Source organism: Marmota flaviventris, chromosome 19 (assembly GCF_047511675.1).
Source record: "Marmota flaviventris isolate mMarFla1 chromosome 19, mMarFla1.hap1, whole genome shotgun sequence".
Taxonomy (NCBI): Eukaryota; Metazoa; Chordata; class Mammalia; order Rodentia; family Sciuridae; genus Marmota; species Marmota flaviventris.
Genome location: NC_092516.1, coordinates 31,106,698 through 31,178,786, shown reverse-complemented (window position 1 = coordinate 31,178,786; position 72,089 = coordinate 31,106,698). Strand labels below are relative to the sequence as shown.

At 38.4% G+C, this 72,089-nt stretch overlaps 1 protein-coding gene across 1 annotated transcript; it reads left to right on the top strand.

Annotated features, from left to right (window-relative positions):
- The first annotated feature begins 30,508 nt into the window (after nucleotides 1–30,508).
- LOC114081347 (cytochrome P450 3A9-like) lies at nucleotides 30,509–55,477 on the top strand. The gene is made up of 13 exons (XM_071605609.1): nucleotides 30,509–30,579; nucleotides 32,423–32,516; nucleotides 33,540–33,592; nucleotides 35,123–35,222; nucleotides 37,344–37,457; nucleotides 37,721–37,809; nucleotides 38,492–38,640; nucleotides 45,297–45,424; nucleotides 47,003–47,069; nucleotides 50,569–50,729; nucleotides 52,092–52,318; nucleotides 54,637–54,799; nucleotides 55,382–55,477. Exons 1-13 carry the CDS (start codon nucleotides 30,509–30,511, stop codon nucleotides 55,475–55,477), a joined length of 1,512 nt encoding a protein of 503 aa, XP_071461710.1.
- The last annotated feature ends 16,612 nt before the right edge of the window (nucleotides 55,478–72,089 follow it).

Genomic DNA, 72,089 nt, shown 5'->3' with positions numbered 1-72,089 from the left:
TTTGGTAGTATAGCCATTTTGACAGTATTAATTCTGCCTATCCCAGAGCACTGGAGATCTTTTCATCATCTAAGGTCTTCTTCAATTACTTTCTTTAGTGTTCTGTAGTTTTCATTGTAGAGGTCTTTCACCTCTTTTGTTAGATTGATTCCCAAGTATTTTATCTTTTTTGAGCCTATTTTGAATGAGATATTTTTCCTAATTTCTCTTTCAGTAGACTCATCACTTATATAAAGAAATTCATTTGATTTGTGGGTATCAATTTTATATCCTGCTACTTTGCTGGATTCATTTATTAGTTCTAGACATTTTCTGGTGGAATTTTTGGGGTCTTCTAAATATAGAACCATGTCATTGGCACATAGGTATAGTTTGAGTTCTTCTTTTCCTATGTGTATCCCTTTAATTTATTTTGTCTGATTGTTCTGGCTAGAGTTTCAAGGATAATGTTGAATAGAAGTGGTGAAGGAAAGCATCCCTGTCTTGTTCCAGTTTTTAGAGGCAATGCATACATTTTTTCTCCATTTGGAATGATGTTGGCTTGGGGCTTAGCACAGATAGATTTTACAATGTTGAGATATTTTTCTATGATTCCTATTTTTTCTAGAGTTTTGAACATGAAGGGATGCTGTATTTTGTCGAATGCTTTTTCTCGTCTATTGAGATAATCATATAATTCTTATCTTTAAGTCTATTGATGTGATGAAATACATTAATTGATTTCCGTATGTTGAACCAACCTTACATCCCTGGGATGAACCCCACTTGATGGTGGTGCACTATCTTTTTAATACGTTTTTGTGTGCAATTTTCCAGAATTTTATTGAGGACTTTTGCATCTATGGTCTGACGTTTTCTTTGTTTGACGTGTCTTTGTCTGGTTTTGGAATCAGGGTGATACTGGTTTCATAGAATGAGTTTGAGGAGTATTGGTATTAGTTCTTCTTTGAAGATGTTATAGAACTCAGCTGTGTATTTATCTGGTCCTGGGCTTTTCTTGGTTGGTAGGCTTTTAATGCCATCTTCTATTTCATTACTTGAAATTGATCTGTTTAACTTGTGTATATCAACCTGATTCAGTTTGGGTAAAATATTTGACTCTAGAAATTTGTTGATGTCTTTGATATTTTCTATTTTATTGGAGTACAAGTTTTCAAAATAATTTTCAATTTCTTCTGTATTTCTGTAATGTTCATCATGATATTTCCTTTTCCATCACAGATTTTAGAAATTTGAGTTTTATCTCTTCTTGTCTTCATTAGCATGGCAAAGTGTCTGCAATTTTATTTATTTTTAGAAAGAACCAACTTTTTGCTTTGTCAGTTTTTTCAATTGTTTCTTTTGTTTCAATTTCATTGATTTCATCTCTGATTTTATGTATTTTCTGTCTTTACTGCTTTTGGTGTAGATTTGTTCTTTTTTTTCCCTAGGGCTTTGAGATGTAATGTTAGGTCAATTATTTGTTGACTTTTTCTTCTTTTAAGGAATAAACTCCATGCAATAAACTTTCCTCTTTCTACTGCCTTTATAGTATCCCAGATATTTCAATATGTTGTATCAGTGTTCTCATTTACCTCTAAGAATTTTTTAATCTCCTCCTTGATGTCTTTTACAACCCATTGTTCATTCAGCAGCATATTATTAGTCTCCAGGTGTTGGAGTAGCTTTCATTTTTAAATTTTATCATTGATTTCTAATTCATTCCATTACAATCTGATAGAATACAGGGTAGTATCTCTACTTCTTTGTATTTGCTAAGAGTTGCTTTGTGGCATAATATATGGTCTATTTTAGAGAAGGATCCATGTGTTGCTGAGAAGACAGTGTATTCACTCATTGATGGATGAAATACTCTCTATATGTCTGTTAAGTATAAGTTATTGATTTTACTATTGATTTATATATTTTTGTTGTTGTTGTTTAGCTTTTGTTTGGAAGGTCTATCCAGTGGTGATGGAGGTTTGTTAAAGTCACCCAGTTTCAATGTGTTGTGGTCTATTTGACTCTTGAAATTGAGAAGAATTTGTTTGATGAATGTAAATGCTCCATTGTTTGGGGCATATATACTTAGAATTGTTATGTCTTGTTTATGTATGGTTCCATTAAGCAGTATGAAATAGACTTCTTTATCTCTTTTGATTGACTTTGGCTTGAAGTCTACTTTATTTGATTTGAGGATGGAAACTCCTACTTGTTTCCACAGTTCATGTGAGTGATATGTTCTTTCCAAACCTTTCATCTTCAGTCTGTGGATGTCTTTTCCTATGAGATGACTCTCTTCAAGGCAGCATATTTTTGGATCTTTTAAAAAAATCCAATGTGCCAGTCTATGTCTTTTGATTAATGAGTAGGCCATTAACATTCAGTGTTACAATTTAGACATGATTTGTATTCCCAGTCATTTTGGTTTATTTTTGGTTTTTAATTTGACTTGGTTTCTCCTTTGATTGTTTTTTTCTTTAGTGTAATACCTCTCTTTGCTGAGAAGGTATTGCTCCCTCCATTTCCTCTTCATGGAATATTTTGCTGAGGATGTTATGTAGTACAGGCTTTCTAGTTGTAAATTCTTTTAACTTTTATTTATCATGGAAGATTTTAATTTCATAATCAAACCTAAAGCTTAATTTTGCTACATATGATTCTTGGTTGGCATCCATTTTCTTTTAGAATTGGATATATGTTATTTCAGGCTCTTCTAGCTTTGAAGGTCTGGATTGAGAAATCTGCAGAGATCCTAATTGGTTTCCCCTATATGTAATCATATTATTTTCTCTTGTGGCTTTTAAAATTCTCTCCTTATTCTGTCTGCTAGGCATTTTCTTTATAATGTGCCTTGGTGTAAATCTGTTGTAATTTTGTACATTTTGATGTTCTGTAAGCCTCTTGTATTTAAGTTTCCAATTCATTTATCATGTTTGGAAAATTTATTTTAAAATTAAAATTTAAAAATTAAAAATTTATTTTTAAAAATTTAAAATCTGATATTATTTCATTGAATAGATTGTTCATTTCTTTGGTATGTAACTCTATGCCTTCCTCTATCTCAATAATTCTTAAATTTGGTCTTTTTATGCTATCTCATAATTCATGGATGGGTTCCGTTCATGGTTTCTTAGCATCTTCACTGTGTGGTAACTTTATTTTTAAGATTGTATATTTTGTCTTCATTGTCTGATGTTCTGTCTTTCAAGTGATCAATCTGTTGGTGATGATTTCTATGAATTTTTAATTTGGTTTATTGTTTCCTTCATTTCAAGGATTTCTGGTTTTTTTTTTTTAGAATCTCTGTTTTCTTATTGAATTAATCTTTTGCTTCTTGTATTTACTTATGTAGCTCTTTATTAAAATGATCTTTCTTTGATCTGTATTTGCTCTTTTATATCATTCTTTAATTCACAGAATATTTTAAGAATGTGCATCCTGAACTCCTTCTCTGATATTTCTTCTACTGAGCTGGTCATAGAATCGAATAATGTAGTGTCTTGGTTTGTTTGGGGCATTTTCTTCCCTTGTCTTTTCATGTTGTTCCTGTATCTTCCATTCTAGCACTGTGGATCTGAGGTGCTACAGTTTTTACCCTATAGGCTTATACTGTCCCTGCAGGGTTCCAATACCTCTCCTTTAAGGGGGAGATTGATATTAACAGATCCTAATACAAACAATATAAAACCTTAAACCAAACATCCTACTAAGGTGTTTGTGGTTTTGTCACAATACACAGAAATGGTGAGTTTAATGATTATCTACAATATAAACAGTCAGTTTGCAAAAGGTCTATAGTTTCTGATGGTGTACAAAGAAAGAACCAGGGGTGGGGTATAGGATGAGATGTTAAGGAGGTAGGAGGTGAGGACATAGAGTTAATAGATCTTAGGAAGCATGAAAGAGGAATCAAAAGAAGTTGGCTAGTAGCAGGATAAAAGATAGAAAGTGATTTTGGGGAGACAAGTGAGAAGACAATAGAGTATAAAAAACAAATATAAAAATTAAGAAAAATTAAAAATGTAAAAATAAGAGATAAAAGTATATACAATGCAATTGTAGTATACTATTCAGACATTCCAGTCCTCAGTAGCCTAATGTATGAAAAGTACTTGGTTTCACAAATGTTGGGGATGTGAGGGTGGGGGAAGAGAGAGAGAAAATAATACAAAGAGAAAAGAAAAAAACTCAAAGGAAAATTTAAGGATTGTTTCTGTGGGAATTCAGTATCTTTCCTGTTTCCCTTCTCATGCAATAGACAGTTGTTTGCTGTTATCTCCACCCTCAGGATGGTGAAGGTTATTAGGGTGGGAGGGTTGGCATTGGGGGTGGAACTCCTGGAGGTGGGGTGGAGCCCTTGCCAGTCCCTATTGGGAGTCTGCACCCCAAGGATCTGCTTTGGGGCCTGCTCATGTGATGTTGGCACCTTGTCTTATCTGCTTATATCACCTGTAGGCCTCACAATTCCTGGTCTCTAATTTAGTCTCTAAACTCTATCTCACTCACCCACTCTCTTTCTACTTCCCACTCAGGAACCTCTCTCTCTCTCTCTGGAATTCTTGTGGGTTGCACTCTGGGGCCTGTGCACCTGTCATGGAGATCTGTTTTGCATTGGGCAGATCAGGACCAGGCTTTGTGAGCTACTGACCAATGACATAGCTGCAAGCACTGTGCCAGATTAGTGGCTGTGGGGGTGAAGGGGGAGTTGTGGAACTAAAGTTACCTTGATATTGCTTCTAGGCCTCAGCCAGTGTCCCAATCTGGGAGTTGCCCCAACTAAAGATGGCAACAAAAGTGTTTCAAAATAGAGGCAGCTGCTTTCAGAGATGGGGTGTCAGGTAGGGCCAGGTGGTGGCCTTGGGCAGCATGCTCAGAAATGCTGCTCTGTAGCATGCAGTGTTTTTGCTGGTAGCTGTCTCTAGACCCTGCCAGTTGTCCCCAGGTGCAAGTAACTATGGCAACAGTTACAGTGTCTCAAGATGGAGGTGAAAGGGGATCCCTATGCTGGTAGATGGGGGCCCACATGGGAGTGGCAGCTGGGCATCCTGCACAGGCACTGATGCTGGGGGTTCTGCACAGACATTGAGGTCAGGGGACCTGAGTGGACATGGCAGCCAGGATTCCTACATGGGAGCAGCTGTCAGGGGTCCTTTAATAACTCACAGAGAAACAGTATTCCCACTGCTTGAATCCTAGGTCATGGAGTGACAAGGAATGCAGCCTCCCTCTAGCCTGCCATCTTGGATCTCTTCCTCACAATTTCTTTATCCATTCATCTGTTGAAGGACACCTAGATTGGTTCCATAGTTTGGCCACTACGAATTCAGCTACTATAAACATTGCTGTGGCTGTGTCACTGTAGTATCCTGATTTAAAGTCCTTTGAGTATAAACTGAGGAGTGGGATATCTAGGTCAAATGGTGGTTCCATTCCAAGTTTTCAGAGGAATCTCCATACTGCTTTCCATAGTGGTTACACCAATGTGCATTTCCACCAGGAATGTATGAGTGTACCTTTTCCCTTACATCTTCGCCAACATTTATTGTTGCTTGTATTCTTGATAATTGCCATTCTGACTAGAAGTGAGATGAACTCTTAAAATAATTTTGATAAGAAAAATTATTCAAGGTCTTTAGCTCAGTTTTGATGGTTGAAAGTTCCAGCAGCATGGATTTGGCTCTGGTGAGAGTTCTTCTGGCTTCCATCCATCAGGTATCATCATGGTAGAAGCACTTGAAAGAGGGAGAAATTGATACTATTGGTTACCAGTGACAAGTCCTGCTTCCCCACATGTTGAAGTATGACATTAGAGAAGCATGCGTAGGCAAGCATATAAAGCAGGGTTTATTTAAAAAGGGGTAACATAGACTTCTCCAAGTAGGGATAAGGGGGCCATAGCTGGTATCCTGGTATCCCAAGAAGTGAGATGTTCTGCCTTTAAAAAAAATATGTTCTAGGCTTCCTTTGTTCTCCTACTTTCTTCTCCTTATCTCTTTCTCTTTCCTCTTTGTATGTGACTAGGCCTAGGAGATGCTTGGTGGGATGACCAAAAGGTGGGAAGCTACCTTGATAGGTTCTAAACGAATTAACATTTCAATTCTTCCATTATCTGGATTTGACCCTTGCCTATCTGCCTGTCTAATTCTGGCTTCAAAATGACAGGAAGAGACAGGATGCCAGACCATGGGGATGGGCTAGGAATGAGTTCCTGCTATACCAAACTTGTGGTAAGTCGCACCTGCTGATAACATCACCACACTAGGGACCAAGTTTCTGACATGATCCCTTGGTGTAAAAACCAAATCCAAACTTTAGCACTATAATTTTCAATATATGGTAACTATAAAAATTTTCAATACCTTATTTCTATTTTTCACACTGAGTCTCTCACTCTAGTAAATTCACATGACATTGGATAGCAGGTATCAACGGGGAGCAACCACATTTCAAGAGCTCAATCATGAGGTCCTACTGCATCAGACAGTCCAGGATTAATTTTAATTTGGAAATGAGAGGAATCCTGAGGAGAGTTGATAATTGACCAGGGACCGGACAAGCAGTGATAGGATTGAAAAGCCTTGGAAGTTCATTTCAAGTGACTATAGCCACAGATTGAAAGTGAGGGGAGTAAGAGACTGTGCACAGATTTCTATTACTGCAAATATTGTCACAAGGGACATCTTTACATAGGTGACTTTGAGGTCACATCTCTTGCTCTGGCATCTGATACCATGAATTTGAATCATGTTCCAACATGAACCAGCTGTGTGACATGGGAGCAGTTTCTTTACTCCTCTGGGCCTTGGTTTCCTCATCTGGAACATGAGGGTGGTAATAGTATCTACCTCATAGAATTATTTGGGGACTCAGTGAATTAAACACAAAAAGCATATAAAATGCTTCCTGTTGTGTAGTTGATGTTGGCCATTGGGTGTTTTCTTTGCTGAATTATTCCTGAAAATGCATTCCCTGGAGAGAGGTACTGGACTGACTTTCTACAAGAGTGTGGTATGGACTGTTGTTGAGAGCCACAGCCGAAGGGGCCCCAGCAAACTTCCATCTTATTGGCTCACTCTGTTATCAAAAAATGAACAAGGACCAGGTGTCTATCCACGATATCATGGAGAAAGGCATCGGGCTCCATTGTCAAAAAACGGGCAGGGGGGCCCAATGCTCCGGGGCCCATGACCACAAATATACAGGGCACTGGAGGAACCCAGCAACACCATCAGGGTAGTGCCCAGGACACATTATCCATTAGATCCCTCACTTAGACAAACCAGAGGAAGTGCAGGATAGGATATCTGTGCCTCCGCCAGAATAGTACTAACTCCAGAGATGGGAGTTCAGATCATTCCCACAGGGGTAAAAGGGCCTCTTCCCAAAGGAACAGCAGGCTTATTATTGGGACACAGTTCTTCTACTCTAAAAGGACTTATGATAAGTCCTGGGGTAATTGATCCCGATTATGAAGGTGAAATAAAAATTATAGACAGTTCTCCAAAGGGTATGTCCGTAATTTCACCAGGAGATAGAATAGCACAGTTATTAATAATACCCAGCCTACATGATAAATTTTCCAGTCATACTGTAGAACGAGGTTCCAGGGGATTAGGCTCCACAGGTGTAGATTGTGCTATGCTTTCTTTTAATTTAGATTCTTGCCCCATGCTAAAACTAAATATTCAAGGACATGAATTTAATAGGATACTGGATACAGGTGCAGACCTTAGCATCATCTCTTGTCAAGAATGGCCAAAACACTGGCCATTACAACAAGCCACTCAAACGCTTCGAGGCCTAGGAGTGGCAAATAATCCCCATAGAAGTGCAATGGTATTAGATTGGAAGGATCCTGAAGGATGTGAAGGAACTATACAGCCATATGTATTGGATCACCTTCCCGTAAATTTATGGGGACAAGATGTCCTAGAATAATTAGGACTAAAATTAACAAATAACATCAATTCAAATGCGTCCACTATTATGGCTAGACAAGGTTTTAGGAAAGGAAAAAGATTAGGAGAACAAGAACAAGGTATAGCAGCACCAATACAAATAGATCAAGGAACAGACAGACATGGATTGGGTTTTCAGGAGGGGTCACTGAGACAATAAAAATTACATGGAAATCAGAAAGGCCAGTATGGGTTCCTCAGTGGCCCCTGACTAAAGAAAAGATACAAGCAGCCCATGACCTGGTCAAACAACAATTAGCAGAAGGACATATACAACCTTCTGTATCTCCCCATAATACTCCCATTTTTGTCATCAAAAAGAAATCTGGTAAATGGATATCAGAGATATGAATGGAAAGTACTCCCTCAAGGGATGGCTAACAGCCCAACTATGTGTCAAAGTTATGTTAACAAAGTAATCCAGCCACTTAGAAATCAAAATCCTGAACTACAAATATTTTACTATACGGATGATGTATTATTAGCACACAAAGATAAAAACACATTGCTAGAACGTTATGCCACACTTACAAACTTATTAAAAATTATAATCTAGAGATAGCAATAGATAAAGTACAATTAAATTTTCCAATTAATTATTTAGGAGTTCTATTATCCTCAACCATGGTCTGTCCACCAAAAATTCAAATACGAGTAGATCAACTCAAATCACTTAACGACTTTCAAAAGTTATTAGGAGACATAAATTGGATAAGGCCTTATCTAGGTATACCAACAGGAGAGTTGGGACCTTTATTTGATATCCTAAAAGGTCCATCAGATCCATATTCACCCTGAATGTCAATGCCTGAAGCAAGAAAGGCATTAAAAATCATTGAAACATATATGGAAAATATGCATTTGGATAGAATTGATATAAGTTTGCCTTTATTATTTATTGTACTACCAACAAAAATATTCCTACAGTAGTATTTTGCAAGAAGGTCCGTTATTATGAATACATTTATCTTATTCTCCTAACACTATTCTTACTAGGTATCCTGAGGCTGTAGGACAATTAATACTCAAAGGAATAAAAGCAGCAAAGGGAGTGTTTGGAATTTTTCCCAATAAAATTATTACTCCATATACTATGGATCAAATTAATGAGTTAGCTAATGAGTTAAATACTTGGGAAATAATCATGTGGAAATATAATGTTTCATTTGATAACTACTTACCATCTAATCCTTTGTTGTCTTTTTGGTCATCGCATCCTGTAATTTTTCCAAAAATGATAAGAAAAACACCTATCATGAATGCTCCAAATATATTCACTGATGGGTCAAATAATGGTACAGCAGCAGTAGTTACACCTGATCAAACTTTTACATTTTTAGTACCCAAACAATCAGCTCAAAAGGTAGAGCTTAATGCAGTATTATAAGCTTTTGTGATGTTTAAACATTCTGTATTTAATTTATTTTCTAATAGTCAGTATATAGTTAATGCTATAGTATCCCTTGAAGATGCTGGTAGGATTTCCCCTTCCTCTACTGTTTTCTCTTTGTTTTCCACTATACAAAGTCTAATCTGGGACAGAAAAGACCCATTATTTATAGGACATATCAGGGCACATACAGGATTGCCTGGAGCCCTTAGTTTGGGCAATGATTTAGCAGATAAAACTACACATGACATATTTGTTTTCTCTACACTAGAAGAAGCTACAAATTTTCATAAAAGGTTCCATGTCAATGTTAATACTTTACAAAAGCACTTTAAAATAACTAAGGAACAATCTAGACAAATGATAAAACAATATCAAAATTGTGTGACCTTTTTACCACAAGTTAATCTTGGAATCAATCCTAGAGGACTGATACCTAACCATATTTGGCAGATGGACGTCAAACACTTGCCAGAATTTGGAAGATTAAAATATTTGCATGTTATAGTTGATACTTCTTCCGGATATTTGATGGGCTCCCTTCATACTGGAGAAAAAATTAAAGATATTATAGCTCATTGCTTACAAAATGTCGCCACAGTAGGCGTTCCAAAACAATTAAAACAGATAATGGTCCTGGCTATACTTCTACCTCTTTTGAACATTTTTGCTCATCATTTGGCATTACTCATATAACAGGAATCCCATACAATCCACAGGGACAAGGCATAGTTGAAAGAGCTCATCAAACTATTAAAATGTACTTATTAAAGCAAAAAGAGGGAATTGGGAAGGGGTATATATCCCCCAAAGATAAACTTAAAATAACCCTTTTTATTCTAAACTTTTAAAATTTGGATTCATCAGGGATTAGTGCTGCGAAAAGGCATATGTGTCCAAAAAATGTACATAAGCCTAAGGTACTTTGTAAGGATATTCTAATAGAACAATGGAAAGGTCCTGACCCAGTGAATGTCTGGAGTCGGGGGTCTGTTTGTGTGTTTCCACAGGGAGAACAGCAGCCAATTTGGATTCCAGAGAGATTAACTAAAGGGATTTCTACAGACCAAGAAGATGATGATTTGGCTCAAATCCATAACAGCTGATATCCAGAACTCCAGTTTGGCTATCCTTACATCTGTGACAGCGGTTCTCCCACACCTAGAGGCTAATGAAACCAGGATTTTTTTTTCAATATCTATTTTGTTATTGCCCTTTCCCACATCATAAAGTTCTATTTTTTTGAGCTCATACAGACCTAGCTTAATGTTTTGCTGATCAGTTCTATTTTTTAACTATGGAGTTTTTAAACATAGCAATGGAGATTTCACCTGTAAAAAGTTACAAGGCCTTTACTATTATGTTATGTGTTGTATGTATTATATTATGTATGCACACTTGTGTTTTGTGTTGTATGTTTGTATGTGCGTATGTCTATATATATCATATATGATGAGCACTCATGAAAAAATGGATCCAAATTTTTTTTTCTTATTCACGTGATTTAAATGGTTTAATTTAAATTGGGTAAACAGCTGTTGAAGATTGTTTTAATATGTGAACAAAAAAGGAGGTTAACAGATCTGTTTACTTTCACCTTTCCTTTTCATTATATTTAATAATTCTGTTCAGGATAATGTAAATTGTTCAGAAAATTGTTTTCTTTTAGTGCCTACTGCAATGTTACATAATTTTTTCTTTAGCCATTATTGCCAGAATTCCTATCTTCATCCAAGTGCTGGTGAAGACAAAGATAAAACCAATCTACAGCTTCTGCAGTAGCTATCACTGAACTGCTTGCAGAACTTGCCTGGATTATGTATCACTTGTATGCATTGTGAACTATCTGTTGGTGCAGCAACTTGTGGTAGTGTTGGAGTATTTTTGCTGATGGTGTCATCGGTGGTACAATTTTTCCAAAAGGAGCCATCAATTGGCTTGGTGTATCTTCCTCCCTTTTGCTTGTGATGGTCGTTCAGCTAAAATTTTGGGGCCAATAGAGGTGAGGCAAAGAACCTCACTCCACCACTGGTACAAAGGCCTATCCACAGATGTGGCTGTATGCTGGACCGGTAGTCAATGATGGGTAAGATCCAATTGCAATGGACCAACCTAAGACAGGAGGCTGACGCCTTGAGGTCAGCTCATCCGATGATGGGTAAGGACCATATGTAGTATTGGACAACCTAAGGCAGGCACGGTCCCTAAGCCACATGCTTGTTGTTTAAACAGAGAAGGGGAGATGTTGAGAGCCACAGCCGAAGGGGCCCCAGCAAACTTCCAGCTGATTGGTTTATAGTGGCCCAGCAAACTTCCAGCTGATTGGCTCACCGTGGCCCCAGCAAACCTCCAGCTGCCAGCTAATTGGCTCCTCTGCGGTGATGCTCATTGGGCTGTTTCCCCACCTTTTCAGACCATGGAGCTGCTCATTGGGGGACTCTTTTGGCTCCGCCCATGTGACCCAGCCAATCGGCCTCAAGAGAGGAGGAGTGGGGGTTGAGAGGCTCGTGGGAAGGTGTGGGTGGCAGTTGGGCTCTGAGGGAGTTCCTGAAGAGCTTGTGTGGTGCGGCATGTGTGTTCTAAAAATAACGTTCGTTTCTGCTTGACAAGTGGCTCATGAATTGTGCCCAGCCAGACTGCAGCAGACTGTGGGCACAGGGGTTCTGTCCTTGAACACTGCTAATATTTCACTTCTGTTAGGCTGTCCTCCTAAAGAAGGAAATGGTACTGAATCAAAAGAAAATTATTCCAAATTTTGCAGAGAGACCTTGCAGTCACTTGAGCAGTCCCCCCATCTGGAGTAAAAGTAGGCATTGTTCTTGAAGGAAATCTGCCTGTGCTGGGTATGCATTCCTCTTGGAAGAAATAGATTCTGTGAAAACAGACTGGCACCACCTGGAGTATCTTGCTATGATCCTTAGAATTCCAGAATTTGATTTATTCAACCCATATCTATAAAATTCTACTGTGTGTCAGGTGCTTTGTCCATGTTGAAGATACAAAGGTAAAATAGATAAAAGATCCCTGCCTCAAGAGGGTCACATGCTAGGGTTGAGAGACAGCCAACAGGCAGGAACACAAATTCAGTAACTATCCATTGCTTAATTGCCAGGAAGGAAATGAATAGGATGTTGAGAGAGCAAGTAATAGGGCATCTAGTTGCCTGGGAGAGTCAGTGAAGTCTTTCTGAGTACAAGGTATTTTAAGCTGAGACATTAAGTATTAGGCATCTGTCCCATGAGCAGCCAGGGAAAGAGCATTCCAGAAAGCAGAATCAGCAATGCAAAGGGCTGTGTTTTTTTTCCTCTGTATTTCTCTGGAACACCACCCTGTTGTTCCAGGGTTAAAATCCAGTTTGTCATGGTGTATATTATCTTTTGATAACTGCTACTAGGTTTGGTTTGTTATTTTGTTTAAAAATTTTGCACTGAGCCTCATGAAAGAGATAGGCATTTAGCCTGAATTTGTTGTTATGTTTTTTGTTTTGTTTTGTTTGTAATTTGGATCTAGTTGCTGTTTCCCCTAGAATGAGTTGGTCACACTGCCCTCTTTTTCAAGTCTCTGAGTTGATTGACACTGTGGTGTCTCTTGGCTTCACCTGTGTATTCGCAGCCTCTAGATGGTTGCTCATGGCCCTGTGTTCTAGGACTTATGCCCCTGTGCAATTGCTTCTCCTTTGCTGTAACCTGGTGGCCCCTAAATTCTGTATTTTTTGAAATACAGAAACCCATGTACATTTAGTTTAATGTGCATCGTGAGTTGACTGTCACTAATAGGGCCTGTGGATGAGCAGAAGTGGGACTCTCCCTATCAGCTGCCTGCTGAGGCAGTGGAAGTGGGTGGCTGGAGGAGATGATGTCCTGCTTCACTCCTGAAGGAAGAACAGGAATTCCCAGATAGAAAACCGTTTGGGAGCCGGCAAAGATGACCGCGAATAGAGTGCATCACACCCTGTGTACCGCGTGACTGCGCAGGTGAATAACGAGTTAGAACGACAAAAAGCTATCTTGTTAGGAATTTCCAGCAAAATTGGGGTGCACCGAAACCTAGAGGAAGGATTTCCATCACCGAGGACCGGTTACTGAGTCTCAAGCACGAGCCAACTGTGCAACTGGAGATCCAGGCTGACCAATCCACCGCCCGCCGTGGCCCGCCCCGTGGCTACAGATGGCGGGGCACCTCCGAGAAGCAACCAGCAAGCAGAGAGAAACGGCGCTACGGATTCTGTGGAGTCCTGCTGACTGTGCCCTCACTGAGCTCCGGGCCGAGTTTGGGGTTTGAGACGGGGAAGGAAGCGGTCCAGTTCTATCCCCCACAACGGAAAGTCCACCAAGGAAGCCAGCGGCCACCATATTGGAGAGCTGACGTCACCAACACCAGTTTCCAACAGATTGCAACAATAAAACAGGTGTGTGTTACTCAGCCCATCTCCCATACAGCGGGGAATTCGCATAAAATCTTTTCCAGGCTTTCCGGGGGAGGGATTATCAGAACGAGCCTGCATAGAGACATGGCGAAAGGGTAAAGACACCTGACCTCCAACTCCCCCTCCCATCAGCAGCGAAAACGAAACCTGTCTTGCCAGCTCTGGGGGAGGGGCAAGTGGAAAAAAATCAAAACAATAGGGTGCCGGTTCCCAACAGCCACCCTCCACACCCAGCAAACTGCAGGCCCAGAGTACAGTTTGAACTGCCGAGAGGCATCACACTGGGGAAGGCCAGACTAGGAGGAGAAGCCAGGGGATGAGAGGCCAGGAATAAACCTAAGCTAACAGGTTTTTGAGAGACACCAGAGGGGGAGGAGGGAGCGGCCTCACACGGACTGTATCCTACAGCCAGAGGGCAAAATCTTGGCCCGGAAGGCACAGCACCACCTATGGGAAGCGAAGAAAATAGAAGCCTAACAGTGCCCCCCCCCTTTTTTTTCCTCTTTTCTCAATTTTTTTAATTCTTTAATTTTTTTAATTTTAATTTTTTTTGTATGTTTGTTAATTATTTTTTCTTCTTCAATTGTAATTTTTTTCTCTTCAATTGTAATTTTTATTTTACTGCATTTTATTATTATTATTATTAATTTTTATCATTTCTTTTCTTTTCTATTCTTTTCTCTTTCTTTCTTCTCTCCCTCTCTCTTTCTTGGTTTGCATCCTTAACTTTTCCCCATCTTTCCTCTTAAGCATGAACACCCAGACTACATATAACTTACTAAATGCAAATAGATGAATACTACGAATAGGTCTGTAGTCCGCCTAAGCCCTTAACTACCCCGAAGTACTCCTGTCTATTCTCTTGTTAATAGCCACCTGCATTCGAGTAACCCCCCAAAGAAGCTAACATATACTAACCTCCATACCTTCAAATCGCCCGACCTTAGCATAAAATCCTAAGTCCAAACCTCAGTTCTCTATATGCCATCAAAATCTGAAGGCCTTTAATGAAACCAATGAATTTACCTTAAATCACAATTAAATCCAACATCTCTAAACATTGTCTCCTAACACAAAGGAGAGATAGTGGAACTATAAAAACCAAAACAAACAGAACCCAGAAGCCTTTTATGAATTGAATGAATCAGCTTTAAAGTACAATAAAGCCCAACATTTCTAGGCATAATCTCCCACCACAAAGGAGAGACAACAGAGATATACAAAACCAAAACAAATTTATAGGAGAAAGCAGTTACACAGCAGTCAAACAGAGCTGGAAAGTAACGTGAACAACATGAAAAAACAAGGGAAAAAAGGATTACAAACAATGCAGGACAACTTAAATCCACAGGAGGACCTAGAAGCATCAGAAACATGGACAGGGAAAGAACTCAAGGCATACCTAACTCAGATGGAACGGAATATTAGAGAAGACATGAGACAGCAAGTCCAAGCAATAAAAGTATATTTTGAAAACGAATTAAATAAACAAATTCAAACTGCAAAGAACGAGCTTAACCAGGAGATAGAGATTTAAAAAAAAACAACCAAACAGTAATCCTAGAAATGCAGGAAACCATAAACCAAATTAAAAACTCTAACAAGAATATTACAAATAGATTAGATCAAGTAGAAGTCAGAACATCAGATAATGAAGACAAAGTTTATCAACTTGAAAAGGATATAGTCAACACAGAAAGGATGCTTAAATCTCACAAGCAATCTATCCAAGAGATATGGGATGTCATAAAAAAACCAAACTTGAGAGTCATTGGGATAGAAGAAGGCATAGAGGTTCAAACCAAAGGAATGGACAACCTATTAAATGAAATAATCCTAGAAAACTTCCCAGAGATGAAAGATGGAATGGATTGCCAAATCCTGGAAGCCTACAGGATCCCAAAGATTCAAAACCATAATAGACCAACTCCAAGACATATAATTATGAAGATAGCCAACATACAGAACAAGGAGAGAATATTAAAAGCTATGAGAGAATGGAGGCAGATTACATTCAGGGGTAAACCAATTAGGTTAACGACTGATTTTTCATCACAGACTTTGAAAGCGAGAAGATCCTGGAACAACGTATTTCAAACGCTGAAAAATAATGGATTCCAACCAAGAATACTGTATCCAGCAAAATTAAGCTTCAGATTTGACAATGAAATTAAAATATTTCATGATAAACAAAAGTTAAAAGAATTTGCAGCCAGAAAACCAGCACTGCAAGGCATCTTGTGCAAAACACTACAAGAAGAGGAATTGAAAAACAGCACCCAAAACTAACAGTGGAAGGTAACTCAGTAAAGGGAAGGGAAAAAAATAACCAAAAAGGAAAAACTATCCATATTAAAATAAATAAATAAACAAGCATGACGGGTAGTACTAACCATATTTCAATAGTAACCTTAAACGTTAATGGCTTAAATTCACCAATTAAGAGACATAGGCTAATAATCTGGATTAAAAAAAGAAATCCAACAATATGCTGCCTTCAGGAGACTCATATGATAGGAAAAGACATACACAGACTGAAGGTGAAAGGTTGGGAAAAATCATACCACTCACACGGTCCTCGGAAGCAAGCAGGAGTGGCCATACTCATATCAAATAAAATCAACTTCAAACCTAAGTTAATCAAAAGGGATAAAGAAGGACACTATATACTGTTAAAAGGAACCATCCACCAACAAGACATAACAATTATCAATATATATGCACCAAACAATGGTGCTGCAATGTTCATAAAACAAACTCTCCTCAAGTTCAAGAGTCAAATAGACCACAACACAATAATTATGGGTGACTTCAACACACTGCTCTCTCCATTGGACAGATCCTCCAGACAAAAGCTGAATAAAGAAACTATAGAACTCAATAACACAATCAATAACCTAGGTTTAACTGACATTTATAGAATATATCAACCATCATCAAGTGGATACACATTCTTCTCAGCAGCACATGGTCCCTTCTCAAAGATAGACCATATATTATGCCATAGGACAACTATTAGTAAATATAAAGGTGTGGAGATAATACCATGCAACTTATCTGATCATAATGGAATGAAACTGTAAATCAATGACAAAAGAAGGAAGGAAAAATCCTGCATCACCTGGAAAATGAACAATATGTTACTGAATGATCAATGGGTTACAGAATACATAAAGGAGGATATAAAAATATTCTTGGAGATGAATGAAAATACAGACACAACATATTGGAATCTATGGGATGCAATGAAAGCAGTTTTAAGAGGGAAATTCATTTCCTGGAGTTCATTCCTTAAAAAAAGGAAAAACCAACAAATAAATGAACTCACACTTCATCTCAAAACCCTAGAAAAGGAAGAGCAAAACAACAGCAAATGTAGTAGAAGGAAAGAAATAATTAAAATCAGAGCGGAAATCAACGGAATTGAAACCAAAAAAAAAAAAAATTGAAAAAATTGATAAAACTAAAAGTTGGTTCTTTGAAGAAATAAATGAGATCAACAGACCCTTAGCCATGCTAATGAAGAGAAGAAGAGAGAGAGCTCAAATTACTAACATACAGGATGAAAAAGGCAATATCACAACGGACATTACAGAAATACAGAAGATAATAAGAAATTATTTTGAAACCCTATATTCCAATAAAATAGAAGATAGTGAAGATATCGATAAATTGCTTAAGTCATATGATTTGCCCAGATTGAGTCAGGAAGATACACATAATTTAAACAGACCAATAACAAAGGAGGAAATTGAAGAAGCCATCAAAAGACTACCAACCAAGCAAAGCCCTGGACCGGATGGATATACAACAGAGTTTTACAAAACCTTCAAAGAAGAATTAATACCAATACTTTTCAAGATATTTCAAGAAATAGAAAAAGAAGGAGCTCTTCCAAATTGATTCTATGAGGCCAACATCACCCTGATTCCTAAACCAGACAAAGACACTTCAAAGAAAGAAAACTACAGACCAATATCTCTAATGAACTTAGATGCAAAAATCCTCAATAAAATCCTGGCAAATCGAATACAAAAGCATATCAAAAAAATTATGCACCATAATCAAGTAGGATTCATCCCCGGTATGCAAGGCTGGTTCAATACACGGAAATCAATAAATGTTATTCACCACATCAATAGACTTAACCATAAGAACCACATGATCATCTCGATAGATGCAGAAAAGCATTTGACAAAGTACAGCATCCCTTTATGTTCAAAACTGTAGAAAAACTGGGGATAACAGGATCTTACCTCAACATCGTAAAAGCTATATATGCTAAGCCTCAGGCTAGCATTATTCTGAATGGAGAATAACTGAAGGCATTCCCTCTAAAATCTGGAACAAGACAGGGATGCCCTCTCTCACCACTTCTATTCAATTTAGTCCTTGAAATACTAGCCAGAGCAATTAGACAGACAAAAGAAATTAAAGGCCTAAAAATAGGAAAAGAAGAACTTAAGTTATCACTATATGCGGATGATATGATAATATATCTAACAGACCCAAAAGGGTCTACAAAGAAACTATTAGAGCTAATAATTGAATTTAGCAAAGTGGCAGGATATAAAATCAGCACGCATAAATCAAAGGCATTCCTGTATATCAGTGACAAATCTTCTGAACTAGAAATGAGGAAAACCACCCCATTCACAATATCCTCAAAAAAAAACAACAAACTTGGGAATCAACCTAACAAAAGAGGTGAAAGACTTATACAATGAAAACTACAGAACCCTAAAGAGAGAAATAGAAGAAGACCTTAGATGATGGAAAAATATACCCTGTTCATGGATAGGAAGAACTAACATCATCAAAATGGCAATATTACCCAAAGTTCTCTATAGGTTTAATGCAATGCCAATCAAAATCCCACAGCATTTCTTGTAGAAATATATAAAGCAATCATGGAATTCACATGGAAAAACAAAAGACCCAGAATAGCAAAAGCAATTATAAGCAGGAAGTGTGAATCAGGAGGTATAGCGATACCAGACTTCAAACTGTACTACAGAGCATTAGTAACAAAAACAGCATGGTACTGGTTCCAAAACAGGCGGGTGGACCAATGGTACAGAATAGAGGACACAGAGACCAATCCACAAAATTACAACTTTCTTTTATTTGATAAAGGGGCTAAAAGCTTGCAATGGAGGAAGGATAGCATCTTCAACAAATGGTGCTGGGAAAACTGGAAATCCATATGCAACAAAATGAAACTGAATCCCTTTCTCTTGCCATGCACAAAAGTTAACTCAACATGGATCAAAGAGCTTGATATCAAATCAGAGACTCTGCATCTGATAGAAGAAAATGTTGGCCCCAATCTACATATTGTGGGATCGGGCTCCAAATTCCTTAATAGGACACCCATAGCACAAGAGTTAATAACTAGAATCAACAAATGGGACTTACTCAAACTAAAAAGTTTTTTCTCAGCAAGAGAAACAATAAGAGAGGTAAATAGGGAGCCTACATCCTGGGAACAAATTTTTACTCCTCACACTTCAGATAGAGCCCTAATATCCAGAGTATACAAAGAAGTCAAAAAATTAAACAATAAGATAACAAATAACCCAATCAACAAATGGGCCAAAGACCTGAACAGACACTTCTCAGAGGAGGACATACAATCAATCAACAAGTACATGAAAAAATGCTCACCATCTCTAGCAGTCAGAGAAATGCAAATCAAAACCACCCTATGATACCATCTCACTCCAGTAAGATTAGCAGCCATTATGAAGGCAAAGAACAACAAGTGCTGGAGAGGTTGTGGGGAAAAGGGTACTCTTGTACATTGCTGGTGGGACTGCAAATTGGTGCGGCCAATTTGGAAAGTAGTATGGAGATTCCTGGGAAAGCTGGGAATGGAACCACCATTTGACCCAGCTATTGCCCTTGTCGGACTCTTCCCTGAAGACCTTAAAAGAGCGTACTACAGGGATACTGCCACAACGATGTTCATAGCAGCACAATTCACAATAGCTAGACTGTGGAACCAACCCAGATGCCCTTCAATAGATGAATGGATAAAAAAAAAAATGTGGCATTTATACACAATGGAGTATTACGCAGCACTAAAAAATGACAAAATCATGGAATTTGCAGGGAAATGGATGGCATTAGAGCAGATTATGCTAAGTGAAGCTAGCCAATCCCTAAAAAACAAATGCCAAATGTCTTCTTTGATATAATGAGAACAACTAAGAACAGAGTAGGGAGCAAGAGCAGGAGGAAAAGATCAACTTTAAACAGAGATATGAGCTGGGAGGGAAAGGGAGAGAAAAGGGAAATTGCATGGAAATGGAAGGAGATCCTCATTGATATACAAAATTACATATAAGAGAATTTGAGGGGGAAGGGGAAAAAAACAAGAGAAAGAATTAAATTACAACAGATGGGTAGAGAGCAAAGATGGGAGGGGAGGGGAGGGGGGATATTAGAGGATAGGAAAGGTAGCAGAATAAAACAGTTACTAATATGGCATTATGTAAAAATGTGGATGTGTAATTGATGTGATTCTGCAATCTGTATTTGGGGTAAAAATGGGAGTTCATAACCCACTTGAATCGAATGTATGAAAAATGATATGTCAAGAGTTTTGTAATGTTTTGAACAACCAATAAAAAAAACCCGTTTGGGTCCATGTCAGGCTCTAGAATCATTTGTGCAAACTAAAGAGACAGGGACATGCCACTTTTGGGGACTGTGGCAATTGGCAAAATGTGCCAGTTTCTTAAAACATCACATATCTCTGAAGAAACCAGCTGTTGCCAGATGGAGAGGGGTCTGGTGCTATGATTCTGAGGTATTTAAATTTTATCTCATGGGTTTGGGGAGTAATTGGAAGGATTTGAACAAATAAGGAATGTTATAAGATCTATATTTCATGAAGCTCTGACTGCAGACTGAGCAGAGAATTCCCTGGATAACTCATTCCTGGGGTCAGAAAAAAACTGATTAGGAGGTTACTGTCAGAATGATTGCAACCAGAGTTTTGAGATGAGACTTGATTCCCCACTACACCAATTTTCTTCTGGGTTCTTTTCTCACAGATTTAAAGAATAAAATTCATGGAGAATGATGGAAGGGAAGAGTAAATGGTGTAAGATTTATTTAAGTGAGAAGAGATAGAACTCCTGGTGTGGGAGGGGTCAAGAGAGCAGGAAAACCCATTTCGGTGTGCTAGCTTAGGTGTTACCAGCATCAATCAAAATCTGTTTAAAAAGCATTGAAAAAATATCAAGGCTATTGGTTGTGAGATTTAGCTTGAGCTTTAATCCTTCCTGTAATTCCCATCAGGGTTCACTCCCACCTTCCATTCCCACCCACCACCTCTCTGGGAAAAAAGATTTGACTGGAGTGTTCTCACAGGTGAGCTTCATCGTCTTTTCCATTTGAAATAGGCTTGATGGTGCTTAGTAATATTTCTACTGGTTAGCCTCCTGGTAGAGACTCTGCCTTTGAATAAAAGCTTAATGTGAGCCATTGTCTGACCATTATCTATCCTTATTCATTATATGGGGACCCAGGGCACATACCTTAATGCTCATCTTTTCCTTTAAATATTGCCTATTTATTTCTGTATGGTTTTCTGAAATTGGCCAACACTCTGTTTTTTCTTTGACTTGTTGATTTCATCACCTTTTATTTTATGCTCTCCTGGCACCCTAAATGATTCTGGTTGGGAAATATAATTGTTTGCAATGTCTGTTTTTCTCCTGATACCAGGAGTTCAGGGAATATGCAAGTTCATAGTGGGTTTATGTTTATGGATGTTTCTTTGTAACATCTCGGTAACATTTTGTAACTACATTGGGTGTATTCTGTGAGGTGCATCAGGAAATATTTATCCAGTGGGGGAAAGAGGTAACCTGCCAGGTTATTCAGGAGGCTGCTTCATTTGCAAACAAGCATAACAGCAGCACAATTTGGAATCACAAGGTCTGGTTCCAGGGCCTGGATTCCTGCTTTAATTCATTGGCAGGTTTATCCCCCATTTCTCTGTTTCCACATCTGTAAGTGCTCATTAAAATAATCCCAGTTCTACTCCTGATGTAGGAAAAAAGAGGCTGAACACCCAAGGAATTTTCAGTTAGCAGGTTTATTGGCTACAGGGTCCAGAGGGGCTATCACCTGAAAAATTCTTTGGACCTTGAGTCTGGAAATTCTTGGAACTTTATATGGGGAAGAGGTTGGCGGTGTACATGAAAAGTGCTTTTTGTCCCATTTTTTAAGATTAATCAGAGATTTTCCAAGTTTTATCACAAAAGCAGAAGTAGCACCATCAAGTCTTTGGCCATACCTAACTTTTGCAAGAAAGAGCAATTTAGTCCTCACAAAAAATAGGAAGTTCTTTCCCAAATTCAGTTTTTTTTTTCAGATTTTTTTTTGCTGATGTTTTGTTAATAAGAACAGTTATGGTAAGGGTCTCTGGAGAAGCTTAAGATTCTTTGGTGGAAGAGGGGACACCACCATGTTCAGCTCATGGAACCACCATCAGGATCCATGAAGGGAGATGTGAAAGCACTTTGTAAACTGTGAAGTGCTGTGGAGGTGTTAGCAGATAGTTTATCAGGATAGACACTGGATGGAGTAGAAGGTGAGCAGCCATGAACTTCTCTTCTTTCTGTTAGCTGCTTGGCAGCTACTTTTAGAGGGAATCACCTATGATTGTGGGTACAGGGGAATCTACCGCTCTTTAAGTAATTGTTAATAAGCTTTCTATGTTGTTCTGCATGAGGCCCTACAGTAGAAAATCACAAAGAACCTGCCAAACCAGCCAAGGCAGTTCAGCTCCTCTTTAAGGTGAAGTAAAGTAAACTTTTCTCATTATAATCTCCTTATAAAGCTTCCTTCCACCACATCTTGAAATGTGATGCATGAATAGGCAGGTATGTCACTGAGCCTGTGCAGGACTGTGCCCGGCTCTGTGATGAGGAGTCTTCCAATATGAACAGACATTCACTTCCCCAATAAAAGACCCTCTCTTTTTGTTAGGGGAGACTTTGCTTTGGGATTTGTCCCTATCCAGGATGCTCTCCATACTTGCTGCAAGTAATGAACTTTTTTCACCGTTTCATCTCTGCATCGTGCTTATCAGTTTTCTAACACCAAAGTCCAAAGCCATTAGGTTTGGTTCCATTTTTTTGACAGAAAATCAATAGAAGTGCTTACCCTCCAGGGCAAGGGGGTCAGAAAGGACAACCCTCTCCCTCACTCCATCCCTCATCAGTGAACTTACTGTAGTTCTTCATGCTGACCTGTGTATGGGCAGAGGTCAGTTCATAACCCATTCAGAAGGCATGGGCTGAGGTGCTAATCATCCACTAATTTTGTGTGGTCTTGGGCAAGTCTGAGCTGGTGTTAAAAGATTAAGATGGGGCATTCTAAAACTAGACTATATAAATTTGAATTGTGACTCTGTGTGGAATTACCTATATGCTCTTGCAAGGATCAGTTGATATTACTGGAACTTCATTTGCTTGTCTGTGAGTTCTTAATAGTACCTGTCTTTTATGGTTGTCAGAGGTAAATATTTTTAGACAAAAATTTCACCTATTGTAACAGTGATCCACCTCATGCGTTGAATACAGTCTTTGGATTCTCTGCCACTAAGGCTTACTTTAAAATGGACATGATTTTATTTTCCTCTCCTCCCTCTCTCCCTCTATAACCTGGGGGTGGGAAACTACCTTTTACCCATCCTAGGCAAAGTGATCTGTCTTTAAGCACACACCCACCACAGGAAACAAGTAATTCAGACTTCAGAAATGGTACCAGAAGAATGACTCTCTCCCATTAACAAGTGAATTGAACTTCTCACAGGGAAAACCTGGGATGGATCACTTCTTTAATAACCCTCTGTTCTTGGACTGGGGCTATAACTCAGTGACAGAGCACTTGCCTAGCATGTATGAGGCACTGAGTTCAATCCTTACCATTACATAAAAATAAACAAACAAAATAACGTCATTCTTTCCATCTAAACCCACAAAAAAATAAATAAAATCCCTCTGTTTTCCTTGATGGGCAGAATCATAGCCTCTTGGATAACAGTCCCCTGTGCTTCTTTCCTAGTAGAGCAATAAAGCTTCCTTCTTTGTCTCAAAACCGTTCTTGTTATTGAATTGGCATCAGGAACAAGACTGAGCTTTTTGTAACACTATTGTTACTTGAGATAAATTCTGTGAGTGTACTGGGCACAGTGGTGCACATCTATAATCCCAGGGGCTCTGGAGGCTGAGGCAGGAGGATTGCATGTTCAAAGGTTTGAGCAACTTAGTAAGGCTGTAAGCAACCTAGTGGGACCCTGTCTCAAAATAAAAAATAAAAAGGGCTGGTGATGTGACTCAGTGTTTAAGCACCCTTAGGTTCAATCACTGATACTAAAAAAAATTCTCTGTGTGTTTGTGGGCAAGTGTGTGTTTGTGTGTGTGTGTGTGTGTGTGTGTGTGTGTGTGTGTGTGTATGTGTGTGTGTTGCCCTTTCCTCTGTAGTCCTAGTTGAGAAACCAGTCTAGCATTTTAAAATTAGGACCTCCTTAGCAGATGTCTTCTCCAAGGTCCAGTCTATTCCATCTTTGTGCTTGATCCTTCCCCCAGGAGCTCTTGATTCCTGGCTGTACTGGAGGGCCTGGGGGATTCTCAGTGATATGCAAGATAAAGAGAATAATGAGAAGATGGTGTGTTTTTGGAAGTTCAAGAGAATTATAGAGTAGAGAGAGGCTGGCAGTCCTGTGGGGTCCTGTGACTTGAAGGACCTTGACTGAGCCTCTTCCAAAGATGAGGAAACAGAGCTAGGCACACCCAAGTGCTTACACAACCCACCCCTCAAGTCCTGTGAATTATGCTTTTATAACTTTCAAAGTAGGAGAGAGTTAAGGGGTAAAGTAAAAGTCGTGATATGATTTTGATCTGGAATGTTCCTAAAGGCTCAAGTGTTAAAGGCTCAGTTTCTAATGCAGCAGTGTACAGGTGGAGGTGGAGCTTTTGGGAAGGTGATTTGATCATGAGCTTCCCTAACCTCATCTGTGAATGATCCATAGATGGATTCATAATTTTATGGCATTATCAGAAGGTGGTAGAGAGGACAGGGCCTAGGGCCTAGTTGGAGTTAGGTCACTGGGTGCATATCCTGGAAGAGTTTATCAAATACCTGGCCCCCACCTTGCCCTTCCTATGCTTCCCAGTAACCATGAGGGGAGTGACTTTGCTCCGTGGTGGACTTCTGCCATGGCAATCTGCCTCACTACAGCTCAGAATCAATGGATCCAAGTGATTATGGACTGAAAACTCTTAAACTTTGAGTCCAAATATATCTTTTCTTCTCTATTTAATATTTCTCAGTTATTTTTCTCTTGTGGTTTTTAAATTTTATATTGTTCATTATAATTATACACAATAGTGGCTTTCTTTGTGATCTATTTTTATATGCACATAGCATACATTGATTTATTTCATTCTCATGTACCCCCTTCTTTTAGCACCACCTTCTCCCTCCCCTGATTCCAATTCTCTACTCTATTGTTCTCTCATGTTTTCCTGTTTTCCCTTTTCTTTCTCTAGCTTCAACATATAATAAAAAGGTATAGCCCTTGACTTTCTGAATCTGGCTTATTTCACTTAGTATGATGCTCTCTGTAATGGTTTTGATGTGTGGTGTCCCCCAAAAGTTCAGGTGTGAGGCAATGCAAGAAGGTTTAGAGGAGAAATGATTGGGTTATATAGCATAGCCTTAATCCAATCAGAGAATTAGTTCCTGATGGGTTTAGCTGAGTGGTAACTGGAGCCAGGTGGGGTGTGGTACATTGGGAGCATGGATTTGGTGTATATATTTGTATGTGGCAAGTGAACACCTCTCTCTGCTTTCTGATCATTAGGTGATCTGGGTCCCTCTATCACACTCTTCTGCTATGATATTCTGCCTCATCTTGTACCCTGAGGAATGAGCTGGCCTTCTATGGACTAAGACCTCTAAAAACATGAGCCCTTAAATAAACTTTTTCTCCCCATACAATTGTGCTGGTTGGGTCCTTTAGTCACAGAAGCAAAAAAGCAACTAAAACATTCTCCATTTCTCTTAATTTTCCTGCAAATGACATAATTCCATTTGTATTTATGGCTGAGCAAAACTCCATTGGGTATATATACCACATTTTCTTTATTCAGTAATCTGTTGATAGACACCTAGGTTGGTTCTATAACTTTGTTATTGTGAAGTATGCTGTCATAAACATGGATATGCATGTGTTGCTATAGTGTGCTGATTCTGTTGGACAAATATGGAGGATGGTACAGCTGGGTCATATATTGGTTTCATTCCTAATCTCTTATCACAGCAACAAAAACCTGACAATAGAGGTCACTTGTGTCAAACACTGCTGGGAACTTCAGCAAAGGTTTATTTTATTTCATGATATTATCTCAATTTGTAGTTTAATATTATTTTTGTGTTTAATTGGTTAGCATCCCTCACCATTAATCAAGGTTGAGACTCATAAGGGCAAAGATTCTGACTGGCTTGTGGGTAATATTTGGCACAGGTCCTGAATACAACAGACAGGCAGCCTTTCCAATCCACAGTGACACTGAGGTGCAGCACACACCTCCTCCAGTGCCATGAGGAACTGTCTCTGGACCCAACATGTTCATTGGCACTCCCAACCATGAGACCCCATCATTCATCCACCAAAGCTTAGATACCACCTAGTTCCCCAAATTAGCAAGATCAAGTTTTACCTAACTGAGAAGAATGTGCACTTAGCTAAGTTAGACAAGTAATCTTGCTTGCATTATTTTTCCATAATCAAAATTATGAATTTTGGAATTTGAACCTCATACACAAATCATTCCAGAGCACTACTGTGCCTCTCTATACCCACAGAAATTCACTCAGACAGTGCAAGTCAAGATAGGCTTCCCATGAGAGGAACCACCTGGGCCACCATTAGGAAAGGATGAAAATACCATAATGATTGTCATCCTTACATCACTGTTTTGATGGATCACCTGTCCACTTATACTTATATCAGCCTGATGCCTCCCTGAATGTTATTGAGATGGAATTTTTACCTGTTGTCAATGAGAACAAGAAAGGAGATAAACCATTCATGTTGATAAGGACTGTATAGTACTCATACCTGTATGATTCATTTTATGTGGCTGGATTGTCCTTATTTATGCTACATCCTTATTTGTCTCTGTCTGCAACCAGAATAATAACTGGGCATTAGTCATCTGAGTACTTAAATATTTAGAACAGACCTTTTAAGGTATGTATTTTCTGCTTTTCCCCCCCCAGATTGCTCCCTCTTCAGAACAACCAAATCTACACATGTATATCACCTGGCTTTTGTTTCTTTAAATTATAATTGTGTCTGTGGGATAGTTAAGGAGAAGCAATATACTACTTCCTCCTAGGTTGATCAAATGGCATCAAGTTCAATACTCATTTTACCATCTTCTGTCTATTTATTATGTGGGTGGGCATCCAAATCTAGCCATCTAGGATCAAGGCAGATCCCAGGGTTAGGCTATCAGCAACAATCTCACCATAACCCCAAATCTTTTTTATACTTTTTCTATGGAACTATATAATTTCATCTTTTTTCAAGACATATATTTGGCTAAGATGATGAAATAACCAAGGCTAATATGATTCCCCCCTTATTTATTTCCTAATTTCCTTATTTATGCTACGTCCTTATTTGTCTCTATCTGCAACCAGAATAATAACTGGGCATTAGTCATCTGAGTACTTAAATATTTAGAACAGACCTTTTAAGGTATGTGGTAAGTGTTTCACTAAATATGTGTTAGGAGGAGAAGCCAGAGGTCACGAGGGCACTCTCCTGGCACATAATGCTTTCCTGCATTGGTGCAGCACAAATTTAGTATGCAAATCACTTCGTGTTTGAAGATATTACCCTCTATGGAATTAAGTTCATGATGAATCTGTGTGTGTGTGTGTGTGTGTGTGTGTGTGTGTGTGTGTGCTCATGTATGTGATAACTTCTCCCTGGCCTTGAACTCCTGGGATCAAGTGATCCTCCTGCCTCATCCTCTTGAATAGCTGGGACTATAGATGTCTGCCACCCCGCCTGGCTAGAGCATGGCTTCTTTGATTGTCCTTTGCAGAACAAGAACCTTTGCATAGGTTGGGCCCCAGCACTGGATGTGTTTTTCATCTCAAGGAACGACTAACCCATCCTTGTTGGTACAAATCACAACCAGTCCAACCAGGACCAGAGATAAGTAGGAGAGGGGGAAAATCATATTAGCCTTGGTTATTTCATCATCTTAGCCAAATATGTCTTGAAAAAAGATCAAATTATATAGTTCCATAGAGGTTTTACATACAAAAAGTATAAAAAAGATTTTGGGTTATGGTGAGATTGTTACTGACAGCCTAACCCTGGGACCTGCCTTGATCCTAGCTGGCTGGATTTGACTGTCTGCCCACATAATAAATAGATAGAAGATGGTAAAATGAGTATTGAACTTGATGCCATTGATCAACCGGGGAGGAAGCAGTTAGATTGCTTCTCCTTATCTATCCCACAGACACAATTATAATTTACAGAAACAAAAGCCAGGTGATATACATGTGTATATTTGGTTGATCTGAAGAGGGAGCAATCTGGAAAAAAAGGCAGGAAATACACACATGCAGATTTAGTTAGTCTGTGTTAGTCCCAGAAGGAAGGAAATCCCCATTTCCATCTTCTTTGGTGCCTGTCAGGGTGGGAGGTGGAAGCCCCATGGCCCTCCAATTTCTACTCTCAGCATGAGGAAGTCATTCCCAATGTCAGATGGGGTGCCTCCAAATTCAGTCTGTTTCAAGGCTGTTAGTTGTCAATAGTTATCAAATGACACTGTAATCTCTCCTTGTTTGAATGCATGCCAGAGATGTGGTAAGGGTTGGTAAAGGGTGAGTATCAGTTGGCGCAGAGTAAGAAAAAAGAGAGAAGGAAGCACATAAGCACAGCTTAAATGTCTTCTCATTCTGTTATGTTTTGAGAACTTGGAGACTTTGTTACCTAATCCTCAGTTTCTCAGGCTAATCAGACAAAGAATTTGACTCAGAGTTGAGATAATGAGCTGATATAACTTCCAAACACTCAGACCTAGCATCACTCACATCAGGAATCTGCTGAGGGTCCCACAATGACAATTGTTCGTATAAGACTCCTCCTAAACCAGGTCCCAGGGTCTGCTCTCCACCCACAACCACCCATTTACCAAAAAGCAGGAAGCCATCTGCTCAGACACCTCTTGGCCTAATGAAAAATCTGGGATCATCTTTTTGGAGTTCTGGTGCTGGATGTGCTCTCTGTGGTGATATCTGCCATGAGATGGGTGGGTAGAGATTTGCGGTTCACCTGGCCATGCAGGCTGCTGTTCTTCTCTTCTGTCCTTTCACACCCATTGGTCATGGACATGCATTATTTTCAGAGACAGAGTCTATTCTTTGCTCTAAAATCTGTCTAACTTTCTGGCTACTGCAGGGATCTCTTACTGGCTGCACAGGAAGTAGCCTGGATTGACATTACTCAGTGCATCCATCAGCTTCATCTTGTCCATGCCCACTATTTTTTTCTAGGGGACTTCTCCCCATCAGGGTACTGGCACAGCAGCCTGAATGTTCTGGGAAGGTGGCTGTGGCCCAAACAAGCCAAATAATCTTCCTGTATTAATAAACCAGGAAGATGAATTGGTCAGCAAAGACACACAGGGAAAGAACCTGCAGAGGCCCAGCAATCTCTCCTGATTCAATGACCAAACATCTCTGATACCAGCTCTTTTTAAAGAACTCTCCTAGGGACTAGGTGCATAATAGTGGATAGTACAGAGACCCTGCTGCAGAGAAGTTCACATTCTGGAAAGTTAAACAAAGGTGGAATCCAACAATGTTGTTGGAGAGTAAAGAGAAAAACAACAAGAGAAATGTGTTCCAGGGATACTAGAAGTTGTCCAGGGGAGGAAGTGGTTCTGTGAAGAGGTGGTATTGAGAGCATTTACCAGATGAAGTTTTGACTGAGCTGGGTTTTGAAGGATGATTAAGAGTCTTCTGGGCTGGGGCTGGGACTCAGTGGTAGAGTGCTTGCCTAGCATGTGTGAGGCCCTGGGTTTGATTCCCAGCACTGCATAGAAATAAATAAGGAAAGAAAGAAAGAAAGAAAGAAAGAAAGAAAGAAAGAAAGAAAGAAAGAAAGAAAGAAAGAAAAAATATTTTTTAAAAAGTCTTCCATGGAGCAAGAGGGCATTGTAAGCAGAGGAAAGAGCATGAATAGTTATTTAGATATAATCTTTTTGGGTGGAATTAAAGGATTTTGTAATGAGAACACCCAAGGAGACGAAAACTGATTAGAGGACATTTAATTCCAATGTTTCACTTGAGTTTCTGATAAGAAGCAATAGCCTTAGGGCATAATGATAACACTGATCAAAGTTTTTATTAATTTTTATAAACCTGAGCTCAAAGATCAAAGTAGGTATGTCTCATGACTCACTGCCAACTGCCAAGGTGGAGGGGGCATCTTGCTTCTGCAATAGTGGGTGGGGCACAGGTGTTTTTTTTCTATTGGGTGTACACCCAACCCCGCCTCCTTTCCCAGCATATAAATATGCCAGTCTGACTCACAGCTGTTCACAGAACGCAAGCTTGGCACCTTCCCCTGTGAAAAGATAGCTCACATAGCTGGAAGTCAAACTCAGAGGAGAAAATTTTAGAAGGAAAGTAGTGATGGACCTGATCCCAAACTTTTCCATGGAAACCTGGGTTCTCCTGGGAATCAGCCTGGTGCTCCTCTATCTGTGAGTAACTGTCCCAGTTCCTCTCCTCTTCAAATCTCTCATTTCTGTGAATAGGAGTTTTAGTAACATAATTTGATTTGGGGGATGAACTTCTGATTGAGTCTCAGTTTGGACCTAGAGTTCTGTAGAGGCGGATTACAAACAACTGGACACCTTCTGAAAAGTGATGCACTCTTTGCAAACTTTCAGAATTCTGGGGGTAAAGAGGGGTTTACACAACTTTCTGTGTCATTGTTTATCTGTTGTGTTCTATGTGCACTACAAGAGATGTGTAGGAGGCTCATCTCCTGTGGAACAGGTGGTTCCTGCTCCTCCTCCCCACGTTCCAGCACCATTTATAAAATGCACCAAGTGCACCCCAGGTGCTACCACAGGCTCAGACTCAGTTCTTCCCTCTGTTCTCTTCCCTTTCCCTGGAACAGTCCTCCCTCCAAAAACTCAAATGCTCCACCCTGCATTATGCAGTTACTTCTGAATGATAAAACTATTGAGCAAAGACCTGGGAGAAATTTGGAACTTTTATTCCTTAAGTTAGCATCAGTGTAGAGATTTGTTTCTCCCTTGATTTGAAATCTAATGGCAGCCTCAAGAGACAAAAGTTAATAAGCCCATTTTGTATTTTAAACATTTTCCCATGATATTCCAGTACAGGAGCATGAATAAAATAATCTAGTAGAAGAATTCCTTTAAATAGTGGGATTCCTGGTCTGGGGTTGTAGCTCAGTGGCAGAGAGCTCATCTGGCATGTGTGAGGCACTGAGTTCAACCCTCAGCATCACATAAAAATAAATAAATAAAATAAAGGTATTGTATCTGCCTACAACTAAAATATATTTAAAAAATAGTGGGATTCCTGGTTTAATGGAGCAGGTGAAGAGAGCAGTTATTTCTGACTGAGGGTAGAAGACATTGCCCCAAGGAGACCTTTGACTTCTATCTTAAATCCACTTTTATAGTGATGTGAAAATAGAAAATATAAATCTGGTTGTAACAATTGAAGTAAACGGTAATATTCAGGCTTTTGTTACATCAATTTTCCCTCCAGTGGCATTTTAAAATTAATGGAAATGTTTTAATTTCATTCTGCTCAATTTCTTTGAGGTAAGTTCCTCTTGTTCCTTCTGAAGGTCAAAATAGGATTCTGTATTTGTGAAAACCAATCTGTTTAAAAATGACCTCATCTTTTTTGAACAATTGAAGAAATATTAATTTAATACATACATCCATGACGTAGGTTGCACACGTCTTTAAATATACCTGCCCAGCTGGTTATTCTTACTCAACAGTTTCCTGTATGCCAGTGTTCTTAATCTATTACAGCAGATGAATAAGGGAGAATGTGGACCAGGGATGCAATAAAAGGCATCCAGAGAGGTTTTATGAAAAACTGGGAGAATATTCCTCTCTGCTCAGGGAAGGAGACCAAGAGTGGGGACAGCCCCCACCGGAGGCCCCTAGAGGGGCCAACATGATGGTATCAAGTCAGCTTCCTAAACTGACATCAGCGAATGAGGTGACCTGGAAGCAATCTAGGCTGAATTGCTCAGGAATTTTCAAGTTCATCTTTGGAGGACTTATATCAGCTACTTACTGTAGCATTGGGAGCCTAATGATGGAATTAGCTGCTTTGAGCTAATTAATATGACTTTTGTGGTCCCTCAGGGAATGTGAGAGAGGAGATGATGAGCAGATGTAATTAGGGCCATTGGAGTTTTTGTTGTTATTTATGGCCTACATGTTACCTCCCTGGCTTCACTGTTCCCATTCTTGAATCAGTGACTCGTGAGCCTCTATATACACACAGTCACAATCCCTTGACCTGGATTTCTCTTCCACTTTGTAGATATGGGACCTATTCACATGGATATTTTAAGAAGCTGGGAATTCCAGGGCCAACACCTCTGCCCTTTTTTGGAACTCTTCTTAATTATCGCCGGGTGAGTGTCATTTGAGCTCCCTGTTTTGCCTCTTATAGTTGCACACACCTGCTTAGTTACATCAGTAGAAATTCAGCTCCATGAGAGAAGTTTCAAGATTTCTAAGGTTCAGAAACTGTGTGAGGGCCCCATCCAAAGCACAGTCAGGTTTACCCTGAGGCTCTGTTTACAACTCCTCATAGTGTCAGGTTCACTTCTGTTGATGAGCTCAGGACTCTGGCACAAACACACTGTAATCTGTGGACTTTCTGTTCAGACTGAGAGCATTCTCACAGAGTTTTCTTTTTTCTCAGTGCAGATTCTAGGAAGATACACTCATACCTCTGGGATGCTTTATTTGCACAGTTAAAATATTACAAATGAGGAAGATTAATTGCTTAGTTTCTATGATGAAAACTCAGAGCCAGTGTCTACCTGTGTTCTATGTGCAGAGAAGTAGCATCTCCCCTTTTCCTAGGTTGACACAGAAAAGCAAGTCCACTTTTTATTTGCTCACTATCTCACTTATTTACTCAACAATATGATTGTGACAACATAAATCTCCTAGGCTAGAAGAGGTTGCTGGTATCTTTAACTTCCTAATGCTACCAGAATTTTAGAGACAACATGAGATAAGTTAAAATGATTCTGGATGAGGAGACAAAAGATGGCCCTGGGCAACACTCACTTTTCCTCACCCTGGGTTTCCTCATGTACCCATGGAGGTAATAATTCAGAAGGTCCCAGTATTTCTGAGACAACATAAGTAGAAGAAGAAATACTGCAGAAGACAAGCATGTTGTATTCATAGACAAGGGCAATTAGTTGAGTATGTATAATACTTAGAGAAAATTTAAGTGACTTTACATATTTCATTTTAAATATTGCATATTTTCTCTTTTCTCCTCAGAAGCCTCTGAGTAAGAGCTTCTCTCTAACCACCTGTTAGGAACAGCAAGCCTGATTTCATGGGATTTGGGTCATTTGATGTGATGTCAGTACATTTACAACAATAATGGAATTTCATTTTGTTCTTCTTCCTAGGGCTTTTTTAATTTTGATGCAGAATGTTATAAAAAGTATGGAAAAACATGGGGGTGAGTATTCTGGAAGCTTCTCTTTGGTAGACTTGTTATGATGTGGCACCCCAATGTGTGAGGACAATCTCAGCCCAGAGCTTTTGGGATACAACCCTCTGTGCTGCAAAGTCCTTGGAGGCTTGTCCTGCCAAGGGTCCTGCATGTCATCAGGAGTCGGGTTCCATAGTCTGATTTAGGTTGAGAGTGTTGCATGTTTTGGCTTTTCTCCTGCTTTTGATGACCCAGAGTCTCCTACCCTTACTTTATGTCCAATGTCTGGTTATTCCAATCTTCCCCATTTTGTTTGTTTTTGACTCCTTTTATTGAATAATAATATGCATTATTTGAGAACTTTTTTTTATCGTGGGCTTATAAGTCTATGACATCATCTTTTTCCTCCATTGATGATTAAAAGCAAAATTCCCTTATTTAATTTTCAGATTTAATATATGCTTTTGAACCAATGGCTGGGAGGTACTGGGAAGCAGATGGGAAGTCCTTCTGCTCAGTTTTCTTAATTTCCTTTACTTCTTTTCTTCTTTTTTATTGTCATCATTATTGTTGCTCATATGCCATTTTTAAGTTTTCAGCGTTGACTTTTCAAGGAAGCATTTCTTTCTCTCCTTCATCCATTTGACGTTAAGACCAGACATAGAATGTAGTTCCACCAGTGAGTTCCCTGGTGGATTGACGGGGTTTATATTGGAGGGTGGCCTCAGCTAATTGTAGCAACTATTCCCTTTCAGAGCTGGTGGGGGTTTGGTGAGAGCCATAGAAGAGGTGTAATCATTTTGCTCTACACTAAAAATAGTGGTAGAAGACATTGACTCTTCTTCTCCATCTTCTCTCATCAATCCACAGAAAGCCACAGGGCTGACCACAGTGTTCTGCTCAGTTGACATGGCCCATAGATACCATGTGATTCAGTGACACAACATTCCCTGCTGGATCTCCAAAGGCTCCACTCCAGCTACCACTTGCAAAACTTAGTAATTGTGACCAGTTAGCCAACTATCTGCCTTCAATTTTTTTTCACTAACCTAATAGCCTTTTGAATAATCCAATATTTTGCGATGTGAAAAGTATGGAAACTATGGGCTACAGCTGTAGCTCAGTGGCAGAGCACTTGCCTATCACATGTGAGGCACTGGGTTTGATCCTTAGCACCATATAAAAATTAATAAATAAAGGCATTCTGTCCACCTACAATTACAATAAATAATAAATAAATAAGTTATGGAAAGTAGTGTAGGCAATACTATTATATTCACCATCTAGATTTAACAAGTGTTGCAATGCTATTTCTAATTATGATCTCTTAGGAGGTGTATTTTGTCTCTACATTTCTCTTCCTACCTACTTTACGTACATTACCCTTTATGCTATGAAGACTCCAGTGGCTTCTGTGGTCAGAATCCCCAAGAGAACTTCATGTTGCTATATATTGTAGGACTAGGCAGGTAGAATAGGTAACATCAGGATCAAAGTTTGGATTTCTGCAGCAGAATCTGGCCTGTTAGATTTAATCAGCCGTATTTTCTAACACAGCATATATGATGGCCGACGGCCTGTTTTGGTTATTACGGAGCCAAGCATTATCAAAACAGTGCTCATCAAAGAATGTTATTCTGCCTTCACTAACCGACGGGTAAGCATTTACTTTTTAACATTTTAACATTTATTTAGTTATTTTTAAGTTTTTAATTTATTCTTTCCAGTTATACATGACACTAGAATGTATTTTGACATATTATACGTACATGACCTACAACTTCCCAATCCTGTGTTTGGACATAATGTTGAGTTTCTCTGGTTGTGTATTCATATATGAACATAGGAAAGTTATGTCTGATTCATTCTACAGTCTTTCCTATTACAATCCCCTCACCCTTCCCTTTGTTCCCCTTCGTCTAACCCAAAGTAACATTTATTTATTTATTTATTTATTAACTCAAATTTTATCCTGAGATATTTATAAATTCAGAGGGCATTCCTTGCCAAAAACATTACCAGGCAGTTGCATGTATAATTTATTATGTTTTACCCAAAGATAATTTCTTACATGACTATACATTTATTAAGTTCCTATTTCTATAGTAACAGGAAATTGATACAATCTAGGCTTTTTATTTTCATTTTTCCTGTTTTGTGTGTCTATATGTATGAGTGTGCAGCTCTGTGAAAATGTATCACATTCCTACATTTGTGTAGATTTAGATTGTGTTTTTAATGTGTTTTCACCAGTTCTTCTTTAACCTTAGAAATGTGCCTGGTTTCTTGTGCGTTGACCACATTGGTCAATGTTTGCACCTACAAATAGGTAAAGTCCTATTTGTATGCCTTTTATTTATTTGTTTTTCTTTTCCTCTGACATCAGCTGGGAGTTCCAGTGTGGGGTTGAATAAGAGCCAGGAGAGTGAACATTTCTTTTGAAGGATATAGACTTAAACTTCCAAAGTTTACCCCAATTTTAGATGAGGCTGATGTGTGTGTGTGTGTATTGCCATACAATCTCTATCTTCACTTTTTAAAAACTTTGGGTGCTGGGTCTAGCTCAGTTGGTAGAGTGCTTGCCTCGCAGGCACAAAGTCTGGGGTTCAATTCCCAGCATCACAAAAAATTTTTAAAAAACTTTGATTAATGTATGATAATATGTTCAATACATACATATATTCCACACTGCCCAAATCCAGCCTCTATTTACTTCCCAACATGTCCAAATCACTAATCTGCACTCAGATGAACGTTTTTACTTGTCTTTCTGTATATGACTGAGCATACATTGTAGAATTATTCCTGATGCTTGAGAGAAAGCATTCAGTTTGCCACAAGTAAGTATACTGTTAGCAGAAAATGGATTTTTGTAGAATCTCTTTGTCAAGTTGAAGAAACTTCCCTCTGTTCCTAACCTCCTAAATTTTTACAGTGAATGAATTGCTTAACACCTCACCATTACTTATTTACTCAAGTTTATCAACTTGAAATAGTAAGTAACACCGTTGCCAAGGCTGGCTTTGAACTTGCAGTCATCCTATCTCAGACTACCGAGCTGCTGGGATTACAGGCATGCACCACTGTGCCTGGCTGGAAGCATACATTTTAATACAAAAATGTATTTTAGATGATGGAACTAAATTTCAAGGGTTTTGCTTTGGTGGGCTAGCACCCAGGTGAAAAATAGAATTATCTTCCTTTCCCCCTCGGCCCTTGTAGAAAATATTGGAAGAACTTCCATTAATAACTTGTGTTTTTCCTGTATTACACTTATATTCCAAATCCTTTAAGTTTCAAATATTATTATTTTAAAAATTATTGTATCTAAGCACCCCTTTATCAAGATACTTATGCTGTAAATGCATGTAAAGACAGAATTGATCTTAGGTAACATACAGTTGACCAAGAACACCTGATATCTGTCACCAACCCATTTCTGCTCTGCATAGCCCTGGAGGTTGTACTAGGTCTTCTTAGGTCTTCTTCCAGTCTATTCCCCTGGAAAAAGCTTCAAACCAAGGGGAATTTTACATCTAAACAAAGGTTGCAATATAAAGTCCAAAAATGGTGTGAGGTGCCTGGGTGTCTCTTCCAAACTCACAGGAGGCTAGGCACTTGGAATAAATACTGATGAGTGTCTGACATAGGTCTAGCTACCTAGTAGGCAGTCACTAAACATTTTTTTTAAGTAAATCATGCTTGTTTAACAAACTTTTGCCACTGTTGAGACCTCCAAATTTATGTAGGACAAAATCTCTTTTCCTCTGGGCTCTAGGATTTTGGTCCAGTGGGATTTATGAAAAAAGCCATCTCTTTGTCTGAGGATGAAGAATGGAAGAGAATAAGAACACTGCTGTCTCCAACCTTCACCAGTGGAAAACTCAAGGAGGTAATAAAATAGGAGGGCTTTTCACTGGAAACTTAAAGAATAAATCTGGGTGTGGGTAGAAAGTGATATAGATCACAGTCCCTTTCCAAGGGATAGTCCTCTGAATTTGAACTTACTAAAAATGTTCTTTTGTCTTTATATTTTAGAAGAGATATAGTAAAATTCATTATAAATGTCTCATACTTCTTCATTCTGGGAAAACCATAGCCTTGGGGACTGAGTCTCCTCACTGAACTATGGGTGATCTTGTGTTTTGTGCTTAGATGTTCCCCATCATTAACCAGTATGGAGATATGTTGGTGAAAAACATGAGACTGGAATCAGAGAAGGGCAAGTTTATCAACTTGAAAGAGTAAGTAGCAGGGCAGCTCTGGCATTCCAAGCTCCACCAGGAGCCCCTCCAACTGCCTGCCACTGAACTGAATTCCAAATGTTGAGCTAGTGCAATGAGCAGACAAAGCAAGAGTTTGGAGTCACAACTCTAACTGTTCATCCAAGAAGGTGCTACTCCCAGGAGGAGACAGGGCAACTGGGGGAGAAAGGATCTCTCTTGTATCCATCAAGGTTTGTTTGGCTGCTATTTATGACTTTCGATATACTAGAAGACAAAGTACTGTCCAGGTCACCTTTTTTGAGCCCTATAGGAAGACTCAGTTATTCTACCCTTGTCCTGCTGAAGCTCAGTTTGTACACAACTGTCATCATCCACATTCTATTTGTGCTACTGTAGTGTGTCTGATTATGGATCTGATTCCTGTGTGGGTGAGCTTCTTGAGTTCAGAGGTGAGTCTAACTCACCTCACTGTCCCCATCAGTCCTGGCACAAGGGAAGTACCTTATTTGCAACTCATAAAGGTCTCATAGTCAGTGTGAAGGGATCATGGACTCATAGTCCAGCAGATAACTGTGACAGTGTGTGGCTCATTGCTTGTCTTGCCTGGGTATGTGAACTTACTCCTACTTCTTGCTGCATGTGTAGTGGAAGGATTGGGAAGAGGCACTGATTTTAACTTTCCATGTCTTTCTCTATTCAGCATCTTTGGGGCCTACAGCATGGATGTGATCACTGCTACTTCATTTGGAGTGAACATCGATTCCCTCAACAACCCACAAGATCCCTTTGTGGAGAAAGTCAAGAAGCTCTTAAAATTTGATTTCTTTGACCCTTTGCTCCTCTCAATAAGTATGTGGACTACCATGTTATTTGTTCCCTCTCTCTATTCAAATGATTATTATTGATACATAATTAACATACCTTTTAATTACCCCACTTAATTTATACAATTATATGGTTTTCAGTACAAAGATATACTCAGCCATCACTAGTGACCATTTGTCAACTCAGAAGCAGGCTACCATTTCATTATCAACTCTCTATTCCCCAAGCCTAAGCAACCATGGATCTTTTTTCTGACTCTATAGATTTGCTGATACTGTGAATTGTCTATTAATGAATCCCACAGTATGTGGCTTTGCATATCTGACTTCTTTCATTTATCATTGTGTTTTCAAATTCTTCCATCCTGAATCATCTATGAGTACTTCATTTCTTTTTTGAATGAAATTATTTATTTATTTGTTCTAATGAATTATACATGACAGCAGAATGCATCTCACTACATAAAACACAAATGGAGCACAAATTTTCACTTCTGTACTTGTACATGAAGTAGATTCACAGCATTTGTGTCATCATACATGTTCCTAGGGTAATGATGTCCATCTTATTCCACCATCTTTCCTACACTCATCCCCCCTCCGTTTCCCTTGCCCTATCCAAACTTCCTTCATTCCTCAGATGACCCTCCCACCCATTAGGGATCAGCATCCACTTATGAGAGAAAATATTTGGCTTTTGTTGTTTTGGGATTGGCTTACTTCACTTAGCATGATATTCTCCAACTCCATCCATTTATCTGAAAAATTCCATGATTTTATTCTCTTTTAATGCTGAATAAGATTTCATTGTATATATGAACCACATTTTCTTTATCCATTCATCTGTTGATGGGCATCTAGGTTGGTTCTGCAGTTTAGTTATTGTGAATTGAGCTGCTATAAACATTGATGTGGCTGCATCAATGTAGTATGCTGATTTTAAGTCCTTTGGGTATAAACAGAGAAGTGAGATAGCTGGGTCAAATGGTGGTTCCATTCCAAGTTCTCTGAGGAATCTCCATACTGCTTTCCAAAGTGATTGCACCAATTTACAGGCACACCAGCAATGTAAGTGCCTTCCCCCGCAAATTCTCACCAACATATATTTTTGTTTGTATTCTTCATAACTGCCATTCTGACTGGAGTGAAATGAAATCTTAGAGTAGTTTTGATTTGCATTTCTCTAATTACTAGAGATGTTGAACATTTTTTTCACATATTTGTTGATCAATTGTATATCTTCTTCTGAGAAATGTCTGTTCAATTCCTTAGCCCATTTATTGATAGGGTTATTTGTTGTGCAGTTTTTTTTGTGTTAAGTTTTTTGAATTCTTTATATATCCTGGAGATTAGTGCTCTATATGATGTGCATGTTGTAAAAAATTGCTTCCATTCTTTAGGCTCTCTCTTCACCTTATTGATTGTTGCTTTTGTTGATAAGAAACTTTTCAGTTTGAATCCATCCCATTTATTGTTTCTTGATTTTATTTCTTGCCCTTTAGGAGTCTTGTTAAGGAAGTCAGAGTCTAATCTGACATAATGAAAGTCTGAGTCTACTTTTTCTTCTATTAGGTGCAGTGTCCCTGGCCTAATTCCTAGGTCCTTGATTCACTGTGACTTAAGTTTTGTGTATGGTGAGAGGTAGGGACTTAATTTCACTTTGCTACTTATGGATTTTGAGTTTTCCCAGAATCATTGTTGAAGAGGTTTTTTTCCCAGTGAATGTTTTTGGCACTTTTGTCTAGTATGAGATAACTCATTTTGTGTAGGTTTGTCTCTGTATCTTCTGTTCTTTACTATTGTTCTACATGTCTGTTTTGGGGACAATATGGATTTCCAGTTTTGCCAGCACCATTTGTTGAATAGGCTCTTTTCCCCAGTGAATGTTTTTGGCACCTTTGTCTAGTATGATATTCATGTGGGTTGGTCTCTGTGTCCTCTATTCTGTACCATTGCTCAACAAGTCTATTTTGGTGCAGATACCATGCTGTTTTTGTTACTATAGCTCTGTGGTATAGTTTAAGGTCTGTTATAGTGATGTGATAGCTATTCTGGGTCTCTTATTTTTCTAAATAAATTTTATGATTGCCTTTTCTATTTCTTGAAGAACATCATTGGGATTTTAATAGGGATTGCATTAAATGTGTATAACACTTTTGTAGTATGGATTTGCCAGAATTTAATTGAGACATTTTGCATCTATGTTCATTAAAGATATTCGTCTGAAATTTTCTTTTGTTGATGTGTGTTTGGCTGGTTTAGGGATCAGGGTGGTACTGGCTTTATAGAATGAGTTTGGAAGTGTTCCCTCTTTTGCTATTTCATGGAATAATTTGAGGAGTATTGGTATTAGGTCTTGTTTGAAGGTCTTATGAAAATCTGTCTGGTCAGAGCTCTTCTTTGTATGTAGGCTTTAGATGGTGTCTTCTATTTCCTTGCTTGAAATTGATCTGTTTAATTTGTGTATATTATTTTGATTCAGTTTGGGTAGATCATGACTCTAGAAATTTGTCATTGTCTTTGATATTTTCTATTTAATTGGAGTATAAATTTTCAAAATAGTTTCTAATTATCTTCTGTATTTCAGATGTGTCCATCATGATATTTCCATCATTATCACAAATTTTATTAATTAAGTTTTCTCTCTCTTTATTCGTGTGGCTAAGGGTTTATAAATTTTGTTTAGTTTTTCAAAGAACCAGCTTTTTGATTTGACAATTTTTTCAATTGTTTCTTTTGTTTCAGTCATTGATTTCAGCTCTGATTTTAATTATTTCCTGTCTTCTACTATTTTTGGTGTTGATTGTTCTTTTTTTTGGGGGGGGGGCTTTGAGATGTAATGTTAGGTCCTTTATTTATTGACTTTTTCTTCTTTTAAGGAATGAACTCCATGCAATGAACTTTTCTCTTAGTAGTGCCTTCATAGTGTCCCAGAGATTTCAATATGTTGTATCAGTGTTCTCTTTTACCTCTAAGAATTTTTTAATCTCCTCTCTGATGTTTTCTGCTATCTCTTGCTCAGTCAGTAGCATATTATTTAGTCTCCAGGTGTTGGAGTAGCTTCTATTTTTCATTTATCATTAATTTCTAATTTCATTCCATTTTAATCTGATGGCATGCAGGATAGTATCTCTCTTTGTATTTGCTAAGAGTTGCTTTGTGGCATAATATATGGTCTATTTTAGAGGAGGATCCATGTGCTGCTGAGAAGAAAGTGTATTCACTCATTGATGGATGAAATGTTCTCTATGTGTCTGTTAAATCTAAGTTATTGATTGTATTATTGAGTTCTATAGTTTCTTTGTTTGGAAGATCTATCCAGTGGTGAATAAGGTGTGTTAAAGTCACCCAGTATTATTGTATTGTGGTCCATTTTACTCTTGAAATTGAGAAGAGTTTGATGAATGTAGATGGCCTTTCCATTTGGCCTTTTCATGTTATCCCATAATTCATTGTTTGGGGCATAAGTATTTATAATTGTTATTTCTTGTTGATGAATGTTTTTTTAAAGCAGTATGAAATGTCCTTCCTTATTCCTTTTGATTAACTTTGGCTTGATGTCTACTTTATTTGATATGAGGATGGAAACCTGTGCTTGTTTACAAAGTTCATGTGAGTGGTATATTTATTCCCAACCTTTCACCTTCAGTTTGTGGATGTCTTTTCCTATGAGATAAGTCTCTTGAAGGCAGCATATTGTTGGTTTTGTAAAAAATCCAATCTGCCAGTCTATGTCTTTTGATTGATGAGTTTAGACCATTAACATTCAGGGAAATATGGTTCATATTTCCAGTCATTTTGCTTTATTTTTGGTTTTTAACTTGACTTGGTTTCTCCTTTGATTGGCTTTTCCTTTAGTGTATTTCCTCCCTTTGCTGATTTTCATTGTTGTTTTTCATTTTTTCTTCATGGAATATTTTGCTAATGATGTTCTCTAGTCCAGACTTTCTAGTTGTAAATTCTTTTAATTTTTGTTTATCATGGAAGGTTTTCATTTTATCATGAAATCTAAAGCTTAATTTTGCTGGATATAGGATTCTTTATTGGCATCCATTTTCTTTCAGAGTTTGGTATATATTGTTCCTGGACCCTCTAGCTTTGAAGGTCTGGGTTTAGAAATCTGCAGAGATACTAATTGATTTCCTCCTATATGTAATCTGATTCCTTTCTCTTGTGGCTTTTAAATTTCTTTCCTTATTCTGTATGTTAGGCATTTTCATTGTTATTCCCCTTGTTGTAGATCTGTTGTGATTTTGTACACTTGGTGTCCTATAAGCCTTTTGATTTTCCAATTCATTATTCACGTTTGGAAAAGATACTGATATTATTTCATTAGATAAATTGTTCATTCCTTTGTTTTGGAACTCTATGCCTTCCTCTTTGTCAATAATTCTCACATTTGGCCTTTTCATGTTATTCCATAATTCATGAATGTTCTGCTCATGGTTTCTTATCATCTTCACTGTGTGGTCAACTTTACTTTCAAGATTATATATTTTGTCTTTATTGTCTGAGGTCCTATCTTTCAAGTGATCTAGTCTGTTTGTGATGATTTCTATTGAGTTTTTAATTTGCTTTATCGTTTTCTTCATTTCAAGGATTTCTTTTCCTTTTTTTCTTTTTTGTAGAATCTCTATCTCCTTATTGAAGTAATCTTTTGCTTCCTGTGTTTGCCTGTGTAGCTCTTTATTGAAATGACCTTTTGTTACCTGTGTTTGCTTTTATATCATCCTTTAATGCACAGAACATTTTAATTACATACATCCTGAACTCCTTCTTGGACATCTCTTCTTCTGTGCTGGCCATTGGTTCTAGTAATGTATCTTGGTTTGTTTGGGGCACTTTCTTCCCTTGTTTTTTCATATTGTTTGTGTGTCTTTCCCTTTATCAGTATAGATACAATGTATTAGAGTTTTTATTAATAGATTTATAGTGTCCCTGAAGGATTCCATTACCTCTCCTTTAAGGAAGAGATCAATATTAACATATCCCAATGCAAACAATATGCAGGCTTAATTAAACCAAATAGCTTCTATTGAGATGTTTACAGTTTTGTCACAATAGACAGAAATGGTGAGTTTAATTATTATCAACAATGTAGAGGTAGGTTGCAAAAGGATCTACAGTTTATAATGGTGGACAAAGAGAGAACTTGGGGGAGGTTAGGATGAGATGTTAAGGAGGTAGGAGATGAGGATATAGAGTTATTAGATCTTAGGAAACATAAAAGAGAAATCAAAAGATGTTGGCTAGTAGCAGGAGAAAAGAGAGAAAGAGACTTTGGGAGACAGATAAGTGGGAAACAGAGAGAGAGAGAGAGAGGTGGAGGTAGAGAACAACAAATTATTTCATTTGCTAATATTCTGTTGAGATTTTGCATCCATAATTATAAGATATGTCAGTTTGTAGTTCTCCTGTGTTATCTTTGTGTAAAGTCTTAGGATTAGGTTAATATGGGTATTTTACGATCTTTTACAAGTGTTCACTGTACTCTATATTTAAAAAATACTAGATATTTCTATGAATGTTTGTAAAGAGGTAAAGAATCGGTATTAGTTCTTTTAATGTTTGGTAGAAATGTCCATGAAACATCTGGACCTGAGCTTCACTTTGTACAAAAGTTCTTAGTTTCTAATTTAGTCTCATCACCTGATGTATGTAAATATATATTTTGTATTACTTTTTGTGTCAGTTTCTGTTTTTTGTGTCTTTTTAGGAATTTGTCCATTTCGTTTATGTAATTTGTTAATTGTTGCGATAATCTGATTGTTACAATGTCTTTATATTTCTTTCTACGTATTTCCCTAGTTTTTATTTTGAATGCTAGTAACTGTAGCCTTTCTATTTCTGGTCAGTGTAGCTATTATTTTGCCAATTTTGTTATGTTTTTTTCCAAAGAATTGCATTTGTTTTCACTAATTACTTCTATTGATTTTATTTTTTTATTTGATTAGTTTCCACTTTGGTCCTTAATATTTTCTTCCTTTTTTTCCTTTAAGTTTAATTTGCTCTTCTTTTTTCATGATTTATTGTATAAAATTTGATCATTCATTTGTGCTCTTTATTTTATGTAATAGATAAGAATTTCCCTCTGCACAATGATGGCTTTTTCTCCATTCCACAAGTTTGATATATTATGCCTCCTTTTTTCCCTTTCAATACTTTATTTCTTTCACTATATTTCTTCTTTCATCCAGTGTTTATTTAGGTGTATATTGATCAATTTGCCCATACTTTGAGTTTCCCAATTTTCTTTCTAATAATGCCTTCTGGATTCCTCCTGTGGTGCTTGAGGAACACATGCTTTGTTGGTCCCATCCTGACTGCTCTTTCTTGAAGAGCATGATTAACTGCAGCCTCAGACTGAAGCCTAGTTTTATCCAAAGACACTCTATTCCAGTACATGAAGGGGAAAGGGGTCAGGGTTTTCATCTTTCTCCTTTGGTCACGCCACAGAGGCAGAAGGGGCCACTGATCTCACTACTATGATGGTGGCCCTATATATGACATCCTCTTGCTCAGCCAGTGGCCTGGAGCCCAATCAGCAGTCTCAGAAGGAACAGTTCCTCTTTAGGTACCCTTATGACTTCCACTTTTCTGATTGGTAGAAAAGATGTAATTGCTCCAGGTAAATTTTACATTTTTCACTGAAGTGTCCTTTGTTTTTTCTTTCTCCTGCAGCAATCTTTCCATTCCTTACTCCAATTTTTGAGGCAATGAATATCTCTATGTTTCCAAAGGATGTCACAAATTTTTTTAAGAAAGCTGTAAACAGAATGAAGGAAAGTCGCCTTCAAGAGAAACAACAGGTAAAATCTGGTGGTGGATACAGAGGAGGTTCATTTTCGATAACTTATTTGCTATGGGTGAATGACTTCCATGCTTCTTTGTATATTTTTAAAAGGTAGGTGAAGAACTCTTGGTTGAGAATAGTATAGGGTTTCCATTTGGAGAGAATAAAGAATTTAGCATCTGGTAATTGAGATACAAGAATGAATCAGAGAGGGAACTGAATTAGAGTAAGATGTATTCCATGCTTTTTATAATTATGTCAAAATGGACTCTACTCTCATATAACTAAAAAGAACCAATAAAAAGACTTAAATAAATAAAATTCTATATTCCAAATACTGAAAAAATAGTGAACCAAAGAGAAAGCATTTACAGTTAAATGATGGGCTTGGAATTTAGTTTGTCAAGGCATAAATATTGCTGATAGAAAAAGTCCCAAGTACTCTAAAAAGGAGTCCTTGTACATTGTTGAATAGAATGTAAATTAGGACAGCCTTTATGGAAAACTGTGTGAAGGGCCCTCAGAAATCAAATACAGATGATCCAGCAATCTCACTACTGGGTATCTAGCCACAGGAAGTGAAATCAGAATGTCAAAGAGAGATATGTACTCCCATGTTTATTGCTGCACTATTTTAAAATTGTTCCTATTAATTGAGCCAAATAGATTTTGAAAACATCCATCATCAGGAAATGATAAATGCAATTAAAGATGTATTTAAACTGACATAAACATCAAACAGAATATACATATATCAAAGTAATCAGGTTACCTAGTTAATATGTACAGCTTAATGTTTTATATATCAGTTGAAATGATTTTTTAATAGAAGAAAAACATTTTATCATATCCCTTTTCTTCAATAGATAAAATTTCAACATAAAAATTATTTTTTTGATGCTTTAATTTCATCAGATTTTATATTGGCAAAGAATCATTGCATTTCCAAACCTCTCACTTTACAAAACTCTCCACAGAAGGCATCCTCAGGGTAGCTGGTAGTGTCTGGCCCCTCATGGAGCAGGCATGGGTTCTTTAGGTGAAGGTTTTGTCTCATGTATGAAGCCCAGCACAAGGATGTGTGCAGGCCAGGGAGCCAGGAAGGGCCCTCCAGGTGTCAGGACAAAGTTCATAGCTTCAAGCATGGTGGGATCTTTCAAGAAGCTTGCCCAAAATCTGATGATGAGCTCTAAAAATGGCAGGAGATTAATCTGTGGCATCTTTGGTGAAGAATTAAGGCAGTAAAACAAAATATTGCAGTCCAGGACTCTTCCCTGAGCAAACAAATGTAACAGGAGACAAAGCTTGCCACTCTCTGGCCAGGAGGCTGTGTTCAGAATCCACAGAAGCTCACAAGCAGGGAGAGCAAAGACCAGTAGCTGTTGGACACCATAGCCTGTTTTCACTCAGGGAAATGTCCTACTCACCAAAGTTTATAGATGGATGCTTTTCTTCACTGATGACTTAGGAAACTCCAGCTAGACTTCTGAATTTAAAGAAGTCATAGTCTCAGAAGGGAAGATAAGTTCTGCACTCTTAATTTTTTTCTGACTTCATAATTAACCTTCTATCTTTGAAATCTCTCTGTTTCTAGTATCGGGTGGATTTTCTTCAGCTTATGATAAATTCTCAGAATTCCAAAGATGTGGAGTCTCATAAAGGTAAACAAGGTTGTTATCTCATCTACTGATGGGGAAACTCAGAGGGAAGTGTGTTCTGGAAATGTGCAGGAGATTCTCGAGGAAGAAGAGCATTTCTACCAAGTTGCAGAAAGGCCATGCTTGGATATTATATACAGTAGCCTGAGGAACTTCCTAGAGAAACACATCTAAAACCATGTTCAAATGTTGAAGCTGATATAAACAAATATTTCTTTTACCAGCATGGTATTTTTATTCAACTTATTTTCTTACTATTTTTATTTTGATGCTCAATTTCTCCCATATTTGTCCACTGGAATCCCTTTCATGTAAGCTCCTGAGTCCTCTATTATTCTTGTCACCTTTTTAATGATTGTTTTAAAAGTAGCTTCTGTTTATTCTGGCCATAGCAATATTGAACTGAAAACATAGAGATTCTCCATGTGTCATGCTTCACTCTTAATATCCACCACCAGAGAGTTATATTTATCACAGTTCAGGAACCTGTATTGACACACTTCTATCATTCAAAGTTCACAGATTTCCTTAGGGTTTGCTCTTGGTCTTGTACATTCTATGACATGTATCCACATTATAGTAGCATACAGTGTATTCTGTGCCCTTTTTATTTATTTTCCAAGTGTTTTTTTGCTTTCTGATTTAAGATATTACAGGTTTCTGCTCTGTTTCTCCTGACAGCTTTGTTTCTGTTTTTGCAATTAATGGAATTTAGAAATCAAAATTTGTGATCATCTTGTGGATTTTTGCTTTTAGATACTTTCAGCAGACAAGATTTTTAACATGAAATACTTCTACATGGAGTAGAGGAAAGAAATATTTCTGTATCTACTCCCATCCAATGATATAAACTATTTTTCTCTCTCCTTCAAAATTTTTTCCCTAATTTACAGCTTATTTCTGTAATACACAAATACTCCCATTGCAGTTCTAATTCATGGTACCCAGTGCCTTGACAACCATCTGAAAAAATTCCTGAATGTTGAGCAATTAATTCTAGAGATGAGGACTGGGCTTACTACAGCCTGCCAGTGTATGCATTTTTTTTTAAAAAAATTTATTTTTTAGTTGTAGGTACACACAATACCTTTATTTTTATGTAGTGCTGAGGACCAAACCCAGTGCCTCACATGTGCTAGGTGAGTTCTCTACCACTAGCCACAACCCCAGCCCCAGTGTACATATTTTTATGTTCACATGTACATGTTATCTATCTATCTATCTACCTATCTATCTATCTATCTATCTATCCATTCATATATCCATCTATCCTGTAGGTATTACCCAGTTCTATTTAGCTTTCTATGATGAAGGAAACAGTCTATAATTTAACTCATCAATAAAATAACCACCAAACACATGTGCCTACTGAGCACTTGATATGTAGTTAGTGCCACTGAGGAACTGAAGTGTATTGACTTAATTTAAACACCCACACGTGGCTAGTACCTATGAATGCAAACATCTGAGATCCAAACCTTGACTTATTTTTTTGGTGCAGGGGACAGGGTTACCAGGAATTAAACTCAGGGGCACTCAACCACTGAGCCACATCCTCAGCCCTACTTTGTATTTTATTTAGAGACGGGGGTCTCATTGTGTTGCATAGTGCCTCGCTGTTGCTGAGATTGGCTTTGAACTCGTGATCCACTCCTCAGCCTCCCATAGGGATTACCTGTGTGTGCCACTGCACCTGGCCCAAACTTTGACTTTATAGTCCTATTTCATGGGGTTCATACTCACTGGGATAAAAGATTTGATAATTAAATGTTCCCATAACATTATCATAGAAAATCACCATCCATCCATCTATCCTATATGTATCTACCCAGTTCTATTCAGCTTTCTGTGATGATGGAAACAGTCTATTTGACATGTGGCTAGTGCCACCGAGGAACTGAAGTGTATTGATTTTTAATTAATTAAAATTTAAACATTCACATATGGCTGGTAGCTACGAATGCAAACATCCAAGCTTCAAACCTTGACCTTTTTTTGGCGTTGGGGAGTGGGGTATCAGGGATTGAACTCAGGGGCACTCAACCACTGAGCCACATTTCCAGCCCTACTTCACATTTTATTTAGAGATAGGGTCTTGTTGAGTTGTATAGCACCTTGCTGAAGTTAGCTTTGGACTTGTGATCCTCTTGCCTTATCCTCCCACTGGGATTACAGGTGTGTGCCACTGCACCTGGCCCAAACCTTGACTTTAGTCCTATTTCATGGGGTTCAAACTCATTGGGATAAAAGATTTCATAATTAGATGTTCCCAAGGCATCATCATAGAAAAACATCATAGGAAAAAACATCAGTAAATCTGAACTCTGTAGACCTTTCAAACACTTGTTTTGTGTATTATTTTTTTATCCCAAATTGCATGTTTGGCATAGGGACCATGTTTATTTCAGGGCCCCAGGTATCTAAAAGTCCTGATGCATTCCAAGATACATGAGTTAATTTCATGATTGTGCTTAGCTTCTGTCAAGAGAAAAATCAAGACGGAGGTCAGCTTCTATGAGAAGAGCTGTTTGGTGTGCATGAAGTAGAGCAGAGAGAGGGCATGTTCTAGGGAAGGTGACATTCACTCGTGTCTGAATAGTGTTGTGTTTTACTAAAATACACCCAACTTTTTCCCCACGTGTCATGTTTACTGTTTCTCTATTGACAGTTTTCTTTTGCTACTTTAATGACATTCATTATATCAGTGTCAGTGACTACTCTTATAACATTGTGTGTTACTGTGTAGTTTCTGTGTATTCTGAGGTCATCCATTTTGAAGACAGGTGCCCCAGGTCTTCTATTACCTGATGCCTCTCACTGGCATGAGCCCTACTTCTCAAGGGAAGATATGCACAAGAATCATCACATTTCATGGAAGTTCACATTTTGACTTGGTAGTTGTAGGGTGGGTTTGAGATTCTGTGTTTCTAATAATTTCCCAAATGCTGTTGATGCTGCTTGTCCATGGACCAGGCTTTGAGTAGCAACAGTCTCTTTGCTGCCCAATATTTCCTTACATTTCCTCCAACATGCTTAGATGAAAGATTCTTCAGTTGACCACACACTGAAACCTTAGTATTATAAACAATCAAATCAGTGTTTCAAGCTATATGTTACCTAGAATAATTTAAAATTTTCCTGGATGAGAATATCATCCCCTTTTTTACTTACACAAAATTTAAGGGACATATTGATCATACTGTGTATCTTAGATAGAAATGGTGTCTCTTGAAATTACCTATCTTTGGTGGTGCTGAGAATGGCACAGCTAGAAGCCAAGTCCAAGTGTGGTACAGACCTCAGGAAAACTGGATTAAAAAAAGTTTTCCATTGTCTCCTCTATCAGATAAACACGAGAGGGAAAACCACTCTGAGAATGACCCTGAACTGCTTTTCCATGGTCCTGCCTGGTGATTGTGGGTTTTAATGTGATTTCTATTAATCCAAACCCTGATGTTGTGATTTGCTGGATTTACCTGAATTGTGTTTCCTCTTCCATTAGCCCTGTCTGACCTGGAGCTTGTGGCCCAATCAATTATCTTCATTTTTGCTGGCTATGAGACCACTAGCAGTGCTCTTTCCTTCATTTTGTATGAACTGGCCACCCATCCTGATGCCCAGACCAAACTGCAGCAGGAGATTGATGCGGCTTTGCCCAATAAGGTGAGAAGATGGTACCTGGAGAGGGAGGAGAGAGGCGGAGCCTCAGCAAGACTGCCTCCTCATCCCTTCCTAGGAGGCTTTGTCCAAAATATAGTCACTGATTCTTTTCACCAGCTCTATTTGGAAAAGATCTGAAGAGACAAATGAAGGAGAAAACAGTATTTTGGAGAAAATGCTATTTCCAAAACTACAAGGAATTTTTAAGAGTGAAATTTCAGTTGTACCCATTAACCCATTACCAGTTACCATGATGATACCTAGGAAGTGTAAGCATGTGTCACTCAAGTGTCCAGATCATTGGCTCTGCTGAGCTGTGGCATGAGCTCCTTCCTGGCTGTCTGCTGAGTGAGCCTGGGCTTGGTGGGCAGGCCAACTCTGCTCTGCTCCACACATCTTCACACTCTAGTCATGTATTAGAGAGAAGCTGCCAAGGGATGAGTCAGGTTTTCTGGCTCCTGAGCCAAACACTTTACTTCTACCTTGTGTCCTCTCCAATGTCACACCAGGCATTAGCCACATGTTGTGCCTGCTGTCCTCACACCTCTGCCTAAACAGGGAGTCTATCAGATATCAAGACACCTGGTCTCTGGGGCTGGCATGGCTGGTTTGGAGTGAAGTGGGCACAAAGCTTCTTCAGAGATCACAATGAAGCCCTGAAGAACAACCAGAAGACGGGTCCAGCAACAGAGGGTCGGGCTGAGAGTGGCTTCCTGTTCTCCTTAGAACGTTTTCTGGAACTGAAACTGTGTGACATGGTGCCATCCAATCTTAGCCTTCTTTTGGTGGTATTAGGGTAGAAGTTACCATTTTTCCCAACATTTTTTACATGATATAGTGTGTGTGTGTGTGTGTATATATATATATATATATATATATATATATATATATATATATATATATATATATATTCAAAGCAGGATTATTCAAGAAAAAACCGGATGTATAATGGGTTATTTCCTCTTTTCTATGTTCTATTTCCTTGAAATAGACATGATTTTTGTAGTGAAAGGTTACAGTGACTTTCACATATTTTACCTGAGTGTAATTGTCATATTCTATTAGTTACTTTTCCTCACATGAGAAAAAGTAGTACATGATGATGCTGAGGATATTACACACTGAATTTGGGATTGTCCCAAAGGTCTCTTATGTACATAACTACTCTGTACTTCTCAATGGGCCATGGACATGGTTGTCAAATGGACATGATTGTTATTATAATGCTTAGGCAATTGTAAGTACTACTCTCCTTCACCATTCTGTTATTCTTGAGACCTCCTAACACTTTAATAAAACTACGCAGATTGTGTTTAAAGTTAGTTCTAAACATGAATTTCAAAAAATCTCTTTTTTTCTCTTCAGGCACCTGCTACCTATGATACCGTGTTACAGATGGAGTACCTGGACATGGTGGTGAATGAAACTCTCAGGTTGTTCCCAATTGCTGGCAGACTTGAGAGGGTCTGTAAGAAAGATGTTGAAATCAATGGAGTGCCCATTAGGAAGGGAACAGTGGTGATGATGCCAAACTATGTTCTTCATCGAGACCCACAGTACTGGCCAGAGCCTGAGGAGTTCCGCCCTGAAAGGTACAGGGCCTCTGGGAAAGGGAACCGCCCTGGGCTAGGGTTGTCCAAGCATGTCCTTGTATTTCTTATCATAGATGACATACAGGTAGCTATGTAATCATTTTTATATATGTCTTTGTATTTTAAGCAGTTTTCCTGTTATAAATATAACATTTTCTTGCAAAATGATATGAATTTGTGACAAGGAACAAAACGAATGCTATGTCCATTCACTATCCTGAATTCTTTTTTTAAAAATTTTAGTTGATTTTTAAAAAAATAAATGACAACAGAATGCATTACAATTCTTATTACACATATGTAACACAATTTCTCATAACTCTGTTTGTATATAAAGTATGTTGACACCAATTTGTGTCTTCATACATGTACTTTGGATAATGATGTTCATCACATTCCACCACCCATGCTAACCCCCTGCCCCCTCCCTTACCCTTCCACCCTCTGCTCTATCTAGAGTTCATCTGTTCCTCCCATGCTCCCCGTTCCTACCCCACTATGAGTCAGCTTCCTTATATCAGAGAAAACATTTGGCATTTGTTTTTTTGGAATTGGCTAACTTCACTTAGCATTATCTTCTCCAACACCATCCATTTACTTTGCAAATGGCCATGATTTTATTCTCTTTTAATGCTGAGTAAAATTCCATTGTGTATATATGCCACATTTTTAAATCCATTCATCTACTGAAGGGCATCTAGATTAGCTTCACAGTTTATTGTGAATTGTGCTGCTATAAACATTGATGTGGCTGTGTCCCTGTAGCATGCTGTTTTTAAGTCTTTTGGGTATAAACCGAGGAGAGGAATAGCTGGGTCAAATGATGGTTCCATTCCCAGATTTCCAAGGAATCTCCATACTGCTTTCCATATTGGCTGCACCAATTTACAGTCCCACAAGCAATGTATGAGTGTACTTTTTTCCCTACATCCTTGCCAACTCTTATTGTTGTCTTCATAATAGCTGCCATTCTGACTGGAGTGAGATTATATCTTAGAGTAGTTTTGATTTGCATTTCTCATATATTTGTTGATTGATTGTATATCCTCTTCTGAGAAGTGTCTGTTAAGGTTCTTGCCCCATTTATTGATTAGGTTATTTTTTTTTTTTTGGTGCTTCGCTTTTGAGTTCTTTATATACCCTAGAGATTGATGTTCTACCCAAGCTGTAGGCTCTTTATTCACCTCACAAATTATTTCTTTTGCTGAGAATAAACGTTTTAGTTTGTTAAATTCTTTAAATAATCATGAATTAATAATATGATCATGTTCTCATAAACATATTTCTATGTATATATAGATATTTTTGCAAAATTAGATTGTATGATATTTTATTTGATTTTTGTTAGCACTTGATAATATATGCATTCAACTTCTGTATGTATGATTTTTGGGGTGGTACCAGTAATTGAACTCATGGGCAGTCGACCACTGAGCCACATCCATAGCCCTATTTTGTATTTTATTAGAGACAGGGTTTGAGTTGTTTAATGCCTCGCTAAATTGCTGAAGCTGTCTTTGAACTTGGGATCCTACTGTCTCCGTCTCCCAAGTCACTGGGATCACAGGCGTGTGCCACTGTGCTCACCCTGTATGTATGGTTTTTGCATCTATAATTTCAACTTATTAAATAAACTTTTATTCTTGTCAGTTTCCCCTAAACAGTCTAATACAATAAGTATTTACGTAGTATTTAAATATTATTAGTTATTATAAGCAATCCAGAGATGATTTAAAATATATTTCAGGATGTGCATAGGTTATACAAGTAGTTCCCCATTGTTTTTATAAGAGACTTGATCATGCAGGATTTTGTTTATTCCGATGCTAAAACTAATTCTCCTCAGATATGGCACCATGACTCTGTGTGTATGCATGTGTGTGTGTGTGTGTGTGTGTGTGTGTGTGTGTCTGTGTTTTCAAATTTTATAGCATGTGCCATAACCTACATAACCACTGTCTCATTTCATTTTATGTATTCACTCTTATACTCCTTATATTTTATGTGTGTTTAGTTTCCTTTACTGTCTCAATTTACCATGATTTCCTTTGAAATAGCATTTATCTCATCTCAAAAAGACCCAAAGATCCTATAGGCTAAGGGGGAAAAAGGTGGAGAAACTCCTATAGGCTAAGGGGGAGAAAGGTGGAAAAACTCCATAGCTTAACAATTCTCATAGCAAAACCACAGCTGGATTTCAATGACCAGCCCAGAAATCATCTTTTACACCACTGCTTGTGGGTGTCTAAGGCACAACTGAAACAAGTAACTGTTGTGGTTTTAATGTTTTGTTGACTTGTCATCTATTGTGGAACCAGGTTCAGTAAGAAAAACAAGGACAGCATTGATCCGTACATATACATGCCCTTTGGAAATGGCCCTCGAAACTGCATTGGCATGAGGTTTGCTCTCATGAACATGAAAGTTGCTCTTGTCAAAGTAATGCAGAACTTCTCCTTCCAAACTTGTAAGGAAACCCAGGTCAGTAGATTTTCATATAAATAATGTTTTATTTCAAGATGTTTTTCCAAACAGAGGGGCCTAGTCACAGAAAAATATATGCTTATTCATCATTAAATTATTAGATTTATAGTCCAGTGAGTCACTTTTGCACCATCTTTGAGATTTTTAGAGTTCATCACCATGGGGGCTCTAAGTCTATGGCTTTATGAAGACCAAAGTGTGTGGACAGTGAACTTGAGCACAGTGTAAATTCATCTCCAAGTCTCCTGGAGAGACCCTGTGCACAGTCGTGAGGTGTGGTGACCACAGGGTTCTGATGTTTGAGAGAAGATCTCCTCACCGGAACCTATAGAACCTCCCTGTCTCAGGCCTTGTACAGGATAAATGTTTATGAAATAATTTTTCAGATAAATGAATAATTTTACTATCCAATCATGACACACCTTAGAGAATGAGTAGGATGAATTCAAAGTACATGATACTAAAAGTAGTTTTATGTTTGTGGAGCATTTCTGGGCATAATGTATCTTCTCTACTTTGCTGTTTTGGTTCCTGGTGTTTCATTCATTGCTTCTCCAAATGCTTGTCTATATGTTACAGATTCCCCTGAAATTAGCCAAACAAGGACTTCTTCAACCTCAAAAGCCCATTATTCTGAAGGCTGTGTGTAGAGATGTAACAATAAGGGGAGCCTGAACTTCCCTAAGGATTTGTGCATTGTTATCCTCAGAGCCTGGGACCCATAACATCAGAGAACAAAAATGTATTTTGTGAAGAAAACTCAAAATGAAGATTGACTCTATATTCCTCAATTGATGAATGATAAGAGATGCTGGACCTTTGCTGAGCTTGCTCAAGGTCTTTGCAGAGTATTATCTATTTTTTGATGGAAAGGAGGTGCCCACCTCAGTGCCAGATGTAAAGACTCACCCTTTCTGGGTCTAATGGTCTCTCTCCTCTCACTGCCAGTTAGTCCTGGCAGCTCCTCTTGAGCTCTGATCAGAGAATCAATAATTATCACCAAATTTGTCAACAATTTTTAAGGAAAATGAGGGTGGTTGTGGTGGCTTTTGTAGTGACATTGATATATGATGCGTTCTTTGAAATATGCTGTGATAAGTTTTATAATGAGAAAGTCAATAAACATATCCTTATAAAATTTATCTGAAGCCTCTATGCCCATTTAAGGGGATATATAGTACTGAATCAGTGAAAGTCAAAGCTCAATCTTTTGATCATCACAATCACTGAATACATGGAGCTTTTTCAGAAATTCAAATTAAATAGTAAGATAGATACAGTTAACCCACTGTGATTTTTTGCATTGTTGGAAAAGTATATTCATAGTGTCCTTCTGCAATTTTTGAAGCACATAATTTGTAACACTCTACTGAGGTAGTTATTACTGTATCTCTAGTTTAGATTTCATATTCCCACCCTATCTCCCTTATTGATTCTGGAAAGCAAGAAACATATTTGTAGTCCATCTTCAACTCCTAATGGTGCAGCCTTTATTCATTTATTTAATTATTTATTTGTTTTGCTACCAGGGATTGAATCCAGAGGTTTTTAACCACTGAGCCACATCCCCAACACTTTACTGTTTGTTCTAATTATTTATACATGACAGAAGAACACATTTTGTCACATTATACAAAAATGGAGTACAACTTCTTATCCTTCTGGTTGTACATGATGTAGACATACACCAGTCATGTAACTATATATACACATAGGGTAATGACCAATTCTTTCTACTACATTCCACATATATATTATATATTATATGTTATATGATATATGATATATATTTATTGATACAGGTTTTAGCTATGATGCTCATGGTATCATTGAGTTTTGACACTAGTTTTGAACTCATGATCCTCCTACCTCAGCATATAGAGTCTTGAGGATTACAGACAAAGAATAAGTTGTCCTACTCTTTGAGATTAGTAAGGAAAGACTCTACCAAAATAGGTGCTATAAGAGCTGGATTTTGGAGGCTCAGCAGGAGTCTTTTATGAGGCACAAAAATATTCTAGGCAGAGGAACCTGTGTGGGCAAAGATATATGGATGGAGCTTGTGTTGACAAAGTTCTCATGTTTTGTAAATACACAGGTATGGGACTGGGGTTGTGCTCAGAGATAGAATGCTCACCTACCATACATGAGACTCTGGGTTTGATCCTCAGCATCACAGAAAAATAAAATAATGATATTGTGTCCACCTATAACAACAACAAAAACAAAAATACAGCAACAGGAGATTAATGCCAGTGGCTTCACTTGAGTTTCTCATAATATCACATAACCTTTGGCACTATTGATTACACAGTGATTTCTTAATTTTCCACAAAATAAAAATTGAAAGAATTACAGGAGTCCCATGCCGGATACAAAATCCAGGTCTAGCCACTCACCACATCCCCCAAAATCCAAAGAGAAATCGCAAAAATCAAGAAAAGAACTTTAGTCAATTTAGCTACACCAGAAAGACAAGGGGATCCATGTTTTAAGTCATGTCTTTCAGGTGCTGGCATGACCCGAAGGTTTAAATAGAAACAGAATCGGGACAGTGGGGAAGAGGTATGCATTGTTAAGCAGTCTTGTCCAAACTATCTCACTTCTAGCACTGTTAGGTGGCTCCTGAGAAGTCCTTATCACTTGAAAGGAATAAATTTTATTTATTGTTCAGGATGTTTATCTACCAGACCTGGAATCCTAAAAGAGGCAGTGTGGTCCCATGAGATGATTGCTCCTGTTAAGGGAATAAACTCCTTTTGTTTATCTGTCTAAAAGTCTCTGACTTTCCTGGAAGGAAATGAACAATGACTGAAGACTTCTGGGAACCACCCTGGGGTTCTGAAACAATATACTGTAAAAGCTGACAGTTGAGGGGCTGGGGTTGTGGCTCAGTGGTAGATCACTTGACTGGCATGTGTGAGGCACTGGGTCTGACCCTCAGCACTGCATAAAAATAAATAAATTAAACAAAGGTGTTTTGTTCATCTACAACTAAAAAGAATATTTTTTAAAAAGCGGAGAGTTGAATGCCCCTTCAGTCTTGCCTCAATCTTCAAGGGGGATAAGATAGATTAGATAAATTTGTAATCTATTGCTAGTTTTTAACTGAGCACTCCTTAAATTATTAACATGTTTATGTGCAGAGCTGAGCAGTCAACAAATATTTAGAAAAGGATATGGAATGAAGGCAGAATGCCAAGCTTTATCTTGCTTTTAGTTACTCATTGTACAGCTGCAGGCCCCAGAGTCCTTGTCTTTACCGAAGGCAGCATCTTTAAGTCCCTGTTTTCAAACAAAGGTCAAAGTAGGAGAGTGCATGATTCTTTGCCAACTGCAAAGAAGACACTTGACCCCTCTAATTCCAGGAGATGCAAAGGTGGCTTTTCCACTGGATTCATCTCTGGCCTCACCTCCTTCCCCAGCACAAAACTGGCCTCACTGAATCATAGCTTGTCACAGAAGGGACACTGTGCAGGCACATTTCTGCAAAGGGCAGCCCATATGGCTGAAAGAAAGATACAGAATTCAAAACTGATGAAGGAAAGTGGTGAAGAACTTGACCCTGAATTCTTCTGTAGAGACCCGGGTCCTCCTGGCTATCAGCCTTATGCTTTCTATCTGTGAGTCACTGTCCAGCCTTTTCTCCTCCAGAAGCCTGGAGTTGGTGGCCTAATCAGGTTCCTGTTTTCCTTTACTATTTGGAAGATCAAAATAGATGATGGAATTGAAATTGCTATAAACCCTTAAGAATTTTCTATTGATCTTAGGCAGACTGCTCGAGCTCCTCCCTGTCCTGAAATCCATATTCCTGTGGGTTTAGGGATTTATGGTGAGGTGTGTTCCCAGGAATAATCTGATTGGCTCTGAGTTTGCACCTAGAGTGATGAACCAGAATTCACCATATACAGCTAATGGGTAAGTTCTTATCACATGCAGTGGGAACCTCGCCCTTTTAAGCTTTGAGAATTCTGGGGAAAACCAGTTTGCTTGGATTTTTGTCTCTTCATCTTCTAGGCTTTCTGGAAAAAGACATTCTGAAGGACTATACCTGTTAATATGGTGATTCCTGCACCCTCCTGGCTGTAGAACAATTTGTACAATGCACCATAGCCCCTCAGACTCCCTGGGAGGCTGACTGAACAATTCCCTCTTTTCTGTGAACCTTTCCTAGCACATCACTCCCTCCTAAAACTCAATTTTTCCACCCTGAAATTCATAGACCTTTTTACATCTAAATCATGAGTGTCTAGAACAGAAAAAACTGACAGAAATTTTAAGAAATTTTATTCTTTCCTTTTGTATTATCTTTCCTTTCTCTGGGAGATTAGCATCATAAAGAGACTTATTTACCCCCCATATAAAAATCTACTAGAAGCCTGAAAAACACCCCAAACCCAACTGGGCTTTTCTTTTTTCTTTCCATCTACACTCCAGCATGAAAGCATGAATCTATACCATCTAGTAGGGAAATTGCTCTTAATGGGATGCTGGCATCATGTAACAGAAGGAAAGAGGATATTTTGATGTGTGGGTAGGAGAGATTCCACACAGGCCATGTGTGACTTCTGTCCCAATTTCACTCTTAAGAATAATGAATCACAATAGCATGAAAAAGGAAAATAGAGATATGGCTTTGAGTCTCTAAAAGAAAAGTACTAATTCAGGGTGTTGTGGCAACATAATCCTCTCTGATAACATTTTCTAATGAGTTGATGTAATTGAATTTTATTGTATTTAATGGCAGGATTTGTACAGAATATATGAAAACTACACTGCCTGAAACATTCTCCTCTAAAAAGCAGCAGCAAGTTCTTATTGAAACTGTCTGGAACACATTATGGGTTCTTATTTTATATTGCATATTTTCTTCTCAGTCAACAGGACAGTTCCTGAACTTTGGAGGGTCCCCCTCCATGTAGATGAGAGGAATTACAGAGCGTGCTGGGCCATTTGTCCATGCCACAGTTTTCTCCTCTGCCACTACGTGGCCACTTTTGCAGAACTAGCTGTTTCATGGTTAAAATAGCTGCCAGGACTCTCTTGTACACCATTTATTTTTTCCATATTTCTCTCATCTTTTGGGATGGTGGGGCAGGGGTTGTATGACATAGAACACTCTGGCATGGGGCTGTGAGTATGACACATCTGAGTTGCTGGCCAGCCAGGCCAAAGGATCACCAGCCTTTGTGGGTTTTCATACAAAGGGAGTTGATGCATGGGGGTCAATAAACAAACTGTGCTGTGACTGGCCACCTTGGTGAACATGAGCATGCCTGGCTCTGCGCTGCTGTCTGAGCATCACCAGTTGGCAGAACAGACTCAATGAGAGGGAGAATGGCCTGGAGATGATTCCTCAGTCATTCATTCCTTGCTGTGGCACTCAGAGGACATAGGGAACTCAGTCTTCCCTCTGGCTCAACTCAACCAGATTGTCTGACAACAGACTTGGGTGACACTCAACATGGCTCATATTTGTGTAAGGTAGTGGGAAGTCTCATTGTTTCAAAATGGTACATTTGCCATTCAACAGAAGAATATTATTACTGCTTCCAAGGATCCATATGAAGTCAATTTTAAAGAATGGCTGGATGTTGAACTGGGAGCATGGCATGCAAAGAAGGAAAAGCCCAAAAGTTTTATTACCAAGTTGTAAGAAAAAATGTCACCAGAGGCTCCAAGTGGGCCCTTCTGTGATTGAATAGACTGTGTTAAGCAAAATATCTTCATCAAAGTAACATCAAAATATCACACACACACCCTTTTTAGACTGGGAAATACTACATTAAGGAAGGGCCAACATACCAAAGAGACATGCAAATGAAATGCCCTGGCAGAATGCCAGGCTGGACCTTGCAGGAGCACTCAAGTCTGGGAATGTGTATTGAGTATAAACCTAAGAATTGGAGCATGGAGTCTCAACTTCTCTTAGCTCACCATTATGACTTTGGGGTAAGGGGGGCTCTCTAAATGGAGTTGGGAAGAAACGAATGTGCTCACTTTCTCTCACTGTGAGTTGGAGTTCCTCAATAAGGATTAACTGGGGGCAACTGTAAGCAGGTAGGGTGTTGGTGGAAGAGGTGGGTCACTGGGGGCCTGGCCTCAGGGTATGCATTTTGTCCCTGGTTAGTGGAGTCTCTGTCTGCTTCCTGATGCCACGTCCTGAGCTGCTTTATTCTGTCACACTCTTCTGCCATGTTATTCTGCCTCACCTCAGACCACAGCAACAGAGATGTATGAACTGAGACCTCTGAAACTGTGAGCCCAGTAAATCTTAGTTTTCTACATGTTTCTTGTCAGGGTCACAGTAGTGAAAAAGCCAGCTAAACTAATCACATCAACATGGTTAACTTAAAGGTGACTGGTGCCTTGAACTTCCTAATTTCCCCAGTATTCTAGGGAGATTCATGAGAGAAATGAAAAAGATCTGGGAAAAAATAATGAGTGAAGTGTCCTTGCGAATGTCCCTGGGAAATGCACTCACTTTCTCTCAGCTTTGGTTTTTTTCACATCCAGGTGGAGGGAATGATTCAAAGTTGGCAGGATTTCAGAAACAGTCCTTGCACATGAGAAAATGATACAGAAAGGTAGATTTCATATTCATACTTCATATTCATACTCAAGGATAATTAGTGAAACTGTGGCACACACCAGTAGTCCCAACCACTCTGGAGGCTGAGGCAGGAGAATCACAAATTCAAGGTCATTATAGAAAACATGGCAATACCTTGTCTAAAAAAAGAGGATAATTTCTTCAATATGTACAATACTTAAAGAAAATTCAAGATGGTCTCTAAATTCCCTTTTCTAGTATCCCATTTATTTTCCTCTTCTTTGCCTTTGGATGTCTTAGAATTAAGAGCTTCCCTCTAACTGCCAGTTATGGACCATATTCCAGTCTGATTTCAAGGGATTGGAATCATTGGTTCCTCAATTAGAAGCAGGGTTCAATATTTTCAAAATAACAATATAAATTCTCTTGTTTCTCCACCCAGGGTTTTTGGCAGTATGACATCCAATGTCATGAAAAGTATGGGAAAATGTGGGGGTGAGTATTTTGGAAACTTCCCTTGGGTAGACTTGTTGGATGTGGCACTCCAGGGCAAGAGGACAATGCCATCCCAGAGCTATTACTAGGAATTAATTATCATAAAGCTCTTAGGGGCTCCTCCTCCTGCCAAGGGTCCCATATTTCACCAAGTGTCAAGATTCATGGCCAAGAATGTCATACTTCTGACTTTTCTCAGTCTCTGATGACCCAAAAACTCTTGGCCTCACCTTCTCTCCAGTGCCCAGCCTCTACCCCCTTTTCCATTTTTCTTCATTAGGAGCCTTTAAAACTACATAGGAGGTATTAAGTCAGACCTTTCTAAAATGTGCACCATGCCTAGCTTTATCTCCTTTCAAGTTTATCACTTTATTAAAAGTGACCTTTATATAAATTTGAGGGTTATTATGTACATTTAAAAGAAAAGATGAGAGAGAGATGAACAGATTAGGAAATGATATAATCTCTGCTCTCCTTTATTTTAACTTTCTCTGCAAATGTAAAATCTTGGGGATTTCATTTGTTTTTAACTGTCAATTAGGAGTTTTCAATAGAAGTGTACACAGGGATTTCTCTGCCTACCCCATTCTACTGACTTTGATGAATGGATGTCAAGTACATTTTTAAACCACTGTGTTTCCATGACCTTGTGTACTTCATAATCTGCTAGGGTGATATCAGCTAATTTCAGCAGCCATTTTCTTAATAATGCTTGGTGAAAGCAGCTCCAGAGGTATTATTGTAGTTCTTGTGTTCTATAAGCAAGTGGGAGAAGGCTTTGCCTCTTCCTCCCTCTTCATCTTCTCTCATCAAGTCCTCAAAACTGCAGAGCTGGCCACATCATCCTGCCTAACTGGCATGGCCCATAAAGGCCATATGATTGAGTGGAAAGAGCACGCAGGGCTGAGTCTCCACTGATACACCCCCAGCTGTCTCTTGCATCTTACGCATTTGTAAGAACTTAATAATTTACTTGTCATTAATTTTTCTCTAATCTAATAACCTTTCACATCAGAAGAAATAATTGAAAGCATAAACAGAGAACCTTCAGAAGGGTATAAAATCTTTGTCCCCTGCACTTCATTTACAGTGTTAATATTCATGATATAAAAAGAACTCAATGATTTTAACACCAAAAAACCAAATAACCCAATCAATAAATGGGCAAAAGAACTGAGCAGACCCTTCTCAAAAGAAGAAATACAAGAATGACCAATGAATATAAGAAAAAATGTTCAACATGTCAAGCAATTGGAGAAGTGCAAAATTATTTTCCATGCTTTTATAATTATGTCAAAGTGAAACTTATTATATGGATAAATAAAAAGAACTAATGACAAATTTCAAATGACCTTTTGTCTTTATGTCCTAGAAGAGATATTTTTTGATTCATTATAAATATCTCATACTTTATAATCCTGGGAAAACCAGAGCCTCAGGGATTCGATTCTCCTCTAACTGTGGGTGGAGTTGTGTTTTGTGCTTAGATGTTCCCCATCATTAACCAATATGGAGACGCATTGGTGAAGTACCTGAGTCAGGAAGTGAAGAAAGGCGAGACTGTCACTGTGAAGGAGTAAGTAGCAGGCAGCTCTGGGGTTCTGAGCTATTTTAAGACCTTCCAGTAGCCTGCCAGGGAACTGAAATTACCACTGTTGAGCTACTCCCCTGAACAGACAAAAGCAAGTGTGTGGAGTCACAACCACAATGGGCCACCCAAGGAGGAGAGGCTCCTAGGATGAGGGAGGGTGCTGGGACATCTGTGTACAGAAAACAGAATTAGTTTATCTGCTTGATCTTCAATGTGAATATTATGTAAGTCAAAACTTGTTTTCCAATGAAGAACGTGATCACTCAGAAGTTGAGGGTGGAGCATAGGGAATGTTGGTTATGGGAAGTTTCTGGTACCTATTGAGCAGGGATAGAAAGATACAATGCAGGGCTAGGATTGTAGCTCAGTGGTAGAGTGCTTGCCCAGAATGTGTAAGGCACTGAGTTCTATCCTCAGCACCACATAAAAATAAACTGATAAAATAAAGTCATGCTGTCCAACTAAAAAAAATTATTTAAAAAAAATTTTAAAAAGAAAGATACAATGCAGGCTATGGAACAACAAATCTCTTCATGGTTGTACTGAGAATATCAGCAAAATACAAAATATGAAATATTTCCACCACTTCTTCCTCCAGTCTCAACGGAGATAAGGTCCTGAAAGAATACGGATTACAACTACCATATCATTTGTTTTATAAAATGGGTTATTTTGACCCATGAACAACCACTGATACTGTCTTGGGAAATCTGAGAGAATATGTTCACCAAGTTGTGAGACCATCCAAGTACATTTTGAGGAGATTTTCAATGTTTTAATTGAGGATATTCTTACTCATTCCCTTTTGTGAGATTCTGCCCTTGGGGCCACCTTGGGTCTTGGAGTGCAGGACCTCTCAGAAGCTGTAGCAGTGGGTGCAGAGAAGGGGGGACAATGTTTCTGCCTCTCAGAACAGGATGTTGCTGTTATGTGATGTGCTAGAGAGGAATCAGCTCTGGGCACAGACTGTGCTTAGGCAGGACCTAGGTCAAGGTCACCTATCTTGGATCCCCTAGCAGGAGTCAATTATAACACCCTGGTCCTGCTGAAGCTCTGTACTTCATCATCTTTTATCATCTACATTCCACTCTCTGATGTAATTTATCTGATTATGGGTGTCTGTCTCTCTGTGACTGAACTCCTTGAGCTCACTACCCTAGTGTCCCTAACTCCCCTGGAACAGGGGCAGGTGCCTCATGGCATTTGATAGGAGCATGGACTAGTCATTTGTTCAACAGATATTTCTGACAGTGTGTGAATGTGCTGGTCGCACTTCTTCCAGCATGTGTAGTAGGAGAGTAAAGCAGTACAGATTAAAATTTTACATTTCTTTCTCTACTCAGAATTTTGGGGAGCTACAACATAGTTGTGATCATTAGCACATCCTTCGGAATTAATGTCAATTCCCTCAACAATCCACAAGATCCATTTGTGAAAAAAAGCCAAGAACATCCTTGGTTCAGATGTCCTCCTTCCAATTTTTCTCAATTTAGTATGTGGATTACCGTTTCTTTTAAAATAACAACTTCATTAAGATATTATTTACATACTTTTGATTCCTTAAAATGTAAAATTCCATAATTTTTAGCATGTTAAATGATACATGCAGCCATCACCATTTTCAAAACTCAGAAATCTCATTATCTTTTAACTGTCAGCTTTCAAAATCATTTACCCTAAACAAACACTACTCTATTTTCTATCTCTTTAGCTTTGCATATGATGTATACATTATAAAAATGGAGACATGTAATATGTGGTCTTTTGTGATGCAAAGTGATTTCATTTAGCATTCTGTTTCCAAGTGAAATATATATCAGTACTTCATGTTTATGGCCATATAATATTCCATTGTATAGATATACCACAATTTAGTTATCTTTTCATCAGTTTATGGACATTTGTGTTATTTACACCTTTTGGCTATTGTGATTGATGCCGTTATGAACATTAGTGTGAAACTTGTTTGTGAACTCTAGTTTTCATTTTTTTTTCTTTTTTTCCTAGTTTTCAATTTTATCTGAGTGTATACTCAGGAGTGAAATTGCTGCCTTACAAAGTACTTCTGTCAGTGTTTTCCATAATAGCTGTATCATTTATATACTTTCCAAAAATGTGTGAAAATTCCAATTACTTCATTTATTTCCTAACACTTCATGTTTCCATCTCTTATTTTAGACATTGTAGTGGATGCGAGATGGCATCTTATGTGGTTTTTATTCGCATTTTCCTGTTGGTTACTGATACTGAGCAATGTTAATCACTTTTTATTTATTCTTTTTAGTTATGCATGATATGTTTATAAAAGCATGAAGCATACCTTATTCTAATTAGGATCCCAGGCTTGTGGATGTACATGATATGGAAATTCACTATTAGGTATTCAACTATGTACATAGGAATGAAAAGTCAGATTCACTCTTTTGAAGAAATATCTATCCATGTCTTTTGCCCACAATTACCTGAAGCATTTGTATTTTTGTTTTGAGGCTTAAGAATTTTACTGGTGTGAGTCTGTACCATATACAACCAGAGGAAGGACATCTTGTGCTCCACTTGTGTACAATGTGTCAAAATGCATTCTACTGTCATGTATAACTAATTGGAACAAATTAAAAATAAAAGAAAAAAAGAATTTTTAAATAAACTAAGTGAAAAATAATTATTCATATATTCTTTACACAGTTTCTTATCAGATTATGCTTTGTAACATGTTTGTTCTTTTCTGTAGATATCTTTTCACTTTCTTGATAGTGTCCTTTGAAGCACAAAATTTTTAGTTTTTTGCAGTTTATTCATATCATGGGAGGTACTACATATCCCAACCATTAAAATGAATGAATTGGATTTCAAAATCTTAAAATGTATTAATCTCAAAGCTGTAGTGTTCACAAAAGAAAGCAATTGACAGTAGATGCATGCATACTGATGCCATTTATATAAATGTTAAAAACTCAACAGGTCTTGGAAACCTAGCTCAATAGAGCTAGTATTGTGGCAAGCATCATTTTGGAGACTTAGTTTTTCCTTGCTGCTGAATCATTTGCTCAGCCTGCAGCATCAGATTCTTTAGCTCTTTCCATGAGGGTAGCTTCACCATTGGGTCTCTCTGGGCCATCTTCTTTCCCCTCTTCCTTCAAGAGTTTCTCTTGGTGGAGAATCACGTCTGGCATTTCTGGGTCAATACTCAGTCATCTGAACCTTGGTTCTAGGTCCTCCATGCCTGATGGCACATTCAAGTACCCAAAGAGGAAGAAAAGCTCCTTCTGGGAAAATACAAGCATGACCTCTGCCCCACATTATGACTGGATCTGGTCCTCTCCATTGACAAGTTTGTAAATCTTTCCACCAAACTTGGCCTAAAGGGCCTGTTGTTGTGAAAGACCTGTGTTGCTCTGCTGCAGTGTGACACTCTGAGTCACAGTTTTAAAAATTAAAAATTGAACAGAGTATGATTGAGGTTATTTGGGGGGGGGTCGTAGTCCTATCTCCCCCTTTTAATTTTTGTAATTGTAGCTTAATAGATAAACAACCTTGATTTACAATAACTTGACCTTGAGTGTTGTAAGGAATATGTGTTTTATGGTCAACATGAAACTCTTGGCAAAATTGTTGAAAAGAGGAGCTAACATAAGCTGGTGCATTATGTTTTAATTTGTAAAGAACATCCTAATACTGCAAAAGCAGCTAGCAATGAGAAATAGCATGTTGAGTATTTTCTTTTGCATGAGCTGTGGCAAAGATAAATCTTGAATAAATGTCTACAATTACATGTACATAAAATTGCTTACTAAATTGAGGAATGTGAGTTACATCCATTTGCCATAACTGATTTGGTTTTAATCCATGGGTACTTACCACAGATGGTAAAAATTGAGTGTGTATAACACATTGGGGGCAGTGACATACAAATTGACAAAGTTGCTCTCTAGTAATATTAAATTTTTTATGTAAGCTAGGAGCATTTTGATGATGCAAAGAATGCAATGCTTCTGCACAGTCATATGAAGATATTTGCTGACAAACAGCAACCAATTTATCAGTCTTATCATTACATGATGTTAAAGGCCCTGGAAGATTAGTGTGGGGCCATATGGGGCCTATAAAACATGGGTGTTTTTGCATTTGTACTGTCCTTTGGAGGGTATGAAACAAATTAAATAATTCTTGTGATGGTGTATACCCAATAGTTGAAGTTTCAATATTTTTTGCAACTCAAACTGCATATAAACTGTCAGGATAAATATTGATGGACTCATTTGCAAAAAAGACATAAAGCACAAATGAGAGCTTGAAGTTCTGCTCATTGGGCAGAAGAAGATAAGATTTGTACCACCTCTCTATGAGCATGACTATAAAACCTGCTTTCCCTGAGCTTGAGCCATCAGTGAATACCAGTAGTGCTCCATCTATTGGATGTGCATACACAATCTTTGGAAAAATAAGTGTAGTTACAAAGGCAAATTGAATAATTTTATCACAAGAATAATGACTTTCTATCTGAGCAGAAAAATTAGCAAAAGCTACTTGCCAATTATTAGAAGTTTGGAAAAGCCAATCATTCTGTTGGGCAGAAAATGGAATGATTATAATATTAAGTTCTGATCCAACCAGCTATAAAACTCTGCCCTTGATAACTAATTGAGCAACAAAATCATGAAAAGGAGTTAAAGACCTTTGAGAAGAGTAAGCTAAATGAATCCACTCAATAACTCCCATATTGCTCCTGTAGGAGATTAAGTAGTGGTGATATCAATAAATATGAAGGCCCTTGTGGGTTAATTCTAATAAGGTGAGCGTTTTTAATAGCAATTTCAACTTTCCTCAAAGCCATTCTTACTTCTGCTCTGAGCTGATGAAAAGCTGGAGAAGGCTCTCCCTGTAATATCTGGAATAAAGGACTTAAATCTGAAGGAGTTGGATTTAAAGATGGCCTCAGCCAATTTATATCACCTAATAGTTTTTGAAAATCCTTAAGAATGTCAACTCCTTGACTCTAATTTGTATGTTTTGAGGACAGAATTTACGCCCTTCAATCACATGACCTAGATATTGAAAAGGAGATATCCTCTGTACATTTTGAGGTGCCATGCACAAACACATTGCTGTGAGTGAGGTCTCTAACTGGGCAAAGAAATTTAGGAGTACATCTAATTAACATGAGCTCAAAGTATATAATCCATAAAGTAAATAATATATGCATCAGGAAATTTCTCCCTCACAGGCATGATGGTGTATGCCACAAAATTTTGACAAAGGGTAGGACTGTTACACATTCTCTGAGGCAACACTTTCCAGCAATATCTTTTAACTGGTTTTTTAAAAATTTATTGCTTGGACACTAAAGACAAATCTTTTGCAGTCATCTGGCCATAATGGTATAGAAAAGAAACAATCTTTTAAATCTACTACTATTAAAAGATAATCCAAAGGGATAGCTGTAGGAGAAAGAAGCCCTGGTTGTAAGGCTCCGTGGGCTTGATAACACAATTAATTACCCTGAGATCTTGTAATAATCTCCAGTTGCCAGATTTTTTTCTTAATTACAAAGTTGTTCCAAGGACTGAGCATAGGTTGTAAATGGCCTGCCTGAAGTTGTTCCTGAACTAACATGTGGGTATTTAAAGTTTTTCCCCTGCCAAGGGCCACTGACTAACCCAGATTGGCTCTTCTATGAGCCAATGAATTTTTTTCTGCTGTTCTCTGCGTTGGGGATAAAGTTAGGGGAACTATCAAAAGTTTTGGCTGGGTGCATTAGTTAGTCTCTCTTGGGAAGATTGAGTTGTAGGTAAATACCCTTGTAAATTTTCCTCTATTTCCCTAGGGAAAAAATGTTTGATTAAGTCCCCCCCAAAACATGATAAAATTTGAAGTTACTATTAACAAACCTAAGCTGCTCAGAATATCATAGCCCCACAAATTTACTTCCAAGAAGTCTAAAACATAAGCCTTGAAAATTCCAGAGTTACCATCTTTATTGTCCCAGTGAAGATATTGAGCACTTTGTGCAGGCTGAGAGATCTGACCTATCCCCTCCATGTTGGCAGGCGCAATATGTAAAGGCCACCTCTTAGGCCATAATCTACTAGATAGAACAGAGCTATCATCCCCAGTATCTATGGTACCTGAATTTTTTATGATTAACTTTAAGATCCAGTAGAGGGCATTCTTGCTGAACTAATTGAGCCCAGTACACTTGGTCTGGGGACCCAGAAGTTGAGGTCTACTCTGGGCCATCCATGGAGTGACAAGGCAGGAGTATTAGCTGTGCCAATCATCTCTTAAAGAGAGCTAAGTAGCGGGCTCTGACTGCACAATAATTTCAATTTTATCTCTAAAGTTTGAATCAATCACTCCTGGCAGCACCTGAATTCCCATTTTAAAGTAGTTTCACCCCCAAACTCAGCCTATGCTATTTGGGGTAATAGTCCATGAACCCCAGTAGGGACTCGTTTAGCCACATTTCAGGCATTAAAGTAACTCCCAAGGTTGATCATAGTGTACAGTCTAGGTGGAGTTGGCTGCTAATACTGATGAGCTGGCATGGCCAGTCCTGATGACGTCAGAGTCTGCAACTCCTCTTCCAGTGTATATTGCAGTGCCCCTACAGTTTGGTGGGCCCAGAGCAGGCCCAGCTCTCAGTTTTCTGGCCCCAAAGAAGGCAGAGGTGAAGGCTGAATTGGCTGTGAACCACCGCTGCCATATCTATCCAAAACTTCCCATGCCATGCAGTCATCTACCTGTTAGTGCCACCTGTGCAAATGGGAGAGGTCTCTGCCCTATTGTGCAGAGATCCATAGTCCCAAGCCATTTGCCCAGTTCTACCAAAATTGGAACAGCACTCATGAGAATGGCACCTCTGAGACTGAGGTTGTAATACCCGCTTTAAAGCTGCGGCGAGCATTACGCCCTGTAGCTGTGTGTGACCCACATCCACACAAAGGCAATGAACTTGGAGACCATCCCCCTTTTTCAATGGGGTTGAAGGATTTCTTGACAAACTTTATTTATTTATTTATTTTTATTTTTATTTTATTTTTTTATTAGTTGTTCAAAACATTACAAAGCTCTTGACATATCATATTTCATACATTTGATTCAAGCAGATTATGAACTCCCATTTTTACCCCATATACATATTGCAGATTCACATCGGTTACACATCCACTTTTTTGCATACTTTGTTAGCATTCTCAAATGCTAGCTGCTTGACTAGGTACTCAGAGGCATCCAAGTCTCCTATTGATCTCTTTGCTGCCTGGTATAGATATTCCTCCAAATCTGAAAATGGCTCCTCTGACCCCTGTTTGATCTGACTAAAATTCAAAGTTGATTCACCCCAATTAGGTAGCTCTCTCCATGTCCTTTTGGCACATGCAGTAATTTGACCATTTATGGCAAGATAATAATTTAATTGCCTTTCCAGATCTGTAAATTCTCCAGTTCCAGTTAACATCTCCAAGGGGGCATCACAGCCTTGTCTCCAGTGTCTCTCAGCCTGTTCAGTGCAATAATCAGTTCAGTGAGATCACCAATGGAAGTAGTTGCCCCCTCCTCCATAAAAAAATTTGGCCATAGAAATCCAGTCATGTGGGGGTAAAGGCTCTTTGCATAAGGAATCAAGTTGACTTTGAACAAAGTTGAATTTGGACAGCAAGCATTTTTTGAGCTCCTTTAGAGTCTTAAAAGAAACTGCAGCATGAATACAGACACACTGATTTTACTAGTTAATCTGCTCAAAGATTGGAAAAAGCTGAAAACCTGTAATGTCCTCCCCTGCTTCCTGTGCTGTTCTAAGGCAATGGTGGAGGGGTGTAAGCATGGCTACTGCCAATTCAGAGTAGTTATTAAACCTTGTTCTCCCAGAGGAGAGTGGACAGATCCAAATGGTGGGTGTGGCGACAGTCAGACATAATCTACCAAAACCTCCTCTAGATCATTCTCACCCTCTGAGTTTCCTCATATTGTGGCTCACCTTCACCAGTATCTTTCTGTCCATTTTCTTCTCCTCCATCTTGAGTCAGCCTCACAGAGACCCCATCAGGGCTAGTTTCCTCTCTAGCACACACCCCTACCATCCAGTTCAGTTGGCACACTTCTAAATCACTGGTTCTGTCTGGTACAGCTGTGAATGAATGTTTGGTTTTAGGTCTTGCCCTAAGGTCATCTGTCTGTGGTACGTGAGCTACAGACTGGGTGAGAATTGACTCGGCCCTCAGTCCCACTACAGATAGAGAAAACCACCTGGGAGCAGCCGTGGGCCACTTCTCTGACTCCAAACTTCTAATTGCTTTCTGGAGCCCTTTTAACAAGTCTTCTGAAGACCACTGCCCCTCCTCTCCATATTCAAAATGAAACATTCTTAAAGCAGTTCAGACCTTTTGAATATTTTCTATTGTACTCTTAGATAGCTTGGCAGAGAGGCAGCCTTTAGAACTTTTCTACCTATCCTTTCCCAAGTACGCAAATCTGGTGACTCTTCATCACTAAGCCACAGGCATATGTCATTAACTGTTTCAGGAATTGAGCCAGCTGGGCCCTCCTGACTTGTTTTCCTCTCCAGTTGATTAGAATCTCCAGTATCATTAAGTAAATTTCTTTTTCTGAAAACATGGAACTGCCCATTATTTCTTTAACATCTCTGGCTC

Excerpts from the sequence above, each read along its gene's own strand:
- LOC114081347 (XM_071605609.1), top strand. The coding sequence starts at position 30,509 with ATGGACCTGATCCCAAACTTTTCCATGGAAACCTGGGTTCTCCTGGGA. Across the intron at positions 32,517-33,539 it reads CTCTTCTTAATTATCGCCGG|GGCTTTTTTAATTTTGATGC; the intron begins GTGAGTGTCATT and ends TCTTCTTCCTAG. Across the intron at positions 35,223-37,343 it reads CTGCCTTCACTAACCGACGG|GATTTTGGTCCAGTGGGATT; the intron begins GTAAGCATTTAC and ends TCTGGGCTCTAG.